Source organism: Nicotiana sylvestris, chromosome 5, assembly GCF_000393655.2.
Source record: "Nicotiana sylvestris chromosome 5, ASM39365v2, whole genome shotgun sequence".
Classification (NCBI taxonomy): Eukaryota; Viridiplantae; Streptophyta; class Magnoliopsida; order Solanales; family Solanaceae; genus Nicotiana; species Nicotiana sylvestris.
The window spans coordinates 97,669,656-97,741,744 of record NC_091061.1 but is presented as its reverse complement, the minus strand read 5'-3'; the positions used below and the strand labels follow the sequence as shown (position 1 = coordinate 97,741,744).

Here is a 72,089-nt window from a genome sequence, read left to right as displayed (position 1 = left end):
CCACGCGTGGGGGACATATGCCTCGAACCCCACCACGCGTGGGCTCATTTTTCTGGGCAAAACCCATGCTAAATACACGGATGAAACACAAAAGGAGGGGACTTTTTTGGAAAATTTTTGGGCAGACTATTGTTCCTCTTTCTTCTTCAAAAGAAGAAAGAAAGAAAACCTACGAAGGAGCCCTTCGACCACCGGACTCCCCCAGCGTCCCAAACCCAAACACCACGTCCAAACAACCAGCTCCCCGACTCCCTCGTCGTCCCTGTCCAACCAACGACCCCAAAATCCTCGCGTCCAAAACCACCGGTAAACCCCCCACGTACCAGCTCCGTCGAGCTGCTGCTCGCTGCATCGCCACCCCCCGCGACCAGCTTCCTCCATCGACACCATCACTGGCCCTCCGCCATCGTCAACCAACCATCGACGAAAGCCACCCCATCTTCTTCCTCCTTCTTGAAAACCAGAAAACCCTACTTCCCCCGCGTCAAAACACAGCCAAACAGACCCCCGTCCAGCTCCAGTCCGTCGACCCACCTCCAACCTGAACCACTGCCCAACACGACCTTCCCGACAGCCCGTCGCAACCAACTCCCACCTTCGTCGACCACCGGCAGAATCGACAAAGCCCACGACCGCTCCTTCTCCTCCAATCTCCATCGACACCGTCCAAACACCACTGCTTCAGCTGTACTGTCCAAACACGACAACCAATCAGCCATGTTATCGTCGTTCTTTCACTGTCGTCGTGCAGTCCGTTGAGGTCGTCTTTGGTTCGTCGAGGTCCGGTATGTCGAGGTGTTTGTCCGAGGTTCCCTTGTTGTTCTTCGTTCAGAGAAGTCCAGCTTGAGTCCTGTCGAGGTCTTGTTTGTGTTCTAGGTTTGTCAAGGTTCGAAGGTTAGTATTCTTCATCCTTTGTTTCATTCCGTTTCATTTCGCATATTATCGTTCAAGGTGAATAAGAGTATTATTTGATATGGATGTATGTCAATAATGCATTTTCGTTGTTTCTTTTGTTAAGAAAAAAAAAGCTTATTTTATGTTTAGTTACCGCATGCTTAAAGCAAATGTGAGCATATGAACGAGGTTATTCTATTTTTCATTTTTACCATGGATATTATTACCTGTTAGAATCGTTTTTTGTTTAATCTCGGATGGCTTCACTAGTAGGAAATCGTAGTTGTTTTAAGTTTGCCCTTAAAAAGTAAAAATGAGACGAGCCCCGCAAAAATAAAAAAAAAATAAAAAGAAAAAATGCACAAGCCGCGGGGCCCTCTAAATGTATATATTAAATACTTAGATTCCGGGACGGGCCGTTTAGCAAGTTTCACGGCCCTACCCAAAAATAATAATGCGCTAGTTGCTTCAGGCGCGCCTTTAATAATTTGTTATCTCCCTAAATTCGGGTGCACATTTATGTGACCCAAATCCAAATCTCAACGGAGTCGAAATATGTCTCTAGTCACGGGCGCATTGATTGTGGCGTGGCCCGAGATGCATTTCCATGACGTTGCAAATTCTTAAAAAAATAAGAACGAGATGAGCCTCGCCGAATAAAAATACAAATTGCGGGGCCCTCAGTAAATACTTGTGTTAAATTACTTAGAATTCAGGAGGGCCGCTTAGTGAATTTCGTGGCCTTCCCAAAATAATAACGCGATAGTCTCTTTAGGCGCGTGTTTAATAATTTACTTTCTTAAAACTTGGGGTGTGCATTTCATGCGACCCAAATCCAAATCCCAAAACGTCAAATAAGATATGTTCCGGATTGTGGGTGCATTTCATGTGACGCAGTCCAAAGACATGTTTTAAGCGACGTTCACATTCCTAATAATAATAATTAATAAAGTGGTTAAAAGATAAAATTTGCACATGGTTCATAATTGTATTAAAAATCAGATAAATAAGCCGAATATAACAGTTGAGCGACCGTGCTAGAACCACGGAACTCGGGAATGCCTAACACCTTCTCCCGGGTTAACAGAATTCCTTATCCGGATTTCTGGTACGCAGACTATAATATAGAGTCATTATTTTCCTCGATTCGGGATTAAAATTGGTGACTTGGGACACCCTAAATCTCCCAAGTGGCGACTCTGAAATAATTAAACCAATCCCGTTTCGATTGTCCTTTAATTGGAAAAAACTCCCCCTGCGCCCCTCGGGTGCGGAAAAAGGAGGTGTGACAGCTCTGGCGACTCTGTTGGGGGGAAACCCAGAACCACTGGTTCAGGGTTAGAAATTCGAGCTTAGATAAATTGTTATATTTGGCTTTATCTGATTTTTTACATGTTTTGAGCCTAATGTGCTAAATGTTGCTTTTACCGCTTTGATATTATGTGAACTGTATATAAATTGTGCCGAAACCCATATCCTTTCTGAGTCTTCTAAATCATGAAGAAGGGTGTACTTCGTACGACTTCTTTTCTGTATAGTGTCAAATCCCAATTTAGAACGAGGTTCGGACAAGTTGCTAAGCCGGCGAAGCTTCTGTATTCCCGGTACGCTGCCCCCCCTCGGCTCGAGCTGTCCGCTCGGGTAAGCCAGGTCTAGAACAAACACCCAGGTCTGAACCTAGTATAACAAAGCCACATGCCGGATCCCTAGTAGGAACGTTTATTTGCATCATGTGCATTTGACTTAGGGGACTCAACACAGGGGTTGGGTCCGTCTAGGACAAGCAACCTGAAAATAATAGACAATCTTTCGGCATCCTATGTGCTACATGTTGTATTTAGTCAAGGGCGTATGGGTCATTGGGTCATTTCCAGCATGATGTTATTTTAATCAAAGCATGGGGAACATTTGTGGAATCCAAGAAGCCTTGGAATTCCCTATGTCCCCCACGCTTGCTTTTTGGGAAAACACATGGGGAACATTTGTGGAATCCAAGAAGTCTTGGAATTCCCATATGTCCCCCACGCTTCATATGTTGGGAAAAGCGCATGGGGAGCATTTGCGGAATCCAAGAAGTCTTGGAAATTGTTATGTCTCCCATGCCACATTTTTGAAAGAAATAATAAATAAATAAAAAAAATTACAAATAAAACAAAGCATGAAAATTCAAAAAGATTTTATATGTTTTCATTATTTTCCACGGATTAAAAATAAATCGTGAAAAAGAGGAGAAAATAACAGCATAGAAGTCCGAGTAGAGTCGAAACTCTGCCGAAATTTTAAAAAAATGAAAAAATGTCTTGTTAGTTTGTTATATTAAAAGCAAAGGAAAAATAAAAAAAAATCATCATTGTTCTGTCTGTTTTTTAAAAAATATTAAAAGAAATAGTTTGTTTTTCCATTAAATGAAAATGAAAAAGAGTTTGTTTTTTTTAAAAAAAAATGTTTTATTTTATTTTATTTTGTTTGTCTATGAAAATGCCAGAAATAAAAATAAAAAGAGTTTTATTATTTGTTCAAAAAATAAGTATATATATAATCCAAAAAAAAAAATCAAAAGAAAGTTCAAAATTCAAAAAAGATAAAATAGATAAATAAAAATCCGAAAATATTTTGATTCTTCTTTAGAAAATTCAGAAAAAAAAAACATTTTAGAAGCATTTCTTTTATTAAAGGTAAAATTCCAAAAAATATTTTCTTCTTCTTCTTTAGAATAAAAAAAAAGCAAATGAAATTCAAAAATATATCTTAGAAGTGTTTCTTTTAAAAAGAAAATCAATCAAAAATAAAAAAATATACTTCCTTTCTTCTTTTAAAGTAGTTCTTTCAAATTCAAAAAAACAAAAGTTAGTTCATCTACTTATCCTTGATTTACCGAACTACGCGGGTTTGATTCTCACCGGATGTGAGATACGTAGGCAACCCTCATCGGGTCCAACCCCACCTTCTCAAAAAAGAAGGAATGTTTTATGTTTTTCGTTAATTCGTTTGTTTGTTATAAATGAAAATAATAGAATAATAGTCTATTTGATTATTGTGGGAAAAATAATAAAAAAAATATATATAAAAAATGGAAAAGGGTCTTCTCAATAATAGTTTATTTGCCCGAACTACGCGGGTTTGATTCTCACCGGATGTGAGATACGTAGGCAACCCTCATCGGGTCCAACCCCACCTTTTCAAAAAAAAGGAATGTTTTATGTTTTTCGTTAATTTGTTTGTTTGTTATGAGTAAAAAATAATAGTCTATTTGATTGTTGTGAAGAAAAACAATAATAAAAATAGAAAATGGAAAAGGGTCTTCTCAATAATAGTTTATTTGCCCGAACTACGCGGGTTTGATTTTCACCGGATGTGAGATACGTAGGCAACCCTCATCGGGTCCAACCCCACCTTTTGCTAAAAAAGCCAAAAACAAATAATAATCATAAAAAAAAAAAAACATGTCAAAATTTCAATTTTGTCATAAAGAAGTCAGGTGACGCTGTTTTATCAAGACATAGCTGAATGTTCCCGAAAGGGACGCCGGAAGGCTGACTTTGCATAAACAGCCACCTTCGGGTCATTTTTTAAGATTTGGTCCAGTTGACCCACACAGCCTTAAAAATCTTCGTCCCCGAGACGTTGAAAGGCCGTGCTTGCAATATTGAGTTTTCTAATTTGAAAAAATGATAAAAAGAGTCATAAATAAGTCAGGTGATGCTGTTTTGTCATAAATATTCGAATGTTCCCGAAAGGGACGCCGGAAGGCTGACTTTGCATAAACAGCCACCTTTTGGGTCATGTTTAGGAGTTTGGTCCAGTTGACCCGCACAGCCTTAATAATCTTCGTCCCCGAGGTGCTGAAGGGCCGTGTTTGCAACTCCACGTTTTCATTGTAAGTTGAAAAAAAAACAAAGAGTCAGCAGTTAGGTGAATACCGTTCGGATTTTTGGTCAAAATAAGACGACCCAGCTTCGGCCGCGTCTTAAACCGTTCTTGCCGAAATAGCCTTAGAGTATCCTTCAGTTGTCGAAAGGTTATTTTCGTAAAAGAACGGACAAGTTTGTAAAAGTGTCATAAAATAATCCTCCCCGGCCTCAAAATTCATGTAAAATTTGAAAGGGGCCACATTTGCAAAAATAACCGTTGGGTTGCATTTGTCAAACGGAGAAAGGAAGCTGGCCATTTGTTTTTGAGTTTGTAAAGCTTTTGATTAGAATATGTGGGTTGTTTGATTTTCGAGTTTGTAGGTCATCTTCAAACCTTTGAAACTCAGTTTGTTCTAATATAAAAAATGTTTAGTATTGTTTATCTTTTAGTGGTCCGAACTACGCAAGGTCTGATTCATGCGGGGTCATGATACGTAGGCAATCTCCATAAGATTCGACCACAACAAAAAAAATGGAAAAATCAAAAAGGGAAAAATGAAAAAAATCGAAAAAGAGAAAAAAAAATGAAAAATCGAAAGAAAAAGAAAATACAAATAAAATAAAATACAGGGTTTCCCAAAGTGCTTTAAAAGGGGACAAATAAGCAAGTCAGGGGACGCATGTTGTTTAAAGCAAAGCATGTTAGAAACGGTTAACGGCCTAGGGGCATTGCATCCTTAATGTGTTGTTGTCAAATCTGTTAAACTCTAAACGCTAACAAGTTTGTTGTTTTCCGAATCTCAAACAGTTAGTTGTTAAAGAATTCTGGCTACACACCCTTACCAAACTATATCCAAAGGACCGATAACAACAAGCATGACTACTTCAGAGAATAGTACCGAGGAAGAAAGGCCGGTGAGCCAGTTGTTAAAGGAAGCAATGGAAAAGATAGAAAGGATGGGATTAGAGATGAATGCAATGCAGCTAGCTCTAGCCAAATCACAAAAGAGCCCTGAGCCGTTGGGGCACATGCCGGAATACCCTTACTCCGGCCCTTCAACAAGCCTCCCGAATCACCGTTATCATCAGGAGAGAAGCCCCCATGATTCCCAAGCTCCACCACCCCATCAACCTCTCCCAATACCAAATGTTCCCACTTTTATGGGACCCATATCAGCCACCCTGCAAAGATCAAACAGCGAGCCATTGCTTCAGGCTCCCGATACGCAATACTATCCCCCTGAGCCTACATTCCATGCCCCCGAACCACATGCCTACAATCCACATTTGGAGGCACCGGCAGAAATTGAAAAGCCGGTTAAAGCCCCAGAACAAGATGAGGTATTGAGGAAATTCAAAAGCCTGGAGCAGTCCTTCAGGAACCTGCATGGATTGGGCAACCAGGTCAGCATGGCCTACAAAGATCTATGCCCTTTCCCGGATGTCCAACTCCCGGCTGGGTTCAAGATGCCTAAGTTTGATTTATATGAAGGGCACAGTGATCCCATGGCACATTTGCGGGGATTCTGTAGTAAAATGAGAGGGGCAGGCGGTAAAGATGAACTGTTGATAGCCTATTTTGGCCAAAGTCTGAGCGGATCGGCACTCGAATGGTATACCAAACAGGATTCCAGCAGTTGGTACACCTGGGATGATCTAGCACAGGCTTTCGCGGGTCATTTTCAATACAATCTCGAGATAGTCCCTGACCGTCTCACATTGTTGAGGACCCGGAAAGAACCCGGGGAAAGTTTTCGCGAGTTTGGGTTCCGCTGGAGAGAGCAAGCAGCCAGAGTCGATCCTCCCATGAGAGAGGGAGAGATGGTGGACTACTTCTTACAAACCTTGGAGCCAACTTACTTTGGTCATCTAGTGACGACAGTTGGTAAATTTTTCAATGAAGTAGTTAAAATGGGCGGTATGATCGAAGAGGGACTCAGGTCCAACAAAATCCTGAGCTATTCGGCAATCAAAGCAACCACTCAAGCCATCCAGAGCGGCACTAAGGGTGTACTGGGGAAGGAGAAGAAAGAAGATGTCACGATTGTTGAGTCTGGAGCCTGGTTCGGATCTAGAGGCCCGTCACCCTACTATAGCCAACTACGACCCTACCACCAAAATTACCCCTGCACTCCATATAGCCCTCCACAACATTATTACCCACTGCCAGATCCCCATTTTTCCGTTCATCATGCACAAACCTATACCCACTCTCCAGCACACGCACAATGGCGTGCGCCGGCTCCCCAAAATACATACCCACCTCCACCAAACATATATCCACTTCCGAGGGCCTATAGAAATCCTCCAGGGTCAGGTTTCCGGGGGAATCAAGCTTTTAAGAATGAGAGGAAGCAGAAATATACTCCGCTGGGAGAATCCTATACTACCGTGTTCCACAAATTGAGGCAGTTAGGCCTATTGAATCCTATTGAGCCCAAATTACCAAATCCCCTTCCTGAAAATCTTGACCCTTTAGCAAGTTGTGAATATTGTTCGGGGGCTCCCGGACACGATACCGAGAGATGTTGGAAGTTGAAGAATGCCGTGCAAGAACTAATCAACACAAATAGGATCGAGGTTCAGGTTCCAGAGCCGCCAAACATTAATGACGATCCGTGCCGGTGAAAATAAATGAAAATTGGACGGTCAACAATTGGACGGCTACTCCTCGTCCTATCCGAAGGGAGTCTTGGTAGTGGGCTCTGATTTTTCTTTCTTGTTTTGGATTATTGCAGAGTTGTAATCCAGTTTTGTTTTAGTGTGAAACTCTGTTATCCCGTATTTCTATAAAGCGAAAGCTTTTCTCTTCTTATTTTGTTTTAAGTCTGTTTTCTTCCTTTTCTCTTTCTAAACAAAGCTCTTTATACTGATTCCAATGACGTGGCATGCATAACGGATCTTCAACTTAGTCTAAAAATCAATCTGATTCCGAACTGATTATACAAAAGGTCAATCACGATGACGAATCGGGATACGATGATAATAAAGCCTTCAAAGAGACAAACAGAGAGTTAAGCTAGTTGGAAGAGAAATCCAAGCCCAACTTAAATGACGCATAAGACATCAATTTAGGGGATGCAGACGATATCAGGAAATTTAAAGAGGGACATCAAGTGTTGAAACGGATCCTCCCACATCAGGCCAAAACAAAATGGCAAATTTGTCCCGAATTGGCAGTGGCCGTCTATTGTGACCAAGATGTTATCCAGTTGCACTTCATGTCAGACAGATGTCGAGGGAAGATGCATCGACATGGCTATTAATTGTTGTTTGTTTGTTTATACTTGGCATTTATCGGAGAATGAAATGACGGAGGCAATTTTTCTTCTATCCAAACATTTTAACCTTTGCTTCCCCTTTTGAGCCTTATTTATTCTTTCATACCCCTCTTTTGGAATCAGTAATGAAAATAAGAAAAAAAAAGAGAATAAAATATAATGATAATAAAAACAAAAGAAAAGTCACAAAAAAAAAAGAAAAAAAAAAGAAAAAAAGAAAAAGGGAGTTGTGAACTACGTTTGACCTGATTCCTCAAAGAAGGATACGTAGGCGCCTCACGGCTCGGTCATAGTGTAACCAAAAAATAAGAATCCCCAAGTGAGAAACTGGGGCAGAAGTTATGTTTGTAATGTTGGGAAAGAAGTTCGATTCCAAGAGTTGTAATGGTTTTTACCCATCAGAATTATTTTGAACCCTTTTTGATGCCTCTTTTTCTTTTAGCCATAAACAAAAAAAAAACCCATGCTGATGTCCAAAAAAGACCTCCCGATCAGAATCCGAGGAAAGCCAAGTTAAGCAAATATAAGCAGAGAAAGTCGGCAACGAATTGATAACCTAAAGAATCCCCAACAAAGAGTCATATCGGCACCATAAGGTGACGAGAATTGAGAGAAATGAGAGAGTCTCATCAGTGAAAACCCCTCGAAGGGCACTATGAGGCGACAAGGATATAAAGGGGCCTAGCAAGATAAGATTGGCAAAAAATGGGCCGCATCCGGCGAAAGTTGGGCTTCTGCACATACCCAGCAAAGAGTCATGTCGGTAACACTCCAATCTCCAGCTTAGAAAATAAAATGAGAAGAGTCTTATCGGTGAAAACCTTCACAGGCACCATAAGGCGACGAGAATTGAGAGAAATGAGAGAGCCTCATCAGTGAAAACCCCTCGAAGGGCACTATGAGGCGACAAGGATATAAAGGGGGCTAGCAAGATAAGATCCGCATCCGGCGAAAGTTGGGCTTCTGCACATCCCCAGCAAAGTAAGGCCGTCAGAAAAATTGATCGATATGAATAGACTGAGTTGGTTAATCCAGAAATGCATGACATGATCATTGGGATTGATTGTACCATTCGGATAAGTTCTTTATTTTTTCTTTCTCCAACATTTGTTCAGAAAGACTTTTTCTTTCATCTTTTTAAAGTCATCACTTTTTATTTTGGGTTTATAGTGTTTTTCTCCAGTAGTTTGTTTCTTAGAAGGATTTTATTTTTCAGAGCTTACTACTAATTGCCAAAATGCTGCGAAGCAAAAGGCGAACAGGACATGCCAAAGATAATACAATGAAATGGAAAAGACATTTGTTGCAAGACCGAATGATGAGTTGGCCTAAATGTCAAGGGGGTATAGTGAAAAAGGGGTCGAGATGCAAGAGCATCCTTGGCCGATCATCGACCAAATTCCAAAAAGGTCGGACAATGTGGAGCAAGGAAAGAAGAGGAAAAACCACCCCCAACGGGAATGTGTTCACCAGCAGGGACATGATCCCCAACAGTAATATCATCCCCAATAAATAGTATCATCCCCAGCAAGTTCTGATAGTGTAATGGAACGCCGGAAAAAAAAAAGAAAAAAAAAAAAGGGAAAAGAAAAAAAGCAACCATGTTTTTTTCTTTTAAAACTAACAAAATCTTTCTTTGATTTGAAGCAGGGAAAAGAAATGTTACAGATGGCGGAAGAACATGCCATAAAGAAGATCATCAAACCGGGGCAGAAAATTTTCTCATCGCGAAAATTTTCTCAAAAAAAAAGACAGGCGCCCACCTGAATAACGAGAGGAATACTTTTCTTGTCTGTCCATTGCATATTTCAGGCACCCACCTGTATAACAAGGGAATACATCTCATGTATTTACCATCAGGCGCCCACCTATATAACAAGGGAATACATTCCATGCCTTTGCCAATAGGAGATACACTTCCTAGGTCTAGTTTCGCCAATAGGAGACGCACTTCCTAAGTTTTACCCATAGGAGACGCATTTCCTCCTAAGTTTAATTTTACATATAGGAGACGCATTTCCTCCTAAGTTTACATAGGAGACGCATTTCCTCCTAAGTATAGTTTTACCCATAGGAGATGCATTTCCTCCTAAGTTTAGTTTTACCCAATCCTAAGTTGTTGTTGAAATTGGGAGCCCGCCCATAATAACAAAGGCATACATTTCAGTCTTTATATTTCCAGAGTTGAAGTTGGGAGCCCGCCCATAATAACAGAGGAATACATTCAGTCTTTTCATTTCAAGTGTTGAAATTGGGAGCCCGCCCATAATAACAGAGGAATACATTCAGTCTTTACTTTTCAAGTGTTGAAGTTGGGGGCCCGCCCATAATAACAGAGGCATACATTTCAGTCTTTTCATTTCAGGTGTTGAAATTGGGAGCCCGCCCATAATACAGAGGCATACATTTCAGTCTTTATATTTCCAGAGTTGAAGTTGGGAGCCCGCCCATAATAACAGAGGAATACATTCAGTCTTTTCATTTCAAGTGTTGAAATTGGGAGCCCGCCCATAATAACAGAGGAATACATTCAGTCTTTACTTTTCAAGTGTTGAAGTTGGGAGCCCGCCCATAATAACAGAGGCATACATTTCAGTATTTTCATTTCAGGTATTGAAATTGGGAGCCCGCCCATAACAACAGAGGAATACATTTCAGTCTTTATTTTCAGTGTTGAAGTTGGGAGCCCGCCCATAATAACAGAGGCATATATTTCAGTCTCTACTTTTAAGTGTTGAAGTTGGGAGCCCGCCCAGATAACAGAGGCATACATCCAGTCTTTTTATTTTAAGTGTTGGAGTTGGGAGCCCGCCTAGATAATAGAGGCATAAATTCAGTCTTTATTTTCAAGTGTTGAATTTGGGAGCCCGCCCAGATATCAGAGGCATAAATTCAGTCTTTTATTTTCAAGTGTTGAAGTTGGGAGCCCGCCCAGATAATAGAGGCATACATTCAGTCTTTTATTTTAAGTGTTGAAGTTGGGAGCCCGCCCAGATAACAGAGGCATACATCCAGTCTTTTATTTTAAGTGTTGAAGTTGGGAGCCCGCCCAGATAACAGAGGCATACATTCCACGTCTTTACCCATAGGAGACGCACTTCCTAAGCAAGTTTCACCCATAGGAGACGCACTTCCTAAGCAAGTTTCACCAATAGGAGACGCACTTCCTAAGCAAGTTTCACCAGTAGGAGACGCACTTCCTAAGCAAGTTTCACCAGTAGGAGACGCACTTCCTAAATCCATTGTACCAATAGGAGACGCACTTCCTAAAAAGTTTCACCAGTAGGAGACGCACTTCCTAAGTTTATTGCACCCAATAGGAGACGCACTTCCCAGGCAAGTTTTACCATAGGAGACGCACTTCCTAAGTTTAGTTCTACCAATAGGAGACGCACTTCCTAAGCAAGTTTCACCAGTAGGAGACGCACTTCCTAGGTTCAGTTTCACCAATAGGAGACGCACTTCCTAAGCAAGTTTTACCCAGTAGGAGACGCACTTCCTAAGAACAGTTTTTCCCAATAGGAGACGCACTTCCTAAGCAAGCTTCACCAGTAGGAGACGCACTTCCTAATTTGATTCATTTTAAGTTCGACCATAGGAGACACCATTCCTAGTCCAGTTTTTTGAAGTTTACCCGTAGGAGACGCACTTCCTAGTCGAGATTTTATTCATAGGAGACGCACTTCCTAGTTCTAGTCACTGAAGTTTTCACCCTTAGGAGACGCACTTCCTAGTTTAGCTCATTCCGATTCAACCATAGAAGACACACTTTCTGGTTTGAGTCATTGAGGTTTTACTTTAGTAGACACATTTGCTAGCAAGAGTTTTGGTTTTACTCATAGGAGATGCACATCCTAGCCTTTAGTTCACTCTCATCATTGCATCAGTAGTGTAAGTGAGTTACAATTTTGCTAATGACTCACAAACCTTCCCAGTACAAACTGGGTTAGGAAATTTTGTTTGTTTTGTTTGTTTTGATTGTCAGGGACCCGCCTGTAGAACGGAGAACATTTTTCAAAATCAAGCAGTGACCCACTGGAAAGCAGAAGGATTACAACAGAAATCCCCAGCACTCAATCCAAGATAGAAGCAACAAGAAGCTCGCCCCGAGAATGCGAATCAACAGTCTGAGAGGGTCAACAAAAGCTAGTCACAAAAACAAAAACAAAAAAAAAAAAAGAAAAATGAATGAATCCAAAGCACGGAAGTGGAGAACATATGTAATCTGCTCAAGAACTAGCGCCTACAACTAGCAAGTATCAAGGTTCAAATCCAAAGTCTGTATGAAGCACCATTCAAGACTCAAGACCAAGTTTCAGAAGACTTAAGAGATAGGAATCCTTGTAACTAGTAGCTGATAGACTTAGTTAGTCTTTTTCAGTTTTCATTTTTGTTGTAATGACAGGACCGCGGACCGGAACCTCAACGGAACGGCACCTCGATCGGCTCTTCACCTCGGTACACTTCACTATCTCTCTCATCCCGAACTACACGTGGCCTGATTCCTGTATAACCAAGGATATGTAGGCAGCTCAGATACCAGGGCTCGGTCACATTCCCTCCCTTTCCTTAAGTGTAGTCCGTCCAAGTAATGGTCGGGTCAAAAACACGTCTAGTCGTTCTTTGTCGGAAAACTCTTCGTGTTTCCAGTCAAAGAGGGGCAGCTGTAAGCACGTGATTTTTGACCCTCCCCGAGAATTTTCACATTTTTAGCGTGAATATGTGAAATTGGGTCTAGTATAGCTATTTTAACTATTTTACCTTATTTTGTTGCAAAAAGAAAAAATCACAAAATATATATATAAATTTTAGTTTATGTATTTCTCATAAACTTGAAAAATAAAAAAAATAAAAAAATTGTACTTTATTTTGGTACTTTATATAAATTCGAAAATTACAAAAAAATATATATATAATTCTATTAATGTTTTGTAGTCGTTTTAATACAAAAAATATTATTTCATATTTTTGTCTTTATTAAAAAACGAAAATTACAAAAATAGTTTTATTAATATTTTATAGTCATTTTAACTTTGAAAAAATACAAAAAATATTACTTCATATTTTATCTTAATATTTACGAAAATTACAAAAATAGTTTTATTAATATTTTGTAGCTATTTTAAATCTTGAAAAATATTTAAAAAAAGATATAGTTTTGTTTAAATACTAGTCTTATTTTTGGTAGTTATTTTGCTTACATAGGACTAGTTAAGCAACGTGTTCCTATTTCTCGGGTCCGGGCAAAAGAATAATATTCGGGTTTAAACTACCCGGTTTTAGGCCTAATTTTCGGACCTAGCCCATAATAAACCGTGTCCAGGACACATGGGGAACCCCACCACGCGTGGGGGACATATGCCTCGAACCCCACCACGCGTGGGCTCATTTTTCTGGGCAAAACCCATGCTAAATACACGGATGAAACACAAAAGGAGGGGACTTTTTTGGAAAAATTTTGGGCAGACTACTGTTCCTCTTTCTTCTTCAAAAGAAGAAAGAAAACCTACGAAGGAGCCCTTCGACCACCGGACTCCCCCAGCGTCCCAAACCCAAACACCACGTCCAAACAACCAGCTCCCCGACTCCCTCGTCGTCCCTGTCCAACCAACGACCCCAAAATCCTCGCGTCCAAAACCACCGGTAAACCCCCCACGTACCAGCTCCGTCGAGCTGCTGCTCGCTGCATCGCCACCCCCCGCGACCAGCTTCCTCCATCGACACCATCACTGGCCCTCCGCCATCGTCAACCAACCATCGACGAAAGCCACCCCATCTTCTTCCTCCTTCTTGAAAACCAGAAAACCCTACTTCCCCCGCGTCAAAACACAGCCAAACAGACCCCCGTCCAGCTCCAGTCCGTCGACCCACCTCCAACCTGAACCACTGCCCAACACGACCTTCCCGACAGCCCGTCGCAACCAACTCCCACCTTCGTCGACCACCGGCAGAATCGACAAAGCCCACGACCGCTCCTTCTCCTCCAATCTCCATCGACACTGTCCAAACACCACTGCTTCAGCTGTACTGTCCAAACACGACAACCAATCAGCCATGTTATCGTCGTTCTTTCACTGTCGTCGTGCAGTCCGTTGAGGTCGTCTTTGGTTCGTCGAGGTCCGGTATGTCGAGGTGTTTGTCCGAGGTTCCCTTGTTGTTCTTCGTTCAGAGAAGTCCAGCTTGAGTCCCGTCGAGGTCTTGTTTGTGTTCTAGGTTTGTCAAGGTTCGAAGGTTAGTATTCTTCATCCTTTGTTTCATTCCGTTTCATTTCGCATATTATCGTTCAAGGTGAATAAGAGTATTATTTGATATGGATGTATGTCAATAATGCATTTTCGTTGTTTCTTTTGTTAAGAAAAAAAAAGCTTATTTTATGTTTAGTTACCGCATGCTTAAAGCAAATGTGAGCATATGAACGAAGTTATTCTATTTTTCATTTTAATAATTTGTTATCTCCCTAAATTCGGGTGCACATTTATGTGACCCAAATCCAAATCTCAACGGAGTCGAAATATGTCTCTAGTCACGGGCGCATTGATTGTGGCGTGGCCCGAGATGCATTTCCATGACGTTGCAAATTCTTAAAAAATAAGAACGAGATGAGCCTCGCCGAATAAAAATACAAATTGCGGGGCCCTCAGTAAATACTTGTGTTAAATTACTTAGAATTCAGGAGGGCCGCTTAGTGAATTTCGTGGCCTTCCCAAAATAATAACGCGATAGTCTCTTTAGGCGCGTGTTTAATAATTTACTTTCTTAAAACTTGGGGTGTGCATTTCATGCGACCCAAATCCAAATCCCAAAACGTCAAATAAGATATGTTCCGGATTGTGGGTGCATTTCATGTGACGCAGTCCAAAGACATGTTTTAAGCGACGTTCACATTCCTAATAATAATAATTAATAAAGCGGTTAAAAGATAAAATTTGCACATGGTTCATAATTGTATTAAAAATCAGATAAATAAGCCGAATATAACAGTTGAGCGACCGTGCTAGAACCACGGAACTCGGGAATGCCTAACACCTTCTCCCGGGTTAACAGAATTCCTTATCCGGATTTCTGGTACGCAGACTATAATATAGAGTCATTATTTTCCTCGATTCGGGATTAAAATTGGTGACTTGGGACACCCTAAATCTCCCAAGTGGCGACTCTGAAATAATTAAACCAATCCCGTTTCGATTGTCCTTTAAGTGGAAAAAACCCCTCGCGCCCCTCGGGTGCGGAAAAAGGAGGTGTGACAAAAGGAATCTTCTATTCGTCAGAAACCGTTACATTTTGGTGACGAGCAGAGAGGGGGAACGCGTGAGGAGAGATTTGAGGCTTACTCGCCCGATTTTTGGCAATTTTGGGAGTGGATTCGGGTATTCTTTGTGGAGAAGAAGAATAGTATGCGTCTGGGTTTGGGAGATTAGGGTTGTCCGTTCGTTTATGTTATAATTTGGGGCCGGGGCGGGTTAATTAGAAGATGGAGGTTTGGCTTGGGATTCTTTTTGTTGGTCTTGGCCCAAATAGGTTTTTTTTCCTTAAGAACAAATTCCCTTTCCCTTTTCTTTTGATCAATTGCTTTTTCTTTTCCTTCTTAATTAATTACACATAAATTAAAACTCCTAAAAATAATTAATTTACTAAATTAATCTAAAAACCTAATATAATATTTACAAGAATTAATTACTTCTAAATTAAAGGGGAAATTATTGATTTATAATTAAAAGGCTAGAAATGCAAAAGTAAACCAATTTTGTGATTTTTATTTTTTAATAAAGCACCTAATTTAATAATTAACCTTAAAATGTGAAAATAAATCCTAAATGCAAATGCATGGTATTTTTGTATTTTTCGATGATTTAATTAAAATTAAACATGCGCAGACAAATGCAAACAAAAAGCTACAAAAATCTACGAATTTGCAAATGATGGAAAAATTCATTTTTATTTTGAATTTATGCGAGTAATTCATATAGGGAAAAAATCACGTGCTCATACTCATGAGTTCATGCATACCAAAATTATCCAAATCCAAGGTCAAATTCCCAATCAAAAGTCGAATTCTAGGTCTAAGAACTTTCTTCCAACTTTTTCCCAATTTTCATCTCCAATCCGAAATTAAATGATGAATTCATGTTTAGATTAATCGGTTACAAGCAAAAAGGAGTAAGGAATCGTTACCCAATTGATATCTCTGAAAATCCCTCAAAATCTCGCTCAAATCCGAGCTCTCAAACTCTAGTTTTGATAAAATGGCTAAACTCTCGACTTTGAAATTTTATAATCTGCCCATGTAAATCCTTCTTCGCGAACGCGATCAAAGCCTCGCGTTCGCGAAGCAAAAATTGAAGTTGACCACTTTTCCTTCTTCGCGAACGCGTCCCCTTATTCGCGAACTCGAAGGCTCAGCTTCCCAGCCCATCGCGAACGGGGCTCCCTTCTCGCGAACGCGTAGTTCAAAGACCCCAGCCCTTCGCGAATGCGGGACATCCCACGTGAATGCGAAGGTCAAACCTTCAGCTCCACATCCTAATCCTTCGCGAACGCGAGGGTCCACTCGCGAACGCGAAGAACAACTGGTCTGCAACACACACAGCAGTTTTTTGCAACTTCAAACATCATGAAATGGTCTGATTGACCACCCAAAACTCACTCGAGACCCTCGGGACCTCAACCAAACCTTCTAACCAATCCTAAAACATCGTTCAAACTTTTTCTAACCTTCGAAACGCTCAAAATAACATCAAAACACCTATTTTTCATCGGATTCAAGCCTAAGAATTTCAAAAACTCAAAAAATACGCTTTCGATCAAAATGTCTATCAAACCTCGTCTGAATGACCTGAAATTTTGCACACACGTCACATTAAACAATACGGAGCTGCTCCAACTTCCAAAATTCCATTCCGACCCTCGGATCAAAATCTCACTATCGAACCGGAAACTTCAAAAATTTAACTTTCGGCATTTCAAGCCTAAATTAGCTACGGACCTCCAAAACATAATCTGAACACGCCCTTAAGCCCAAAATCACCCAACGGAGCTAACAGATCCATTGGATTTTCATTCCGAGGCTGTCTTCATACTGTTACAACTACGACCAACTTTCCAACACTTAAGCTCTCATTTAGGGACTAAGTATCCCAAAACTCTCCGAAACTCAAAACCGAACATCCCGGCAAATCAAAATAACAGAAATAAACTTGGGAAAAACAGTTAATAGGAGATCGGGGCGTTAATTCTTAAAACGACTGGCTGGGTCGTTACACCAATGATCTCACATTTTTTTTCATTTTCAATTGAGACATTACCTCCTTTAAATCCCACAAGTGAAAGGAACATTTTCTTGTTTTCTGTCATGTGCTTTGAGCAACCACAACCCATGTATCATAGTTGGCTGCCCTCCTTTATCTGGACCTACAAAATAAAATCAGGGGTTAGTTTTAGGAATCCAAACATGTTTAGGTCCCTTTCTATGGGCAAAAGGATAAATAAAAAATTTCTTTGCCCAACTTGGAAGCTTTTTCTTATTAAGAACAAAATTCTTGTTCCTCAAACTTGCTCCTTTATTTGCTTCACATTCACTTTTATATTGTCCAGTTTTACCACAATAAATACAAATTTTATTCTCAGAAAGGGGTAGGTACTTGTTTTTGTACAAATTTTATTTTCAGAAAGGGTTAGGTTCTTGTTTTTAAGATCCCATTTAGGTGCAGGGTTCCAAAATCCAAGCTACTTTCTATTGCTACTATGGTGTTCCTGTAGCCAAGAAAGTGCATCGGAGGACCTATTCCATTTACATGTTCTATCAAGTTCATTTTTTACATTTGTCATTTCATCCCTTTTGTATAGCTTATTCTTGATTTTTCTCTGGTCCTCCTCTAGTGTGAATTGTGTTTCACTATCTATTTCCTTATATGTTCCTAACTTTAATTTCGGATTTTTTTATCTAAGTTCTAAGACAGATGTATCAAGTGCATGAATATGGTTCTTCAAAATAGTTTTTTCCTTTTTTAGTTTTTCAAGATTTTATTTTCAAGTTTTTTTATTCTGCGTTTAAAATGTTACACTCTTTTGACAGATGTTCTTTTTCGGAACTTATATTCTTATATTCGTCAATTAAAGTTAGCAATAGTTCTGATAGTCTATCTTTAGAAAAGAAATTTAATTTTATCCTTCTGGTACAGAAAACTTATCTCAGATTTTTCATCAGGTTTATCTTTAGATTCTCTAATTTCCATAATAGCTCGTTCACCATCATCATCATCAATGTCCTCATCTGAACTATTTTCCCTAGCAGCGTCCATTACTTCAGATTACCCTTTATTGAAGCTCTTATCATGAACCTGTTCCTTCTTATTATGCCTTCGTTCAAATCTCTCCTTTTTCCACTTGACTTCCCATATAGGGTAGTTTTTGATCATATGGTCATGTTTATTACATTTGAAGCATATATAAGTAACCTACAAATGATCTTTTATCATATCCTTCCACCAAGAATAGTAGTCACCACTAAATAGTGGTGACCTAGCGGTGGACTACCCTTCACAGTTTTCAGGTGGTGCCCTCATTTGATCTTCTTCCTAAGGTGTTAGCCTCTTCAAGGATAACCTGCTCGGATACCAATTGATGTTTTATACTTCAATACCACACAAGAGGGGGAATGATTTGTATGGTGCCCAACTTTTTCATGCACTGAATTATCGAAGGACCTAGTTATTCGATATGTTCCTCATACTACAATTGCAGAATAAAAAATGTAGAAAATAAAGAACACAAGGATTTTTACGTAAAAAAATACATGGCTCAAAAGATGAAAAGACCACGACCTACCTCCCAGTAGGATTTTTCCCAAACACTTCACTAAACTCTGAGCCAAAAACAAAGTTTTCAAAACTCTTGCAAATCTAAGGATTAAATTCTAACCCTTGTAGCAACACGCCACAGGCTGTTGCGACTACTTCAAGTTAACTCTAACTTGAATAAGACAACTCAAGTACTTAGTACAAATGCTTTTAAAGAAAGCTGGAAGGTACAACTCAAAATCTCCTTTTACACTTGAACTATAATTAAAGACACATAAAATTTTTATGAAACGGGTTCTTCAACCTGATTCATGTAGCTTCAAGTCCCTTGAATCTCACAAGAATTGATCACAAAATACCTTGCTATTTTGATATCAATTCTTGCTTTACTTTAGTATGTGTGTGATCCCTATAAAAGAGAATAAAACTGATATTTATAGAGTTAGTATAATAAAGAGTAACTAGAAGTCTGATGCTTTTCTCTTTCTTGGTGGAGTTCTAGTTAACTTCAACCTCTAGCTCTTTCCTTATCTTGGATAGAGTTCTCTTCAAGTAAGGAGTTTTGTTCCTTATCAAATATGCAATCTTTTAGTTCTGGGATTATCATATATAACCACTTATACTTATCCCTTGCATGTGCATGGCTTTTGCTTGTTTATAAATGTGATATGGATACAGTGTTCATGAACTTGGTTCATGCATGTGTTCCTTTATCAAATCATCTAAACGTATATTGCTCAAATCAACATTAACTATGCCCGACATAAAACACATATCAATACTTTTTTTTGGGATATATATTCATCAAATTACACCAACAGGGACTACGTATCTGCGATACAGAGGCGGATCCAGACTTTTAAGCTTATGAGTTCCTATAATAATCTCAAGTTAATCTACATGATAACTGGACCAACGAACTGGGTTCCAAGCTAAATATTCTTATATTTTTAATGAATTTTTTAGTATAAATACAGAGTCTATGCAAAAGTTACTGGGTTCACGGAAACCCATACCGTTTGCTCTACATCCGCCCCTGCTGCGATAGACTAGGGAATTCATCATCTCGTATAATTATTTATTTTGTCAAAATGTATGCAAACATAGGGTATGTTTGGTATGAAGGTAAATATTTTTCAATTTTTTCATATTTGGTTGGCATAAATATTTTGAATTTTTTTTTTCTCATGAACTCATTTTTCTCCAATTGGAGGAAAATATTTTCCGGAAAGCATTTTTCAAAACTCTTTTTCAACTTTCTTCCCCCTATTCCTCATTTCCAGCAACCCATACCCACCCCAACCCCTTACCCCCACCACACCCTACCCCACCCACTACCTACCCTAAATTAAAAAGAAGTATTTTATCTACAACATGAAAAGAAAGTATTATTTCTACAATATGAATAGAGTACTTTCTTTCATGTTGTAGATAGAGTACTTTTTTTATTTCAACAAATAAGTATATTCTTTTCATGATGTAATAAAAGTATTTTCTTTAATTTCAACAAAACGTGTACTTTCTTTTCATGATGTAGAAAATGTATTTTCATTCATTTCAAAAAACTAGGTATTTTCTTTTCTTGACATAGAAAAAAATATTTTCTTTTATTTTTAATAAAATGAGTATTTTCTTTCATTTCAACAAACTGAATATTTTCTTTTCATGTTGTAGAAAAAGTATTTTCTTTCACTCACTAAAATGAGTAATTTCTTTTCATGTTGTAAAAATAATACTTCCTTTTTCAACAAAATAAAGTATTTTCTTTTTAATTATCGAGCTCAAATTTCAATGTTGTTCTTATGCGAAAAAGAAAGTAGCACATTAGTTCCTTTTGGTGTTTGTGTGAATTTTGAAAAGAATAATTAAATTTTTGAAGTAAATAGGGGGGTGCAGAAAACATGGGGATTTTGGGGAAGACGTGAGTTGCGGAGGGTAGCATAAAAAATTATTTTCCTAAAAATATTTTATACTCTCTAACCAAACACTAGAAAATATTTTTCGGGAAAAAAAATTCACGCACCAATCAAACAAGCAGGGGCGGACCCACCTAGAGTCAAGAGGGTTCATATGAACCCGCCTTGTTGAAAAAATTTTGTATTTTATATAGGTTATATTCTTTAAAATATAGACATAATCCTTTGTTGAACCCACTTTACCAAAAATAATCTTTTGGAAAGATAGTCAAGCTGGTTCAAACTTAAGTGTAGGTCATGCGTTCAAAACTTGGTTGCAGCTCTTGGGCAGCTTCTTTTGCGTAGTTTTTGTAGGCTTAAGGGACTAATAAATAGTTACCTTTGTTAGATTTATATTTTTGTACTTCATTTTTATTTTATATTTCATCTCTTTACTAAAATCTAGTAGGAAATATTTTACAGTTTATTTTACTTTATAAGGATGAAACTTTTCTATAAAATGAAATCTTACATTATTTTTGCTAACATATGCAAATGCAATCTTTAAAATTATTTATAATTTGTTAGTTCAACTTAAATTGTTTATTTTATGTTACAATAAAATTATTAATTTACTTTTTAAGCTCACCTCTCTTATAAATTTGTATTAGTTTAGTTTAAGTCATAACTCCTTATTTTTTCGTTGTCTTTTGTTTGTAAATTAGCGACTTTTTTCGTTACAGATTTTAGATTTTTCCTAATTTCTACAGTCTAGAAGCTTTCTAAACTGGGTAAATAGATTTTTAGTTAAAGTAACAAAAAGGTGAAATTCTTTGAAATAAAATTTTTAAATTAAATAGATAATTGTTAATATATTTATTTAAAGTAAGTGGTCTTTGTTAAATATTTTAAATTTTTTGTTCGACTTTCTTTTATAGAAAAAAGGGATGTTGACTGCAACTTTTTTTAAGTTGTTTATTTTGTGGTAGCATTATGAATTTACTGTTAAAAAGAAAAAAGGCATCGGACAAATCATACTTGTCGGAGTATTAACATTATTTTTTATTGAACCCGCTTACTTGAAATCCTGAGTTCGCCACTGCAAACAAGAAAAAATAAGTGATAAAATCACTCATTTTTCATAAAATATTTTTTAGGAAATTATTTTCCTCCGTACCAAATACACCCATAGTTTCAATTTTCAAACATGACAAAGCCTAATTCAGAGTTGTCCCTCTAGCATAACAACGTGTATAATCAAATCATGTCATTTTTCTTTATAGTATAATTTATTACCATTATTTTATGTCTTGATCTTCCATGTGACTAAAGAAGCTATTACAATCATCCTAGCAAGCATTGATATTAAATTTCAGAATGGGTGACCTTCCACCACACGCTACTTCGTGCATGCACTAAATCTCCCAATATTCAGCAAACCAACTTCACTTAATATGAAAATAAGGGGCATGCAACGCTGCCAAAACCTGGCCAAATAAATCTTGAATTACAAAATTATGAAAGTAAATTATCACCCAACTGCAACCATAGTAAAACAAAAGGGCCTAGATTTTATATGATATGATAGCAGCTAATATAATTATCTAGAAATTAACAAAACACTAAGGGTGTGTTTGGTATGGACGGAAATATTTTCTTTGGAAAATATTTTACTGAAAAATAAGTAATTTTATCACTTATTTTCTCATGATGAGTGGAAAACCTTTTTCAAAATATATATTTTTTAATATTTAAGTGGAAAAAGGGCCAAATATACCCCTCTACTTTCGGATATTATTTATATTTAACCTCCATTAAATTATCCAGCCAAATTTATCCCTACCATTATATTATCCGACCAAATTTGCCCTTACCATCACCAAACTTTTAAAAATTACCCCCTTGATCTATTAGGTAATCCAAAATCTCCAATTTCCTTTTATTTAAATTACTTGTTGTTCTTCTTGCTCCATTATTTTCAGAAATTACTATTGATGTAAATGCTAAAGATACTAGACTAGAATTATCCAAAGCACCCACTTCTTCTCTTGTGATAATAGATTATTTGGAATTCGTTTAAATTTTTATTTATTTTTCAATCATATGGATCTATTTATTGTGTACTATATGCAGCTGATCATCATGTGTATACATGTATATTCGATTATATTTTGTTATTATCTAGTTAGTATAGTGTTCGATCGACTAACTTAAAAGCGCACAATGCGTAGGCATTTGATTAAAGCAAAGTTGAATTCGACAATATAAAGTCTCCAAGAAATTTCAACTTCTATCACTAATACTTGCAAAATCTACATATCTTTGGTGCAACGAATTAATTAAGGTGGGGTGTTGTAAAGACAAGCTACCTAATTTAGATTCTTCAATTTACTATACTTTATTTACTAACCGATATATTATTTTAATATTTCTTTCTCTTATAATATTTTTTCAATTAGAAAAATAGATAAATGCCAATTATTTCGAAAATAGTATATTATGAAGAAGAATAAGTGACTTAATTAAAATAATTTGTGAGATTCTGGGTCACCTGACGGACCGAGGGGTAACTTTTAAAAGTTTGCTGATAGTAGGGGTAAATTTGGCTGGATAGTATAATAGTAGGGATAAATTTGGCCGAATAGTGTAACTGAGGTTAAATGTAGACAGTATCCAAAAGTAGAGGGGTATATTTGACCATTTTCCTTATTTAGTTAGTGTGTAAAAATTATTTTTTTAGGAAATATATAATTTAGGCAAATATTATAGGTGGGGTAGAGGGGCAAGAGGGGGTTGGGATGGAGGGGGAAGGAGGGGGTGGTGGGTTGGGGTGAGGTGGGTGAGTAGGGAATAGGGTGGAAAGGTTGAAAAAAAGTTTTGAAAAATATTTTCCCTCTTTTTGGTAGGGAAAATATTTTCCTCCAATTTAAGCCAATCAAAACATGAGAAAATTGAAAAATATTTTCCAAACCTTCGTACCAAACCCTCCCTAAGCACTCAATATTTTGTGCATGGATACGAAGGCGAAAAGTTGAAGATGTACGCATGGTTTGAATTGCACATAAAATATCCATCTTTTAGCAAATGCCCCACCAAATTAAGAAACTCTCAAAGTTTTAACTCGACGTTTAATAACTCCATCATCTTCATGAAATATTATTTTTCCCACTTCCATGTGAATTAAATTCTCATGTTGTCTAATAATTTGGGTTGCTTACATTTGAATTGTTAAAATATTGAAACTGTCGATTTTAAGGTGGTTGGACATAATAAATAATTGAAAAGATAATCAAGCATATATTGTAATTGACATGTGCATCAAAAACTACCATCATTTGTCAAGTCATTGCTACTGTGTGATAATATTCTGTTTTCAATCAATCTGTGTTAATATTTTGTATTGGAATACATACAAAAAAAAAAAAAAAAAGAATCTCATGCATGAAATTTCAGAGCATTATATGTGCTTACGCACGGCAATTGTACAACTTGCTTTCGTTAAATATCAATGTTTGAGAAGAAAGGGATATAAACGACAATAGGAATGGAAAATATGGCAAACTGTAACAACCGCAAGCTTCAATCGAGCTTTCCAAAAAGACAGAGAAATCAGTTTTACAACAGTTGAAAAAGTTTCTGAACAAAAGGAAAACCATTTTCAGTTTGTTTTCTTGATGAATAGTGTAAATTTAAGTTTCCCAAATATGAAGAGAGAAAATTTATTTTTTCTAAAGAAGCGCTGGAACTTGAAAGCTTAAACATTAGTGTAAGCATTGAGTAAGAACAAGTATTTGCCGCTTAGGTAATTAGAACCTCCAAAAGTTCAGTATCCACGCTTCGTTTAGATATAATTCTTTTTAAGAAAGTGTTGGCTAGAATGATTTAGTTGAGACCAATTAAAGGAGAGTTCTTTTAGGCACTTCTTTGAAGAAATTCTTATTCTAGAACAGATCGAAATAGATTTCATGTAGATTTTATTGAAGAAGAAATTGTGTCGTGAGTTCTGATCAAGATTCACTTGGTTATACAAGGATGCTAAAAAGTAGTGCAACTAATTAGAAGAAAGGCATGTTGTGAAGGGAAGCTTTTCCAAACGTCGATTGTGCGCGTTAAAATGGTGGTGTTATAAGTATTTCGTTAGCTCTTCTGCGTTCAGTAAATCAGAGATACACATCATTACTATGTGATTAGAGCACAATAGCTCCAGATATCATGTCAGGTATTGTGGATGACATAATTCTAGATGGCTCGTCAAGTTACTTGAACCAAAGAATTGGCCTGCATCCTAGCAGTTCTGCAATTTATGCGATGTAGCTATCAGCACAAGTTACAAGCAATAAGAAAACTTCATCTCCACCTTCTGGAGAGAGTTATGGAAGCTTAGTTGTATCACCTATGGCAGCAAAAATGCTCAGATGACATAAATGACATTGTATGAACCAGCAAATCAGATATATAGACAGACACCTCGTTAGCACACGAACAATGACGAATACCTTATTGAAGAACATAAACCCATTTCCAGGCTATATATAGGTAGAAACGCCTCTAGGATACTTATACTCCAACCCTTTGTGGGATTCTTACTGGATTATTTCCTGTTATCAAAACGATACAATTGAGAGGGGATGGTTCATGGGTAAGCATTTAACAGATAGGTATGAATAGTCTTTTCGAAACCCTGCACTTTTGTTAATAAAATCTTTCCTTTACAAAGAGGAATATGCTCTTGCACAACCCCTAGACCTCCTTTTCGTGCTGATAATGTGAGTAAAGTTCTCTTGATATAAAGGAAATGAAATTAGAAACAGAAACCATTGCTAAAATAACCAGCCTTAGACATTATAACAGAGCAAGTATAAGTATTTCTTATTCAATGGAATATCTTTATCATGTTGTCACACTTGTGCAAATGAAAAGTATCATGAAGCACAAAATTTTAGCATCCAAATATAGGACCAACCACAGCTAACCACAATTGTTGCTTCAGTAATCTTTTGTTCCAAAATTCTTGCACCAGAGTTGAGAAGGAATGGCCCGGACTGGATGATGTGGCCTTTGCTGCAAAATAGAAACCTCGTTATCACATGAATGGAGATCAAATATTTTGCAAAGTGCACACACGAACTCATACTTTAATAGGTGGTATGGTTGGTTGCATAGGAAAAAATAATCCTAACATAAAATTCTGCGCAACTAATACAACTTTTCATTGCAATATAATACTCCGCATTATTAATTTAGTCTATACATAACTAATACTACAAAGTTTAGCCTCCGATAAAGAAAAATGTTATCTGCATAACTAATGCAGCATTTGGTTACAAATACCGACATAACTCATTCCTTTTCAAAAAAAAAAAAGTACCAACATGACTCATGTAAATCTATATATTATTTTATAAGAAGAAAAACATACAGTAAGAATATGTGCTAGAATAAGAGTATCCAAAGACAAATATTTTTTTAATGCAGACAATCACTACATAATAATCTCGTGTTATCATTTGTCGTATAGTAATCTTTATATTAAGATTTACTGCACAAAAATCCCAACATTATTTGTTATCGCATAACAATCTTCTGTTATAATCCCTGCATAAGAAGTACATGAATCAAACGGCCTTAACAGTATCAAATCAATATGAAAAAAAGGAGCAATTGAGCAACAAAGAAGAACACTGATCATTCTAAAAGAATTATATTAAGTTGATCAAAGGCTAGAACAACCATTTACCTAAACAAATAAAAAGACTCAACAAGACATCATCTTTGAACTGAACCTTCAAATTGAACAAACAAACATAAATAACCATTTTTTTCACGTTGACCGAGCTTGTTTTTGCTCCAGCCAGACGTCATATACTTTTAAAATTTTCAATCTATTTACATGTACACTTAATAAAAATTTTGTTTAAAAATTGATCATTTTACAGCAATTACTAATTGATTCAATCCAATACTTCTAAAAATATGAATGACAAATCATCTAGGCTGAACTTTTTTGCAAGAAACTCTGCCAGGAGTTTTTTGCAAAAAATATGAATAACAAATCTCTACAGCGTAATCTTTCTTTCCTCTGTCTTGCTACACCTCGACTAATCTATCGGGTAGCCTATCCAGCAGCCAAGCATTACCAAGGTAATCTTACTCACCGAGGTTGGAGCAAATGACTCACACTAAGTGTTACAACTGCAATCCAAACTAGGGATCATCAGGTTACTACTCTCATGTCTCAACCACTAGGCCATCCACTAGGGGACTCGACAGAAGCATGCATATTTCCCTTTCAAGTCGGCTAGTCAAGGTACAGATCAAACAAGGGGGAGAGTTTCCCGATGTGATATTAAGACTTACATCAAGGTCTTACAATAAACTTCTCATGGATAGATGAGATGTTCACCAATGTCTATAAGTAAGATTACTGGGAATGTCCAAAAACACTCAGAGCCTCAAGTAAAAGATGGGTATGATATTTTCTTTTTATAAGTGAGATGTTTGTAATCTTACCCTACATAAGTTGTCTCAATTAGGTTCTCAGGCAAGTGATCTCAATCAAAGCAATTGGATGTCACTGTAGCATAATCAATTCCTATTGATGCCAAATTTTGTTAGCTCCAATTATTTCTGAATAATCATAGTAGGCAGCATCTAGAACAGTCTTTCACATGCAATATTAAGCCTACTATGATTGGGAATCATCAGTCCACCAGCTATAACAATTGCATGCTATACACATTTACGAAACTAAATAACGTCACACATAGCTCATAGGCTTCTGAAAGCAATTTCTTTCTTGGAGATTAGGCTAGGGTTTCTTTTTCTTTCTTTTTTTCTTTATTTCTTTCTTTCTTCCTTCCTTTTTGGCTGGTCGTGGGGTTTAAAAGTCAAAATAGGGCACAAGATTCAGTGTTTTTTACAGCGAAAAGGCTACTGGGACTTTAAGTAAGAAGTGAACTGCACTTCATTTTTACATAACGGTTTACGGGCCAACTTGCGAGGGTACCTACTATCTACTACCAACACTGTAACAGAGTAACTCTTCCTAATGCCCCCAAGACAAAGGCAGGTGGAAGTAAATCACTTGGTGTATTTTATCTCCAGTTGAACCCTAGTCTTTCATAGTTTAACTTCATTGACCTTTAGACCACACCCTTGGGTGCTAAGCGAATTTCACAATTTCCCGAAACACAATCTATAAGCGACGTGCGGACAACTAGACAGTCGTTATCTGCTTCTAGTCTCAGTCCTAACGAAAGAGCAAGCACAAAGTCGTGCTCAAGCTAAGGCAAACACACACAAAAGCTGGAAAGACAATGAAATAAAAGGCACAAAGAATGGGAGGCCAAGGCCAATTTTCTGATTTACTTGATAAACAAAGGGAAAATACAAAGTGTGTATGAGATGCCTTCTAACAAGGCCTAAGCATGCCTATTTATATACAAAACCGTCCACTGATGGGCATGGTTGGCAGTGGACCCGTCCAGCTGTGAGGCACTGCACTAAGTGACTTCCATCATTATGTTGGCAGATTTCCTGTCTGTGGCCCCGTCCAGCTGCTGTGCACTAATTCCTGCTGGCCCAGATTGGCTCCCATGATAGTGCTGACAGATAGTGGTCTTGCCCAGCTGTGCAGCACTTGTCTTTGTTGGTGGAGAGTGGCTGCCATGATTGTCCTGGCGAGCCGTGGGACCGTGTTTTCCATGGGCAGAGATTCCCTGGCCTTTGGCAGCTAGGTTTGACTCGGTTTGTGGCCCCTTAGGCGGGAAAATCAGTAACGAATTTAGCGGGTCGGCACACTCTCCCCCACTTGAAATGGCGACGACCGCGGCGCCACAAAGGTTCAAGTAATCATGGACTTGATCTTTGAACTGCCATAGATCCTCGTACTTTTCCCATGACGCCTCCTCCGGTGACTGTCCCTTCCAATGAACAAGAAATTAGGCACTCGAGTTGCCCCAACCTTTGCCTCGGACTAGTTGATGATCAATGATCGCCTCAATTTTCTTGTCAATGGCAGAAGGTGTGATGAAAATTTGGGCACGGCTGGGCTGTCCCCATTCTGCATCATCCTTGTCTTCATAATATGGCTTGAGCTGGCTAGCATGGAAGACGGGATGGATCTTCAAATGATGAGGCATGTCCAGCTTAAAAGAAATCTTGCCAACCTTGGCAGTGATTTCAAATGGCCCCTCGTAGCGTCGAATCAAGTTTTGATTGACGGGACGATTTGAACTGCCGGGGATTGAGTTTAACCATCACTTTATCCCCAATTCTGTAGTTCACCGGACGCCTCTTGCGATCAGCAAACTTTTTCATCTTGCGGGCAGCCTTATCTAAGTAATACCTTGCCATATCCATTTGCTCCTCCCAAGCTTTCGCCATATGAAACGCCCCTGGGTTCCTTAATTCTGCACTCGTGGGCAAAGACTGAGGAGTGTTAGGCAGCTGCCCCGTTGCAAGTTCGAAAGGGCTCCTCCCGGTCGATTCACTGCGTTGCAGGTTGTATGAAAACTAGGCAGTGTCAAGCAGCTTGGCCTAGTCCTTTTGATTGGCACTAACAAAGTGCCTCAAATATAGCTCCAAGAGAGCATTGATCCTCTCCGTTTGGCCATCCGTTTGTGGATGAAAACTGGTGGAGAAGTGCAACTCTGATCCCAACAAGTTGAACAACTCTCTCCAAAAAGCACCGGTAAAACGGGGATCACGATCGCTTATGATGTGTTTCGGAATGCCCCAATGTTTTACCACGTCTCTGAGAAACAAACGTGTTGCTTCCTTAGCTTTGCAATTAGCGGTGGTGGCAGTAAATGTTGCATATTTTGAAAACCGATCGATCACTACCATGATTGTGCCAAAGCCCTCCGAGTTTGGCAGACACGTGATGAAATCCATGGTGACGTTGTCCCATGGCTTTTCCGCTACTGGTAAAGGCTCAAGCAAGCCTCCCGGTACTTTGTGTTCAACTTTGTCCTGTTGGCACCCAAGACACGTTCGGACGTACACTTCAATGTCATCACTCATATGCGGCCAATAATATGATGCCTCTAACAACGCCAAAGTGCGATTTTGGCCTGGATGCCCTGCCCAAACTATGTCGTGCCCTTCCTTGATCAGTGTGCGCCTAAGATTGCCCCATTTAGGCACAAAAATGCGTCTGCCAGTAGTATACACAAGACCATTTTCCACCCAAAACTTCTTTGTCTTGCCTTGGCTGGCCAAGTCAAGAAGTTGCTTCGCCACCGGATCATGCTACATTCCTTCCTTGATTGCATCAAGGATATCGTTGTTGGTTGTGCTAACAATTGGCGCCAGCACTGCCTTCCGACTCAATGCGTCGGCAACAACATTAGCTTTCCCCGGCTTATACTCCAAGGAATAGTCAAATTCCGCCAAGAAGTCCTGCCACCTTGCTTGCTTGGGTGACAACTTCTTTTGTGACTGGAAATAACTCGTCGCCACATTATCCGTTTTGACGACAAAAGGGGTTCCCAACAAGTAATGACGCCAGGTCCTAAGGCAATGAACCACTGCCGTCATCTCCTTCTCTTGGACCGTATACCGACGCTCCGCATCATTCAATTTTCTGCTCTCAAAGGCTATTGGGTGGCCCTCTTGCATTAGGACGCCCCCAATAGCAAAATCAAATGCATCCGTGTGGACTTCAAAGACTTCCGAAAAGTCTGGTAAGGCCAAAACAGGCTCCTCCGTAATTGCTGATTTGAGCCCCTCAAATGCCTTTTACACAATTCGGTCCATTCCCAGGAATGATCCTTCTTTAGTAAGTCTGTGAGCGGAGCCGCAATTGTTGAGTAGCCAAGAATGAATCGTCGGTAATAATTAGCAAGGCCAAGAAAGGACCGCAACTCGGTTACCTTCGTTGGGGCCTCCCAATCTCTAATTGCTGCGACTTTGTGGTTGTCCATACGAATATGTCTCTGGCTGATCGTATGCCCCAGAAATTTCACTTGGGGTTGGGCAAAAGAACACTTCTCCCTCTTCACGAATAGGTTGTTTCCCTCAGAATTTGGAAAACTTTGCGGAGGTGATCAAGATGTTCCTCTATGCTGCTGCTATAGATCACAATGTCATCAAGATAGATACCACAAACTGATCCAAAAAAGGGTGGAACAGCTTGTTCATTAACGTGCAAAAAGTTGCGGGGGCGTTGGTTAAGCCAAACGGCATCACCAACCACTCAAAGGCTCCATAACGGGTTACACAAGTCGTCTTCGGTTCATCTCCTTCGGCTATGCGGACTTGATAATATCCTTTCCTTAATCCATCTTGGTAAATACCTTGGCTTGGCCAAGACGATCAAACAAATCTGCTATCAAAGGGATTGGATATTTGTTTTTCACCGTGACTTTGTTGAGCGCACGATAGTCTATGCACAGTCGTAATGACCCATCTTGCTTCTTTTGGAACAAGACTGGTGCTCCAAATGGCGCCTTTGACGGTCTAACGTGTCCCGCTTCAAGCAACTCCTTCAGTTGCTTCCTCAATTCCTCCAATTCTGGAGGTGCCATGCGATACGGGCCCATGGCAGGTGGCTTTGCTCCCGGAATCAGCTCAATCTGATGATCCACTTCCCTTCGTAGTGGGAGACATTTGGGAAGTTCTTCCGGCATAACATCCTTGTTTTCATCAAGAACCTGCTGCACACATGGGGGCAAGGTCTCATCAACCTTGACCTCGTTAATCTCAGTTACGGCTGCTAAGAACGTGGCTTCTCCTCTCTTGAAGCCCTTCACAATCTGCATTGTTGATAATTGACCCACGGCTTGTGGCACACGAAGGGTTGGTACAACACAAGGACCCCTTGGATCATAAATATAGATTTGGTTAAGGCTGGGGAAATGAACGCCATGACTTCGTCCCAATAGTTCAGGCCCAATATGATATCAAACACGTCCATGGGAGCGACAAAGAAACTCACACTCCCTTGCCAAGCTCCTAAATTGAGTTGCACATTGTGAGCAACTCCATTTACGTTTGTGAGATTGGCATTGACTGTTTTTAACAAAGAACTGCTGGGACTAAAAGTAAGGCCAAGTGATCTAGCCTTTGCTTCAGTCACGAAGTTGTGTGTCGCCCCAGTGTCGACCATGATGCGAACGGGTTGTCCATTAAGCTTCGCATCCACAAACAGTGATCCTTTTTGCTTCAACCTGGGTTCTTTGCCCATCACAGCACCAAGTAAAGTCTGACCCATTTGAGCAAGGTCAGGTTTGTCCCGAGTAACCTGCTTCAAAGCAGGCTCTTTGGTCAGCAACGCACCGAGCATCATGTGGCCAAGATGTGCCACATTTTGTCTCCCTTGAGTAGCAGCCTCGCCTGCTTGTATATCAGTTTGTGCCGCACCTTCTTGCCTCCGTTCTGCTGCGATTAAGGCACTGAGCTTGCCCAAAGAAGGACAATCTCTGTAATGATGGCCAGGGTCCTTGCAAAGATAGCAACCATTGCGTGGACCATTCGCCTTCTTCTTTTCATTGTACCTGTCGCGCCAGTGAGAATTGTGGTTGCCTTCTCCTTTGGAATCACGATTGGGGCCAGCAATTTGCTTGCCTTTGTCTCGATATGTACAATCTCCTCCAGATCTGACGGGTTTGCTCTTGGTGTCCCTTGACTTGGTGCTTCTGTCCTAAAATCCGTCAAGGACTCAGCCACGGCGATAGCTTCATCGACGTCTTTAACTTGACGTCGCTGCAACTCTTGTTTGGCCCAGTTTTGAAGGCCATCCATGAAATAAAACAACACGTCCTCACCTGACATGTTGGGGATCTGCAAAATGAGTTTGGTGAACTCTTTTACGTACTCACGAATGGAAGTTGTTTGTTTCAGTTCTCTCAACTTCCGACGAGCCTCATTGACGACATTTTGTGGATAGAGCTGTCGTTTTAGCTCGGACTTGAACTGCTCCCAAGTTTGGATTGAGCAAGTACCTTTCTCCATCTCGGTTTTCTTCCTCCGCCACCAAAGCATGGCGGTGTCGATAAGGTACATCGTTGCGGCCCTGATTTTGGCAGCCTCATCAACGATGTTGAGGTGCTCATAGTAGTCCTCCATTTTTCAAATGAAGTTCTCAACGTCTTGAGCGCTTCTTTCGCCTCTGAACTCTTTGGGTTTAGGGGCATCGATTTTGGTTTCACGAATCGTCACAGGACCAGTGCCACCGGCAAGCCTTACTACCTCTAATTGTTGCTTTAGAATCTCAACCTCCCTGTGCAACGTTGAGACAGCCTCGGTCAGCTTGAGCTCAAGGTTGGTTAGTCCTTCCTTGTGCTCCTCGGTCATTTGATCCACGGCTTCCTTGGCGTCTCCCAGCTCTTCTAAGGCAGTAGACTCAAGTGAAGCGAAGTTGCCTTCAACAACTTCAAGACGCTGGTTTAAAGCAGCTAAACCAGCCTCAGTGAGGTCTACTCGCTCGTCTAAGCGGCTCGATGCAGAACCATCACCTTCCTCGCCATGACTAACCTGTTGTGGAGGTGGCTCATAGGAAACGCCCTCACTTGTTATGGCTATTGCAGGATCTCGCACCTTGCTCGTCCCTCTTCTCTTTGGTTTATGATTCTTTGTTGGTGACTTGTTGTCACGAGCTTAACTCCAGTAAGCGACGTGCGGACAACTAGACAGCCGTTATCTGCTTCTAGTCACAGTCCTAACGAAATAGCAAGCACAAAGTCGTGCTCAAGCTAAGGCAAACACACACAAAAGCTGGAAAGACAATGAAATGAAAGGCACACAAAGAATGGAAGGCCAAGGCCGAGCTTGTTTTTGCTCCAGCCAGACGTCATATACTTTTTTAATTTTTTAATCTATTTACATGTACACTTAATAAAAATTTTGTTTAAAAATTGATCATTTTACAGCAATTACTAATTGATTCAATCCAATACTTCTAAAAATATGAATGACAAATCATCTAGGCTGAACCTTTTTTCAAGAAACTCTGCCAGGAGTTTTTTGCAAAAGATATGAATAACAAATCTCTACAGCGTAATCATTCTTTCCTCTGTCTTGCTACACCTCGACTAATCTATCGGGTAGCCTATCCAGCAGCCAAGCATTACCAAGGTAATCTTACTCACCAAGGTTGGAGCAAATGAATCACACTAAGTGTTACAACTGCAATCCAAACTAGGGATCATCAGGTTACTACTCTCATGTCTCAACCACTAGGCCATCCCCTAGGGGACTCGACAGAAGCATGCATATTTCCCTCTCAAGTCGGCTAGTCAAGGTACAGATCAAACAAGAGGGGAGAGTTTCCCGATGTGATATTAAGACTTACATCAAGGTCTTACAATAAACATCTCATGGATAGATGAGATGTTCACCAATGTCTATAAGTAAGATTACTGGGAATGTCCAAAAACACTCAGAGCCTCAAGTAAAAGATGGGTATGATATTTTCTTTTTATAAGTGAGATGTTTGTAATCTTACCCTACATAAGTTGTCTCAATTAGGTTCCCAGGCAAGTGATCTCAGTCAAAGCAATTGGATGTCACTGTAGCATAATCAATTCCTATTGATGCCAAATTTTGTTAGCTCCAATTATTTCTGAATAATCATAGTAGGCAGCATCTAGAACAGTCTTTCACATGCAATATTAAGCCTACTATGATTGGGAATCATCAGTCCACCAGCTATAACAATTGCATGCTATACACATTTACGAAACTAAATAACGTCACACATAGCTCATAGGCTTCTGAAAGCAATTTCTTTCTTGGAGATTAGGCTAGGGTTTCTTTTTCTTTCTTTCTTTCTTTATTTCTTTCTTTCTTCCTTCCTTTTTGGCTGGTCGTGGGGTTTAAAAGTCAAAATAGGGCACAAGATTCAGTGTTTTTTACAGCGAAAAGGCTACTGGGACTTTAAGTAAGAAGTGAACTGCACTTCATTTTTACATAACGGTTTACGGGCCAACTTGCGAGGGTACCTACTATCTACTACCAACACTGTAACAGAGTAACTCTTCCTAATGCCCCCAAGACAAAGGCAGGTGGAAGTAAATCACTTGGTGTATTTTATCTCCAGTTGAACCCTAGTCTTTCATAGTTTAACTTCATTGACCTTTAGACCACACCCTTGGGTGCTAAGCGAATTTCACAATTTCCCGAAACACAATCTATAAGCGACGTGCGGACAACTAGACAGTCGTTATCTGCTTCTAGTCTCAGTCCTAACGAAAGAGCAAGCACAAAGTCGTGCTCAAGCTAAGGCAAACACACACAAAAGCTGGAAAGACAATGAAATAAAAGGCACACAAAGAATGGGAGGCCAAGGCCAATTTTCTGATTTACTTGATAAACAAAGGGAAAATACAAAGTGTGTATGAGATGCCTTCTAACAAGGCCTAAGCATACCTATTTATATACAAAACCGTCCACTGATGGGCATGGTTGGCAGTGGACCCGTCCAGCTGTGAGGCACTGCACTAAGTGACTTCCATCATTATGTTGGCAGATTTCCTGTCTGTGGCCCCGTCCAGCTGCTGTGCACTAATTCCTGCTGGCCCAGATTGGCTCCCATGATAGTGCTGACAGATTGTGGTCTTGCCCAGCTGTGCAGCACTTGTCTTTGTTGGTGGAGAGTGGCTGCCATGATTGTCCTGGCGAGCCGTGGGACCGTGTTTTCCATGGGCAGAGATTCCCTGGCCTTTGGCAGCTAGGTTTGACTCGGTTTGTGGCCCCTTAGGCGGGAAAATCAGTAACGAATTTAGCGGGTCGGCACACTCTCCCCCACTTGAAATGGCGACGACCGCGGCGCCACAAAGGTTCAAGTAATCATGGACTTGATCTTTGAACTGCCATAGATCCTCGTACTTTTCCCATGACGCCTCCTCCGGTGACTGTCCCTTCCAATGAACAAGAAATTAGGCACTCGAGTTGCCCCAACCTTTTCCTCGGACTAGTTGATGATCAATGATCGCCTCAATTTTCTTGTCAATGGCAGAAGGTGTGATGAAAATTTGGGCACGGCTGGGCTGTCCCCATTCTGCATCATCCTTGTCTTCATAATATGGCTTGAGCTGGCTAGCATGGAAGACGGGATGGATCTTCAAATGATGAGGCATGTCCAGCTTAAAAGAAATCTTGCCAACCTTGGCAGTGATTTCAAATGGCCCCTCGTAGCGTCGAATCAAGTTTTGATTGACGGGACGATTTGAACTGCCGGGGATTGAGTTAACCATCACTTTATCCCCAATTCTGTAGTTCACCGGACGCCTCTTGCGATCAGCAAACTTTTTCATCTTAAGGGCAGCCTTATCTAAGTAAGACCTTGCCATATCCATTTGCTCCTCCCAAAACTTTCGCCATATGAAACGCCCCTGGGTTCCTTAATTCTGCACTCGTGGGCAAAGACTGAGGAGTGTTAGGCAGCAGCCCCGTTGCAAGTTCGAAAGGGCTCCTCCCGGTCGATTCACTGCGTTGCAGGTTGTATGAAAACTGGGCAGTGTCAAGTAGCTTGGCCTAGTCCTTTTGATTGGCACTAACAAAGTGCCTCAAATATAGCTCCAAGAGAGCATTGATCCTCTCCGTTTGGCCATCCGTTTGTGGATGAAAACTGGTGGAGAAGTGCAACTCTGATCCCAACAAGTTGAACAACTCTCTCCAAAAAGCACCGGTAAAACGGGGATCACGATCGCTTATGATGTGTTTCGGAATGCCCCAATGTTTTACCACGTCTCTGAGAAACAAACGTGCTGCTTCCTTAGCTTTGCAATTAGCGATGGTGGCAGTAAATGTTGCATATTTTGAAAACCGATCGATCACTACCATGATTGTGTCAAAGCCCTCCGAGTTTGGCAGACACGTGATGAAATCCATGGTGACGTTGTCCCATGGTTTTTCCGCTACTGGTAAAGGCTCAAGCAAGCCTCCCGGTACTTTGTGTTCAACTTTGTCCTGTTGGCACACAAGACACGTTCGGACGTACACTTCAATGTCATCCCTCATATGCGGCCAATAATATGATGCCTCTAACAACGCCAAAGTGCGCTTTTGGCCTGGATGCCCTGCCCAAACTATGTCGTGCCCTTCCTTGATCAGTGTGCGCCTAAGATTGCCCCATTTAGGCACAAAAATGCGTCTGCCAGTAGTATACACAAGACCATTTTCCACCCAAAACTTCTTTGTCTTGCCTTGGCTGGCCAAGTCAAGAAGTTGCTTCGCCACCGGATCATGCTACATTCCTTCCTTGATTGCATCAAGGATATCGTTGTTGGTTGTGCTAACAATTGGCGCCAGCACTGCCTTCCGACTCAATGCGTCGGCAACAACATTAGCTTTCCCCGGCTTATACTCCAAGGAATAGTCAAATTCCGCCAAGAAGTCCTGCCACCTTGCTTGCTTGGGTGACAACTTCTTTTGAAATTGGAAATAACTCGTCGCCACATTATCCGTTTTGACGACAAAAGGGGCTCCCAACAAGTAATGACGCCAGGTCCTAAGGCAATGAACCACTGCCGTCATCTCCTTCTCTTGGATCGTATACCGACGCTCCGCATCATTCAATTTTCTGCTCTCAAAGGCTATCGGGTGGCCCTCTTGCATTAGGACGCCCCCAATAGCAAAATCAAATGCATCCGTGTGGACTTCAAAGACTTCCGAAAAGTCTGGTAAGGCCAAAACAGGCTCCTCCGTAATTGCTGATTTGAGCCCCTCGAATGCCCTTTTACACAATTCGGTCCATTCCCAGGAATGATCCTTCTTTAGTAAGTCTGTGAGCGGAGCCGCAATTGTTGAGTAGCCAAGAATGAATCGTCGGTAATAATTAGCAAGGCCAAGAAAGGACCGCAACTCGGTTACCTTCGTTGGGGCCTCCCAATCTCTAATTGCTGCGACTTTGTGGTTGTCCATACGAATATGTCTCTGGCTGATCGTATGCCCCAGAAATTTCACTTGGGGTTGGGCAAAAGAACACTTCTCCCTCTTCACGAATAGGTTGTTTCCCTCAGAATTTGGAAAACTTTGCGGAGGTGATCAAGATGTTCCTCTATGCTGCTGCTATAGATCACAATGTCATCAAGATAGATGACCACAAACTGATCCAAAAAGGGGTGGAACAGCTTGTTCATTAACGTGCAAAAAGTTGCGGGGGCGTTGGTTAAGCCAAACGGCATCACCAACCACTCAAAGGCTCCATAACGGGTTACACAAGTCGTCTTCGGTTCATCTCCTTCGGCTATGCGGACTTGATAATATCCTTTCCTTAATCCATCTTGGTAAATACCTTGGCTTGGCCAAGACGATCAAACAAATCTGCTATCAAAGGGATTGGATATTTGTTTTTCACCGTGACTTTGTTGAGCGCACGATAGTCTATGCACAGTCGTAATGACCCATCTTGCTTCTTTTGGAACAAGACTGGTGCTCCAAATGGCGCCTTTGACGGTCTAACGTGTCCCGCTTCAAGCAACTCCTTCAGTTGCTTCCTCAATTCCTCCAATTCTGGAGGTGTCATGCGATACGGGCCCATGGCAGGTGGCTTTGCTCCCGGAATCAGCTCAATCTGATGATCCACTTCCCTTCGTAGTGGGAGACATTTGGGAAGTTCTTCCGGCATAACATCCTTGTTTTCATCAAGAACCTGCTGCACACATGGGGGCAAGGTCTCATCAACCTTGACCTCGTTAATCTCAGTTACGGCTGCTAAGAACGTGGCTTCTCCTCTCTTGAAGCCCTTCACAATCTGCATTGTTGATAATTGACCCACGGCTTGTGGCACACGAAGGGTTGGTACCACACAAGGACCCCTTGGATCATAAATATAGATTTGGTTAAGGCTGGGGAAATGAACGCCATGACTTCGTCCCAATAGTTCAGGCCCAATATGATATCAAACACGTCCATGGGAGCGACAAAGAAACTCACACTCCCTTGCCAAGCTCCTAAATTGAGTTGCACATTGTGAGCAACTCCATTTACGTTTGTGAGATTGGCATTGACTGTTTTTAACAAAGAACTGCTGGGACTAAAAGTAAGGCCAAGTGATCTAGCCTTTGCTTCAGTCACGAAGTTGTGTGTCGCCCCAGTGTCGACCATGATGCGAACGGGTTGTCCATTAAGCTTCGCATCCACAAACAGTGATCCTTTTTGCTTCAACCTGGGTTCTTTGCCCATCACAGCACCAAGTAAAGTCTGACCCATTTGAGCAAGGTCAGGTTTGTCCCGAGTAACCTGCTTCAAAGCAGGCTCTTTGGTCAGCAACGCACCGAGCATCATGTGGCCAAGATGTGCCACATTTTGTCTCCCTTGAGTAGCAGCCTCGCCTGCTTGTATATCAGTTTGTGCCGCACCTTCTTGCCTCCGTTCAGCTGCGATTAAGGCACTGAGCTTGCCCAAAGAAGGACAATCTCTGTAGTGATGGCCAGGGTCCTTGCAAAGATAGCAACCATTGCGTGGACCATTCGCCTTCTTCTTTTCATTGTACCTGTCGCGCCAGTGAGAATTGCGGTTGCCTTCTCCTTTGGAATCACGATTGGGGCCAGCAATTTGCTTGCCTTTGTCTCGATATGTACAATCTCCTCCAGATCTGACGGGTTTGCTCTTGGTGTCCCTTGACTTGGTGCTTCTGTCCTAAAATCCGTCAAGGACTCAGCCACGGCGATAGCTTCATCGACGTCTTTAACTTGACGTCGCTGCAACTCTTGTTTGGCCCAGTTTTGAAGGCCATCCATGAAATAAAACAACACGTCCTCACCTGACATGTTGGGGATCTGCAAAATGAGTTTGGTGAACTCCTTTACGTACTCACGAATGGAAGTTGTTTGTTTCAGTTCTCTCAACTTCCGACGAGCCTCATTGACGACATTTTGTGGATAGAGCTGTCGTTTTAGCTCGGACTTGAACTGCTCCCAAGTTTGGATTGAGCAAGTACCTTTCTCCATCTCGGTTTTCTTCCTCCGCCACCAAAGCATGGCGGTGTCGATAAGGTACATCGTTGCGGCCCTGATTTTGGCAGCCTCATCAACGATGTTGAGGTGCTCATAGTAGTCCTCCATTTTTCAAATGAAGTTCTCAACGTCTTGAGCGCTTCTTTCGCCTCTGAACTCTTTGGGTTTAGGGGCATCGATTTTGGTTTCACGAATCGTCACAGGACCAGTGCCACCGGCAAGCCTTACTACCTCTAATTGTTGCTTTAGAATCTCAACCTCCCTGTGCAACGTTGAGACAGCCTCGGTCAGCTTGAGCTCAAGGTTGGTTAGTCCTTCCTTGTGCTCCTCGGTCATTTGATCCACGGCTTCTTTGGCGTCTCCCAGCTCTTCTAAGGCAGTAGACTCAAGTGAAGCGAAGTTGCCTTCAACAACTTCAAGACGCTGGTTTAAAGCAGCTAAACCAGCCTCAGTGAGGTCTACTCGCTCGTCTAAGCGGCTCGATGCAGAACCATCACCTTCCTCGCCATGACTAACCTGTTGTGGAGGTGGCTCATAGGAAACGCCCTCACTTGTTATGGCTATTGCAGGATCTCGCACCTTGCTCGTCCCTCTTCTCTTTGGTTTATGATTCTTTGTTGGTGACTTGTTGTCACGAGCTTAACTCCAGTAAGCGACGTGCGGACAACTAGACAGTCGTTATCTGCTTCTAGTCTCAGTCCTAACGAAATAGCAAGCACAAAGTCGTGCTCAAGCTAAGGCAAACACACACAAAAGCTGGAAAGACAATTAAATGAAAGGCACACAAAGAATGAAAGGCCAAGGCCGAGCTTGTTTTTGCACCAGCCAGACGTCATATACTTTTAAAATTTTCAATCTATTTACATGTACACTTAATAAAAATTTTGTTTAAAAATTGATCATTTTACAGTAATTACTAATTGATTCAATCCAATACTTCTAAAAATATGAATGACAAATTATCTAGGCTGAACTTTTTTGCAAGAAACTCTGCCAGGAGTTTTTTGCAAAAGATATGAATAACAAATCTCTACAGCATAATCATTCTTTCCTCTGCCTTGCTACACCTCGACTAATCTATCGGGTAGCCTATCCAGCAGCCAAGCATTACCAAGGTAATCTTACTCACCAAGGTTGGAGCAAATGACTCACACTAAGTGTTACAACTGCAATCCAAATTAGGGTCATCAGGTTACTACTCTCATGTCTCAACCACTAGGCCATCCCCTAGGGGACTCGACAGAAGCATGCATATTTCCCTCTCAAGTCGGCTAGTCAAGGTACAGATCAAACAAGAGGGGAGAGTTTCCCGATGTGATATTAAGACTTACATCAAGGTCTTACAATAAACATCTCATGGATAGATGAGATGTTCACCAATGTCTATAAGTAAGATTACTAGGAATGTCCAAAAACACTCAGAGCCTCAAGTAAAAGATGGGTATGATATTTTCTTTTTATAAGTGAGATGTTTGTAATCTTACCCTACATAAGTTGTCTCAATTAGGTTCCCAGGCAAGTGATCTCAGTCAAAGCAATTGGATGTCACTGTAGCATAATCAATTCCTATTGATGCCAAATTTTGTTAGCTCCAATTATTTCTGAATAATCATAGTAGGCAGCATCTAGAACAGTCTTTCACATGCAATATTAAGCCTACTATGATTGGGAATTATCAGTCCACCAGCTATAACAATTGCATGCTATACACATTTACGAAACTAAATAACGTCACACATAGCTCATAGGCTTCTGAAAGCAATTTCTTTCTTGGAGATTAGGCTAGGGTTTCTTTTTCTTTCTTTCTTTCTTTATTTCTTTCTTTCTTCCTTCCTTTTTGGCTGGTCGTGGGGTTTAAAAGTCAAAATAGGGCACAAGATTCAGTGTTTTTTACAGCGAAAAGGCTACTGGGACTTTAAGTAAGAAGTGAACTGCACTTCATTTTTACATAACGGTTTACGGGCCAACTTGCGAGGGTACCTACTATCTACTACCAACACTGTAAGTAAATCACTTGGTGTATTTTATCTCCAGTTGAACCCTAGTCTTTCATAGTTTAACTTCATTGACCTTTAGACCACACCCTTGGGTGCTAAGCGAATTTCACAATTTCCCGAAACACAATCTATAAGCGACGTGCGGACAACTAGACAGTCGTTATCTGCTTCTAGTCTCAGTCCTAACGAAAGAGCAAGCACAAAGTCGTGCTCAAGCTAAGGCAAACACACACAAAAGCTGGAAAGACAATGAAATAAAAGGCACACAAAGAATGGGAGGCCAAGGCCAATTTTCTGATTTACTTGATAAACAAAGGGAAAATACAAAGTGTGTATGAGATGCCTTCTAACAAGGCCTAAGCATGCCTATTTATATACAAAACCGTCCACTGATGGGCATGGTTGGCAGTGGACCCGTCCAGCTGTGAGGCACTGCACTAAGTGACTTCCATCATTATGTTGGCAGATTTCCTGTCTGTGGCCCCGTCCAGCTGCTGTGCACTAATTCCTGCTGGCCTAGTTTGGCTCCCATGATAGTGCTGACAGATTGTGGTCTTGCCCAGCTGTGCAGCACTTGTCTTTGTTGGTGGAGAGAGGCTGCCATGATTGTCCTGGCGGGCCGTGGGACCGTGTTTTCCATGGGCAGAGATTCCCTGGCCTTTGGCAGCTAGGTTTGACTCGGTTTGTGGCCCCTTAGGCGGGAAAATCAGTAACGAATTTAGCGGGTCGGCACACTCTCCCCCACTTGAAATGGCGACGACCGCGGCGCCACAAAGGTTCAAGTAATCATGGACTTGATCTTTGAACTGCCATAGATCCTCGTACTTTTCCCATGACGCCTCCTCCGGTGACTGTCCCTTCCAATGAACAAGAAATTAGGCACTCGAGTTGCCCCAACCTTTGCCTCGGACTAGTTGATGATCAATGATCGCCTCAATTTTCTTGTCAATGGCAGAAGGTGTGATGAAAATTTGGGCACGGCTGGGCTGTCCCCATTCCGCATCATCCTTGTCTTCATAATATAGCTTGAGCTGGCTAGCATGGAAGACGGGATGGATCTTCAAATGATGAGGCATGTTCAGCTTAAAAGAAATCTTGCCAACCTTGGCAGTGATTTCAAATGGCCCCTCGTAGCGTCGAATCAAGTTTTGATTGACGCCCCCTCAACGATTTGAACTACCGGGGATTGAGTTTAACCATCACTTTATCCCCAATTCTGTAGTTCACCGGACGCCTCTTGCGATCAGCAAACTTTTTCATCTTGCGGGCAGCCTTATCTAAGTAAGACCTTGCCATATCCATTTGCTCCTCCCAAGCTTTCGCCATATGAAACGCCCCTGGGTTCCTTAATTCTGCACTCGTGGGCAAAGACTGAGGAGTGTTAGGCAGCTGCCCCGTTGCAAGTTCGAAAGGGCTCCTCCCGGTCGATTCACTGCGTTGCAGGTTGTATGAAAACTGGGCAGTGTCAAGTAGCTTGGCCTAGTCCTTTTGATTGGCACTAACAAAGTGCCTCAAATATAGCTCCAAGAGAGCATTGATCCTCTCCGTTTGGCCATCCGTTTGTGGATGAAAACTGGTGGAGAAGTGCAACTCTGATCCCAACAAGTTGAACAACTCTCTCCAAAAAGCACCGGTAAAACGGGGATCACGATCGCTTATGATGTGTTTCGGAATTCCCCAATGTTTTACCACGTCTCTGAGAAACAAAACGTGCTGCTTTCTTAGCTTTGCAATTAGCGGTGGTGGCAGTAAATGTTGCATATTTTGAAAACCGATCGATCACTACCATGATTGTGCCAAAGCCCTCCGAGTTTGGCAGACACGTGATGAAATCCATGGTGACGTTGTCCCATGTCTTTTCCGCTACTGGTAAAGGCTCAAGCAAGCCTCCCGGTACTTTGTGTTCAACTTTGTCCTGTTGGCACACAAGACACGTTCGGACGTACACTTCAATGTCATCCCTCATATGCGGCCAATAATATGATGCCTCTAACAACGCCAAAGTGCGTTTTTGGCCTGGATGCCCTGCCCAAACTTTGTCGTGCCCTTCCTTGATCAGTGTGCGCCTAAGATTGCCCCATTTAGGCACAAAAATGCGTCTGCCAGTAGTATACACAAGACCATTTTCCACCCAAAACTTCTTTGTCTTGCCTTGGCTGGCCAAGTCAAGAAGTTGCTTCGCCACCGGATCATGCTACATTCCTTCCTTGATTGCATCAAGGATATCGTTGTTGGTTGTGCTAACAATTGGCGACAGCACTGCCTTCCGACTCAATGCGTCGACAACAACATTAGCTTTCCCCGGCTTATACTCCAAGGAATAGTCAAATTCCGCCAAGAAGTCCTGCCACCTTGCTTGCTTGGGTGACAACTTCTTTTGTGACTGGAAATAACTCGTCGCCACATTATCCGTTTTGACGACAAAAGGGGCTCCCAACAGGTAATGACGCCAGGTCCTAAGGCAATGAACCACTGCCGTCATCTCCTTCTCTTGGACCGTATACCGACGCTCCGCATCATTCAATTTTCTGCTCTCAAAGGCTATTGGGTGGCCCTCTTGCATTAGGACGCCCCCAATAGCAAAATCAAATGCATCCGTGTGGACTTCAAAGACTTCCGAAAAGTCTGGTAAGGCCAAAACAGGCTCCTCCGTAATTGCTGATTTGAGCCCCTCGAATGCCCTTTTACACAATTCGGTCCATTCCCAGGAATGATCCTTCTTTAGTAAGTCTGTGAGCGGAGCCGCAATTGTTGAGTAGCCAAGAATGAATCGTCGGTAATAATTAGCAAGGCCAAGAAAGGACCGCAACTCGGTTACCTTCGTTGGGGCCTCCCAATCTCTAATTGCTGCGACTTTGTGGTTGTCCATACGAATATGTCTCTGGCTGATCGTATGCCCCAGAAATTTCACTTGGGGTTGGGCAAAAGAACACTTCTCCCTCTTCACGAATAGGTTGTTTTCCCTCAGAATTTGGAAAACTTTGCGGAGGTGATCAAGATGTTCCTCTATGCTGCTGCTATAGATCACAATGTCATCAAGATAGATGGCCACAAACTGATCCAAAAAGGGGTGGAACAGCTTGTTCATTAACGTGCAAAAAGTTGCGAGGGTGTTGGTTAAGCCAAACGGCATCACCAACCACTCAAAGGCTCCATAACGGGTTACACAAGTCGTCTTCGGTTCATCTCCTTCGGCTATGCGGACTTGATAATATCATTTCCTTAATCCATCTTGGTAAATACCTTGGCTTGGCCAAGACGATCAAACAAATCTGCTATCAAAGGGATTGGATATTTATTTTTCACCGTGACTTTGTTGAGCGCACGATAGTCTATGCACAGTCGTAATGACCCATCTTGCTTCTTTTGGAACAAGACTGGTGCTCCAAATGGCGCCTTTGACGGTCTAACGTGTCCCGCTTCAAGCAACTCCTTCAGTTGCTTCCTCAATTCCTCCAATTCTGGAGGTGTCATGCGATACGGGCCCATGGCAGGTGGCTTTGCTCCCGGAATCAGCTCAATCTGATGATCCACTTCCCTTCGTAGTGGGAGACATTTGGGAAGTTCTTCCGGCATAACATCCTTGTTTTCATCAAGAACCTGCTGCACACATGGGGGCAAGGTCTCATCAACCTTGACCTCGTTAATCTCAGTTACGGCTGCTAAGAACGTGGCTTCTCCTCTCTTGAAGCCCTTCACAATCTGCATTGCTGATAATTGACCCACGGCTTGTGGCACACGAAGGGTTGGTACCACACAAGGACCCCTTGGATCATAAATATAGATTTGGTTAAGGCTGGGGAAATGAACGCCATGACTTCGTCCCAATAGTTCAGGCCCAATATGATATCAAACACGTCCATGGGAGCGACAAAGAAACTCACACTCCCATGCCAAGCTCCTAAATTGAGTTGCACATTGTGAGCAACTCCATTTACGTTTGTGAGATTGGCATTGACTGTTTTTAACAAAGAATTGCTGGGACTAAAAGTAAGGCCAAGTGATCTAGCCTTTGCTTCAGTCACGAAGTTGTGTGTCGCCCCAGTGTCGACCATGATGCGAACGGGTTGTCCATTAAGCTTCGCATCCACACCAAGTGATCCTTTTTGCTTCAACCTGGGTTCTTTGCCCATCACAGCACCAAGTAAATTCTGACCCATTTGAGCAAGGTCAGGTTTGTCCCGAGCAACCTGCTTCAAAGCAGGCTCTTTGGTCAGCAACGCACCGAGCATCATGTGGCCAAGATGCGCCACATTTTGTCTCCCTTGAATAGCAGCCTCGCCTGCTTGTATATCAATTTGTGTCGCACCTTCTTGCCTCCGTTCAGCTGCGATTAAGGCACTGAGCTTGCCCAAAGAAGGACAATCTCTGTAGTGATGGCCAGGGTCCTTGCAAAGATAGCAACCATTGCGTGGACCATTCGCCTTCTTCTTTTCATTGTACCTGTCGCGCCAGTGAGAATTGCGGTTGCCTTCTCCTTTGGAATCACGATTAGGGCCAGCAATTTGCTTGCCTTTGTCTCGATATGTACGATCTCCTCCAGATCTGACGGGTTTGCTCTTGGTGTCCCTTGACTTGGTGCTTCTGTCCTAAAATCCGTCAAGGACTCAGCCACGGCGATAGCTTCATCGACGTCTTTAACTTGACGTCGTTGCAACTCTTGTTTGGCCCAGTTTTGAAGGTCATCCATGAAATAAAACAACAAGTCCTCACCTGACATGTTGGGGATCTGCAAAATGAGTTTGGTGAACTCCTTTACGTACTCACGAATGGAAGTTGTTTGTTTCAGTTCTCAACTTCCGACGAGCCTCATTGACGACATTTTGTGGATAGAGCTGTCGTTTTAGCTCGGACTTGAACTGCTCCCAAGTTTGGATTGAGCAAGTACCTTTCTCCATCTCGGTTTGCTTCCTCCGCCACCAAAGCATGGCGGTGTCGATAAGGTACATCGTTGCGGCCCTGATTTTGGCAGCCTCATCAACGATGTTGAGGTGCTCATAGTAGTCCTCCATTTTTCAAATGAAGTTCTCAACGTCTTGAGCGCTTCTTTCGCCTCTGAACTCTTTGGGTTTAGGGGCATCGATTTTGGTTTCACGAATCGTCACAGGACCAGTGCCACCGGCAAGCCTTACTACCTCTAATTGTTGCTTTAGAATCTCAACCTCCCTGTGCAACGTTGAGACAGCCTCGGTCAGCTTGAGCTCAAGGTTGGTTAGTCCTTCCTTGTGCTCCTCGGTCATTTGATCCACGGCTTCCTTGGCGTCTCCCAGCTCTTCTAAGGCAGTAGACTCAAGTGAAGCGAAGTTGCCTTCAACAACTTCAAGACGCTGGTTTAAAGCAGCTAAACCAGCCTCAGTGAGGTTTACTCGCTCGTCTAAGCGGCTCGATGCAGAACCATCACCTTCCTCGCCATGACTAACCTGTTGTGGAGGTGGCTCATAGGAAACGCCCTCACTTGTTATGGCTATTGCAGGATCTCGCACCTTGCTCGTCCCTCTTCTCTTTGGTTTATGATTCTTTGTTGGTGACTTGTTGTCACGAGCTTAACTCCAATAAGCGACGTGCGGACAACTTGACAGCCGTTATGTGCTTCTAGTCTCAGTCCTAACGAAATAGCAAGCACAAAGTCGTGCTCAAGCTAAGGCAAACACACACAAAAGCTGGAAAGACAATGAAATGAAAGGCACACAAAGAATGAAAGGCCAAGGCCGAGCTTGTTTTTGCTCCAGCCAGACGTCATATACTTTTAAAATTTTCAATCTATTTACATGTACACTTAATAAAAATTTTGTTTAAAAATTGATCATTTTACAGCAATTACTAATTGATTCAATCCAATACTTCTAAAAATATGAATGACAAATCATCTAGGCTGAACTTTTTTGCAAGAAACTCTGCCAGGAGTTTTTTGCAAAAGATATGAATAACAAATCTCTACAGCGTAATCATTCTTTCCTCTGTCTTGCTACCCCTCGACTAATCTATCGGGTAGCCTATCCAGCAGCCAAGCATTACCAAGGTAATCTTACTCACCAAGGTTGGAGCAAATGACTCACACTAAGTGTTACAACTGCAATCCAAACTAGGGTCATCAGGTTACTACTCTCATATCTCAACTACTAGGCCATCCCCTAGGGGACTCGACAGAAGCATGCATATTTCCCTCTCAAGTCGGCTAGTCAAGGTACAGATCAAACAAGAGGGGAGAGTTTCCCGATGTGATATTAAGACTTACATCAAGGTCTTACAATAAACATCTCATGGATAGATGAGATGTTCACCAATGTCTATAAGTAAGATTACTGGGAATGTCTAAAAACACTCAGAGCCTCAAGTAAAAGATGGGTATGATATTTTCTTTTTATAAGTGAGATGTTTGTAATCTTACCCTACATAAGTTTTCGTCTCAATTAGGTTCCCAGGCAAGTGATCTCAGTCAAAGCAATTGGATGTCACTGTAGCATAATCAATTCCTATTGATGCCAAATTTTGTTAGCTCCAATTATTTCTGAATAATCATAGTAGGCAGCATCTAGAACAGTCTTTCACATGCAATATTAAGCCTGCTATGATTGGGAATCATCAGTCCACCAGCTATAACAATTGCATGCTATACACATTTACGAAACTAAATAACGTCACACATAGCTCATAGGCTTCTGAAAGCAATTTCTTTCTTAGAGATTAGGCTAGGGTTTCTTTTTCTTTCTTTCTTTCTTTATTTCTTTCTTTCTTCCTTTCTTTTTGGTTGGTCGTGGGGTTTAAAAGTCAAAATAGGGCACAAGATTCAGTGTTTTTTACAGCGAAAAGGCTACTGGGACTTTAAGTAAGAAGTGAACTGCACTTCATTTTTACATAACGGTTTACGGGCCAACTTGCGCGCACCTGGATTATTCTACTGGGTACCTACTATCTACTACCAACACTGTGACAGAGTAACTCTTCCTAATGCCCCCAAGACAAAGGCAGGTGGAAGTAAATCACTTGGTGTGTTTTATCTCCAGTTGAACCCTAGTCTTTCATAGTTTAACTTCATTGACCTTTAGACCACACCCTTGGGTACTAAGCGAATTTCACAATTTCCCGAAACACAATCTATAAAAAAAAATTACTCAATATATATGTGCGAATAACAACATAACTGCAACTAACATTACTATTTTTTTACAGCGGAGAAATCTCCAACGGCCAATGGCGCACAACCTCTCTACTCCTTCTCCACTTACATATCAAGCTTTTGTCTATGGCAGGGTTCAAACTCGTGATATGCGCCTAACCAACACATCACGCATTGTGCTCTTACCACTAGACCAAAACCCTGGGGGCTGCAACTAGCATTAACATTTCAACATCAAATGTAGAATATCGACTATACTAATCTACACCACAAATCAAGCATAATCAAAATGCTATCATAACGAGCTTTTGAGAAATATTACCTTAATTCTTGAGTTTTAGTTTCAATTAATCAACCATAAAAACCAATTAGTTCACACCATTCAACTACATGTTAAATGCTTTAGATAAATTACTATCATGACTTGAGGATAGTAAACAAAACATAAAACAAGCAAGAAAAGGATAAAAAAAAGTGTTGCTACCAAGAAAGAGACCAAAAAAAAGGATAAAGAAGATAAGCCTAGAACGGAATAGCAGAAGAAGAGGATTCACATGCCAAAAAAACTGTCGTGGTGAACAACAAAATGAAGAACAAGAAGCAAACAGATAAACATAAATGATTGAAAAAGAGTCACTAAAACCCAAAGTAAGAAGAAGATGACAACGAAGAAAATATTGAAGCATACTGTAGAAGAGTCCTAGTACTCGGATACCAAAAGGTCTTATTTTCCAACTCCTTTTCTTTTGTAAACTCTAATATTAAATTCAAAGAACCACCAGTTGTGCCTCACTGTCTGAAGTCGCATTAGTTCACCCATAATAAGTAATAATCCCTTCCTTCACATTTCTCCGTCGCTTTCATTTCCTACTTCTTACATTCATCACTGAAGCTAAAGCTGCAGATACATTTATACTCCTAATTCCTACCACTACACTTCTAGCCAATATATTTACCTCAAAGCATGGTATGTTCTCAGAGAATTAATTTCCCAGGATCAAAAGAACTCATATTTGAGTTCATTAACCAACTTCAACAATCAATATCAGCCAGTTGTATCAAGAATAAGAAATCCTGCTTTCTGCCAAACGGAATATAAATATTATTCACCTTATGATGAGATTGTTTTAACTTCACATAACCACACATGCTGAACCTGAAGATCCTAAACTCATTGCATCAAACAAACACAAAGTACAAAAATCAATTTTCACCCTAAAGCTAACGCCTTTACCCGATTTCACCAAGATCAATCTCTAACCAAAATTAAAGCACAATATGTGATTTCAATCTTGAATCTCAAATCGTTACGAATATATTTCACATAAAAAATAAGTAAAATTTGAGGATACTGACCTCGAGTTCGGCGGATTTCAAGGCGACTGGGATACATATAAGGACGATTCCAGCGAGAGCAATGGCAGTGTTGCGCTGCCAATGCTTGGGCCTACAGTAGGGCCCACCACTCATGCTCCAGACCTTAGTCCTGAAGTCCCCACCATGTCCATGGGCGTGATCTCCTCCGCCGGCCATTTTTTTTCTACCGCTGATGAGATGCAGAAAGTAATGGAAGTTACAGAACTTGATGAATAGGAAAATTCTCAACTCGATTGACAGAACTGTGTAGCGTTAAGGCCCGTGCTATTTCGATGCGCTGCCAAGGATGTTTTTTCTTCCTTTTTTTTTCACAAGTTTGGAAACAAGAAATTGAGCGAAAAAGTATAGTTCATTAAAATATAAAGAATTTTATAATTTGTGGTGTGCGACTATAATTTTTTTTTAAATTTGTAGTATTAAACATTTTATAATATTTAAGGAGTTTATGTCACGGTCCGAAAATCCCACCCTCAAAATCATGATAGTCTGACATTTCACTTGCTAGACAAGCCAACGTTAGAATAGTTTATCCATTTTAAGCAGTTCAGATTAAGTAATAATGAAGAAGCCAAAATAACTTAAATAAATTTGGAATAAAGTGCGGAAAACCATTTAACTTGCTAGGCAAACCAACGTTAGAATAGTTTATCCATTTTTAACAGTTCAGGTTAAGTAATAATGAAGAAGCCAAAATAAACTGAAATAAATCTTGAGTAAAGTAGAAAGGGATTTCAGGGCTGCGAACACCGAGCAGTTGTACCTCAAGTCTCTGTACTTATAGTCAACCCGAGCAGGCTACCGACCGCCGTTGGAACCGACTCCAAAATCTGCACAAGAAATGCAGAGTGTAGTATGAGTACAACCGACCACATGTACTCTGTAAGTGTCGAGCTTAACCTCGACGATGTAGTGACGAGCGGGTCACTTACAATAACATATACGTTGTATAAAATAATGATAGGAAAGAAAAATACGGAAACGAAATAAGGCAGTTAACTCATGAAACAACTCATTCCTCAAAGAAAACGAGGAAATGCCAGAATTACCAATCCTTGGAATCTCGTACGAAAGTACCGAAAACAACACAATGCAATAAAGAATAGGAAAGACATAAACTGTTGTGGCGCGTAACCCGATCTCACTGTACAATGCTATCCTCCCTATTCCACCAAAACCAAATTGCACAAGTTATTTTTCCAAGTCCAAAACCACTTCGAAGCCTATCCAAAACTCACCGAGCCCTCGGGGCTCCAAACCAAACATGCACACAAATCCAAAAATATCATACGAACTCCTTCGCACGATCAAAACATCAAAATAACACCTAGAACTATGAATTAGACACCAAAACGAATGAAATTTTCAATGAAACTTAAGAACATTCAATTTTTCTGTCGGACGTCCAAATAACGTCAAAGCAACTCCGTTTTGCACCAAAATTTGCAGTAAGGGTGGCAAGTGGGCCGGTCCAGGACCGCGGGCCAAATGGTCTTCTGGGCCTAAACAGGCCTGAACCGGTTAGAACCGGCTACGTGGGCCCGGTTCGATCTTCTGGGTCAGTTCTTCTCATTAGGACCGCTAGGCCCAGGACCATTTAGGACCTGGACCGGACCGGTCCTTTATGGCCCAAATGGTCCCAACGGTCAAAAATTTAAAAAACAAAATCTGCCCTTTTGGGCATTTAAAAAATAGTCATTGGGTCTACCAAAATAGCCGTTGGCTATTTATGAAATAGCCATTTAACCTTCCCCCTCCCCCAACTTTATTTTAACCCCAAATTTTTTATAATTATACTTTTTCCTTATTTTCAATTATAAATACCCCCTCATTCTTTCATTTTTCTCATAAAATCATTAATCTTTCTCAATCTCTCTCTAAATGGTTATTGTTATGTGTTTACCCTATAATTTCCCTTCTGACCCTCACTTTATGCATTATATTAAAAAAAATATAATTCTACTTATAAAGGTTTTCCTCGCACAACCGTAAAGAGCGATATTTATAAATATAAATATGAAAATGAACAATATTTGCGCTATTTATTTACTCAAATAAATTATCGTGTTGCTATTACAACTGATATTGGTAGAAGTGGTAACGACTGTGATTACCTTATTGTTACCAGTCATTAGATTGATGAGGATTGGATAATGCAAAAGCGCATTATTCCTTATAGAATAATTAATTCACGTCACACAAGCAATTTATTGCGAGCACAGTTACGGATATTTGTGGATATTTTTGCATTACTGATAAAATAATGTCAGTTTTAATGGATAATGCTATTAGTGACACAAATGTTGTAGTCTTGCTTACCACTACACTAAGTCCTGCATTTAGTAACATTTTTCATGTTAGATGTATTTGTCATATTTACCATTTAATTATGGGTGATGGTATGAGAATTTTAAATATTGAAATTGAAAAGGTTAAAATGGCTCTTAACTGGCATTTTTATTCAAACCGTAGAAGTAGATTTAGAGAATATTTTAAAAAATGCGATGAATTTGGCCTAAGAGAAAAAAAGATTCCTAAACCTTGTCCAACTAGATGGAATTACATGTATGAAAATTTAGTTGTTGCATATGAATATAGAAACTTCATAAACTCAACGTTTAATGCTCATGTAAGTGATGATGATGAGCACCTTACAAATGCTTGGGCTAATGTTAAAATGCTTGTAGATTTTTTAGAAAAATTTCATATTGCTACAAATAAATTTTCTGGGCAATATTATATGACTATTTCTAACTGTTTAGTTTATATTGCAAAACTTGCAAATTTGTTTGCTTATTTTTCATAGGGTGGGGAAATTTATAAACTTACGATTGATTCTACGAGAAAAAAGTTTAGAAAATATGTTTTTCCCTATTCCCCCTATTTATGGTGTTGCTGCTTTGTTAGATCCTTGTATGAAATTAGGAGGTTCTCAATTTTGGTATGAAACTATTTATAAAGGTTTAACACTTGAAGATGAGGAGTTGTCTAAACTTCCGGAAGCAATAGCCTCAATTAGAATAAATGCTCAAATTATTTATAATGCTTATCAAGTTTCATCAGATCATGCTAGACCAAATGTTCCAACTCCTTCTTCTTCTGATTATCAATCATCTAAAATAACTGCGGGAGTAAGAGCACTTAGTGTTTGGGCGGGATTTAGGGGTTCTCAAGGTTCTACTACTAGTGATTTTTCACAACTAAATGAGCTTGAAGTTTATTTGTCACAAGGAATTGAGGAAGTGAATCCCAAAGGATCCTTTAATCTTTTGGAATGGTGGAAGGACAAAGAAAAATACTTTCCGATTCTTTCACGGATTGCCCGAGACATGTTAACTATTTAAGCTTCAACAATGGCATCGGAGAGCGCTTTCAGTCAAGCAAGACTTCAACTTGGTGATTATAGAGCGTCTATGAGGGAGAGCTTGGAAAAATCAGTACTTTTCAGAGATTGGATCCGTTCGTAAAGAAGAAATTTTGGACTTGTTGAATCACAACCAGTGGTAGACGAAGCTTACGAAGAAATGCTAGCTGAACTTGCGCAGGATTCTGCTTCGCCCGGAAGCGGTGATGACCAAGCTTTTTTTCCGCCACCACCAACGGAAATTTCTCCGAACCTTAATGGATTTATGAATTTTGAAAGAGATACTGCGTAGCTTCTATGAACAAAAATTAGTATGTATTATGTAACTTGTATTTTGGCACATCTTGATTAGTTCTTTTTCTTCTCAATGGTGGTATTAGCACCTTGTTGTGCTCATTCCATATGGGGGAAGGAAGACTAAGAAAGATATTGCCATTTTTTTAATTCTATAATAAAATTATAACGCAATACTTTGAATATCTCTTTACAATATTTTTGTCTTTAAATTTGAATTAAAAAATTTAGGTCACAATTATATAATAAAATTTACAAGGAATTGCCTTAGATATTTAGTAACATATTTTTTTCTTTAATTTCTATAAAATTTAAAATAAAAAAAAGTATCTTAGGCCCACTTATCCCGCTGGCCGAGGCCGTTTAGCCCGGGACCATTAGTTCGTGTGCCCGGTCCCGGGCCGGTTCCTACAAAAAGACCACCAAGACCAGGACCATTTGGCCCGTTTAAATTGGGACCAGCCCGGGACCGGGACCGTTTGGACCAGCCCACTTAGCCTACTTAGGCCCGGGACTGGCCCACTTGCCAACCTTATTTTGTAGACAAGTCATAAATACATTAATGAACTTACACCAAGTTTCGAAATCAAAATCCGGACCCGGTAGTAACAAAATCAAACTATGGTCAAACTTGAAATTTCTTTAAACCTTTAAACTTCTAATTTTCAACAAATTACGATAATTCAAGCTAGGGATTTTCGAATTCGATTCTGGGCATACGCCCAAGTCCTAAATCATGATACAAACCCACGGGGACCGTCAAAACACTAATTAGGGTCTGTTTGCTCAAAACATTGACTAAAGTCAACTCAAATGAATTTTAAAGCACGATTTCACATTTTAATCAATTTTTCACATAAAACCTTCCAAAAAAAGATACGGACTGCGCAAATCGAGAAAGGCTAAACGGAGCTATTCAAGGTTTCGAAACACTAAAATGAAGGTTAAAACTGAAAATGACCTATCAGGTCATCACATTCTCCACCTCTAAAATAAATGTTCGTTCTCGAACCGACATAGAAAAGTACCTGGATTGGTAAAAATGTATGGATATCTATTCTACATGTCTGACTCGGACTCCCAAGTGGCTGCCTCGATCTGCTGACCTCTCTACTACACTTGAACTGAAGAATAACTCTTAGACTTCAACTATCGGACCTGCCGGGCTAGAATAGCCACTAGCTCCTCCTCATAAGTCATATCCTTGTCCAATTTGACTGAGCTGAAATCTAACACAAGGGACGGATCACCGTGATACTTCCCGATCATGAACACATGGAACACCAGATGGATTGCTGATAAATTGTATGGAAATGCGAGATTATAGGGCACCTTACCCATTCTCTGAAGAATCTCAAAAGGTCTGATGTACTAGGGGTCAACTTGCCCTTCTTTCCGAACCTCATCATACCCTTCATGGGTGAAACCCAAAGCAATACCCTCTCTCCGACCATGAATTCAACATCATAATTCCTACGGTCGGCATAACTCTTCTACTAAGACTAAGCGGTGCGAAGTCGATCGTAAATAATCTTGACCTTATCCAAGGAATCCTGTACCAAATCTGTACCCAACAACCGAGCCTCCCCCGGCTCGAACCATCCAACTAGCGAACGACACTACCTCCTGTATAATGCCTCATAGGAAGCCATATGAATGCTCGACTGGCAGCTGTTGTTGTAGGCAAAATCCGCAAGCAGCAAGAACCGATCCCAAGAACCCCCGAAATCCATAACACAAGCGCGAAGCATATCCTCCACTATCTAAATTGTGCGATCGGACTGTCCGTCTGTCTGGAGATGAAACGTTGTACTCAACTCAACCTGCGTACACAACTCACGTTGTACTGTCCTCTAGAAGTGAAAGGTGAACTGCGTGCCTCGATTAGAAATGATAGACATGGGACACTGTGAAGACGGACGATCTCGCGGATGTAGATCTCGGCTAACCGCTCTAACAAATATGTAACTGTTAGTGGAATGAAATGTGCTAACTTGGTTAACCAGTCCACGATGACCCATACAGCATCGAACTTCCTCTGAGTCCATGGGAGTCCAACAACAAAGTCCATAGTGATATGCTCCCACTTTCTCTCAGGAATCTCTAACTTCTGAATCAAACCACCAGGCCTCTGATGCTCGTACTTAACTTGTTGACAATTTAGACATTGAGCTACATATGCAACTATGTCCTTCTCCATCCTTCTCCACCAATAATGTTGGCGCAAGTCCTGATACATCTTGACGGCACCCGGATGAATAGAATACCAGGAACTCTGGGCCTCATCAAGGATCAACTCACGAAGACCATCCATATTAGGCACACAAATACGGCCCTGCCTCAAAACCCCATCATCCCCAACAGTAACCTGCTTGGCACCACCGTGCCGCGCCGTGTCCTTAAGGATAAGAAATTGATGGATCATCATACTGATGTTCTTTGATACGATCATACAAGGAAGACCGAGCGACTGTGCAAGCTAGAACACGACTAGGCTCTAAAACATCTAACCTCATGAACTGATTGGCCAAAGCGTGAACATATGATGCAAGTAACTTCTCACCAGCTGGAATATATGCAAGGCTGGTTATACTCACAGCCTTTCTACTCAAGGCATCGGCCACCACATTAGCCTTCCCAGGATGATACAAAATGGTGATATCATAGTCTTTCAACAGCTCCAACCACCTCCTCTACCTCAGATTGAGATCCTTTTGTTTGAACAAATACTATAGACTGCGATGATCCATAGATACATCACACGACACGCCGTAAAGATAGTGCCTCCAAATCTTCAGCGCATGAACAATGGTTGTTAACTCTAAGTCATGAACAAGGTAATTCTTTTCATGAACCTTCAACTGCCGCAACGCGTATGCAATTACCCTACCATCCTACATTAATACTACATCGAGCCCAATACGAGATGTATCACAATACACAGTGTAGGATCTTGAACCGGTGGACAACACCAACACTAGCGCATAGTCAAAACATTCTTGAGCTTCTCAAAGCTCAACTCACACTCGTTCGACCATTTGAATAGGGCACCCTTCTGGGTCAATCTGTTCAATGGGGATGATATGGATGAAAACCCCTCCACAAACTGGCAATAATAACCTACAAAACCCAGGAAACTACGAATCTCTATTGCTAAAGTAGATCTAGGCCAGTTCTGAACTGCCCCACTCTTCTTAGGATCCACCTTTATGCCCTATGCCAATACAACATGCCCCGGAAAGGTGACTGAGTCTAACCAAAACTCATACTTTGAAAACTTGGCATATAACTGGCTATCTCTCAGAGTGTGAAGTACAACTCGAAGATGCTGCTCATGCTCCTCTCAATTGCGGGAGTAGATCAAGATATCATCAATGAATACAATCACAAAAGAATCCAAGTAGGGCTTGAACACCAGGTTCATCAAATCCATAAATGTTGCTGAGGCATTTGTCAATCCAAATGACACCACTAGAAACTCATAATGCCCATATCGAGTCCGAAAAGCCGTCTTATGGACATCGGGTGCCATAATATTCAATTGATGGTAGCCAAACCTCAAATCAATCTTCGAAAATACCTTGGCACCCTAAGATGATCAAATAAGTCATCAATCATCGGCAATAGATACTTGTTCTTGATAGTGACTTTGTTCAATTGACCCATCCTTCTTCTTCACGAACGACACGGGCGCACCCTAAGGCAAGACACTGGTTCTAATGAATCCCTTATTAATCAAATCTTGCAACTATTCCTTCAACTTCGGAGGGGCCATACAGTATGGCGGAATATAAATGGGATGAGTGCCCGAAGCCAAATTAATACAGAAATCAATACCTCTGTTGGGTGGCATCCCCGATAGATCTACAAGAAACACCTCTGTAAACTCACAAACAAATGGTACTGAATCCATGGATGGAACCTCCGCACTAGAATCATGAATATAAGCCAAATAGGCTCGACACCTCTTCTCGGCCATGCATCAAGCTTTCACATAGGAAATAACCCTGCTGGTAGAATGGCCATGAGTCCCCCTACATTCTAATCGAGGCAACCCCGGAATGGCTAAGGTCACCGTCTTGGCATGACAATCCAATATATCATGATAATGTGACAACCAATCCATACCCAAGATGACATCAAAATCTATCATATCAAAAAGTAGGAGATCTACGCTAGTCTCAAGACTCCCAATTGTAACAACACACGAGCGATAAATACGATCTACAACAATGGAATCTCCCACAAACATGGACACATACATAGGAGCACTTAAAGAATCAGAGGCACAACCAGATATGAAGCAAAATAGGATGACACTTAGAAATAAGTAGAGCCCGGTTGAAATAGAATTGAAGCATATATATGGAAACTAGAACAATACATGTACTAACAACATTAGATGACTCACCACTCTTAACTACGTCTCTAGGATGACCTCTAATTGGCTGGCCTCCATCTCAATCGGCCTGACCTCTACCTCTAACGGCCTGACTCCTACCACTGGCTATCTGACCCTTGCCTCTAGCTGGCTGAGCAAGCGGTGGAGAAACCAGTGAATGAACTATAGCATGAGAACTATGTTGTGGCATGCCGCCTAATAACCTCGGACAGGACCTCCTGATGTGCCTAATACCACCACACTCAAAACACCCATCTTGTTGTTGTGGTTGATGAAGCTAAAGCTAACCCCAACAAGCTAGATAACCAAGATGATAGCTCTGAATTGGAGGTGCATTGATAGGAGCTGATGGTGCACTATAGGTTGGCTGCCCAAAGTAAGGCACATAAAGACCACGACTCCCTGAAGCATAATAAGATGCCTGAAGTGCTGAATGAAATGGCCTGGGAGGATGGACCCTACCATAATACCCCTGCCTCTAGACGAGGCGCCACTGAAACTACCAGCATGATGAGGCCTCTTATATGACACCGTCCCTCTCTCTTGAGCATTAACCAACTCGATCCGTCTAGCAATATCTACGGGCGTCTGGAAGGAAATATCCCTCCATGTCTTCTTGCCCATCTGAAGCCTGAGACTGTAAGTGATCCCATTAATAAATCTCCTCACCCGCTCCTTCTCAGTAGGAAGAAAGATAGTGGAATGGCGATCTAAGTCCAAAAATCGAGTCTCGTACTGGGTAACAGTCATACCACCATGCTGAAGTTGCTCAAACTGCATGTGGTACTCCTCTCTCAGGGTGACAGGGATGAACTTCTCAAGAAATAGCAGTGAGAACTTATCCCAGGTAAGTGCAGGCGACCCGATTGGTCTATTCAACATATAATCTCTCCACCATCTCCGGGCGGAACAAGTGAAATGCTGTAAAATCGACCCTATTAGTCTCAACTATACCCATATTGTGCAACACCTCGTGGAAATAGTCCAGAAAATCCTGTAGGTCCTCAGAAGACGCACCACTAAAATGAATAGTAAATAGCTTGGTGAACTTATCCAACCTCAACATAGCCTCAGAAGACAAAGCGAGCCTTTAAAGGGCATGTGCCGCAACAATTGACTGAACTACCCCAATTGGCGGGGCTGCTAGAGTCTGAAACTGAGGAACCACCTACTCCGGGATGTGAGTAGCAGGAGTCAGTGCTCCTCCCCCAACTTGAGAAACGGCTGGTGCTACGGGGAATGTGTCGGTCTGGGCCAAACTCTCCATAAGGCCCACCAAATGGACAAGAGCATCTTAGAGCACTAGAGTGGCTATGAACCCCTCCGGGACCTGAGCTAATCCAACGGGTACATTCTGATCTTGAACCTCCTAATCAAAATCCACCTAAGGCTCCACTGCGGGTGCTGCTACTCGAGCTCTAGGTTGAGCTCTACCTCTACTTCTGCCTCGACCCCTAGCATGACCTCGGCCTCGACCTTTGCCCCTAGTCGTAGCTGCCACAGGGCGCTCCGGCTCCTATCCATCGGTATATGCAGTGTGTGTTCTCACCATCTGCAAGAGAACAAGAATAGAAGGGTTCAATCATCAACGATAGGATAAAAATCGCATGATAGAGTAAGAAAGAAATGATATTTTTCCTAAACTCCATAGCCTCTAGAAGATAAGTACATACGCCTCCATACTGATCCTCCAGACTTTACTAAGCTTACTCGTGGCTCGTGATACCTAAGTAACCTAATGCTTTGATACCAATTTGTCACGACGATAAAATCCCACCCTCAGGACCGTGATGGCGCCTATAATTTCACTTGCTAGGCAAGCCAACATTAAATAGTTTATCAATTTTTAATTGTTAAGATTTAAGTAATAATGAAGAATACAAAATAATTGAAATAAATTTAGAATAAAGTGAGGTAAACTATAACAACTGAAATATCTGATACATCCTTGAATTTGGTGTCACAAGTGCACTAACTACTAGAATAATACAGATAAAGGTTTGAATGAAAGTAAAGTTGTCTAAATGAAAATACACAGCTAAATAAAGTAGAAGGGGCCTTTAGGGTTGCGAACGCCGAGCAGCTGTACCTAAAGTCTCCAAACTGATAATCAACCCGAGCAATCTACTGACCGTTATTGGGACCGACTCCAAAATGTGCATAAGAAGTACAGAGTATAGTATGAGTACAACCGACTCCATGTACTCTGTAAGTATCGAGCCTAACCTCGACGAAGTAGTGATGAGGCTAAAGTGGGTCACTTACAATAACATGTACGCAGTATAAAATAATGATAGGAAAGGAAAATACAGAAACAAAATAAGGCAGTTAACTCATGAAACAACTCAATCCTCAAAGGAACCCAATAAATACCAGAATTACCAATCCTTGGAATCTCGTAGGAAAGTACCAAAAATAACACAATGCAATAAGGAATGGGAAAGACATGAACTGCAACCCGATCCCACCAGTACAATACTATCCTCCCTTATTCCACCATGTAAATATCAATAATAATAAATAAATATATTGCGGTGCGTAATCCGATCCCACCATATAATCAGAGTCAATATCATAGTTAACCCTTATTTTACCATATCAATCCACCCTTAGTTCACCTGTTGCAGGCGCACAACCTGATCCCACTGTATCAATATATTCTCCCTTATTTCACCATATCAATCCACCATTATTTCACCTTATCAATCCACACTTATTCACGTGTTACGGAGCGTAACCAATCACACTGTATCAATATAAGTAAGTCAATAAGTGCAATCAATTTAACAACTTGAATCACAAGAATCTCTACGATTAACGAATATGAAAGCTACAAATCAATAAGGAATCTCGTACCAAATCATGAAAAGTTACAATTAATACTGAGTAACAAGGCAAGTCAAATATATGTCAGTTAAAGGGTACAAGTAAGACAAATAAGACAAATATCAATTAAGCATAGAAGCATGGAAGGAATTAACATTTATAATGCAAGAATAATAAATGACAAGTAGCAAGTTAAGTCATAGGAAACAATTAAGGCATGTAACAATCAAAACATGTAATGGTATAATGAATGAAATATGGGTAGACATGAAAACAAGTATTGACGGCGTATATACACTCGTCACCTCACATATATGTCGCTACACATGAAATTCACATAGTACATAGCTCAAAGGTCCATATTCCCTCAAATCAAGGTTAAACCCAATACTTACCTCACTCCGCAATCAACTCAAAGTTCAACCACGGCCTTGCCTTTCGAGCAAGCCTCCAAACCAACCAAATCTAATAAATTATTGATCAAGCGTTTCTAAATAAGCTTTACAAACTACTCACGAATGAAAGAGGATGAATTAAGATCATTATTGAAAAAGTCAACAAAAGTCAACCCTGGCTTTCTTGGTCAAAACTCAAGGTTCGGATCATAACCCGATCATCCATCCACCCCCGAGCCCAGTTATGCAATTCAATTTGAAATCCAACCTCAATTCAAGGTCTAAATCTCAATTTTGCAAAAATTCCTAATTCTACCCAAATCCCTAATTTCTACCATGGAAAACCTAGATTCTATGTTGAAATCTTATGAAATGTAATGATTAATTGAAATAAAGTAGATTAGAGTCATTTAACAATGAATTTAGGAATAAATGCTTTTGGAAAAATCGCCTCTAAGGTGTTTAGGGTTGAAAATTTAAAAGAATGAGCTAAAATCCTGTCGTTCCCTTCTTTTGTCCAAGTGCAGATGTTGTAGTTGCGACCTGGGCTTTGTAATTGCAAACCCCACAAATGCAAGAAAGCCTTTACAAATGTGAAGATTCCCCATCTGTGTTGTCATCACAAATGCGATGGTTTTGTTCGCAAATGCGAACTTTGACTTCCGCAATTGCGATCGTTTGATCTCAAATGCGAACCATTCTCCCCAGTTGCCCTTTGCAAATATGAACTACTTATTCGCAATTGCGAACCTGATAGAGGACATGAACTTTTGCAAATGCGGACATTGACCTGGAAATTGCAAGATCAGAGGCTACACCAGAACTAGATTGCACCAGCTATTTTCCTAAGTCCAAAATCACTCCGAAGTCTATCTGAAACTCACCCGAGCCCTCGGGCTCAAAACCAAACATATACACAAGTCCAAAAATATTATACGAACTCGCTTGTGCGATCAAAACACTAAAATAACACCTAGAACTATGAATCGGGCACCAAAACAAATGAAATTTTCAATGAAACTTAAGAACTTTTAATTTTTCAACTAAACGTCTGAATCATGTCAAATCAACTCCGTTTTGCACCAAATTTGGCAGACAAGTCATAAATACATTAATTAACTTATATCAAGTTCTGAAATTAAAATCCGGACCCGATAGAAACAAAGTCAAACTACAGTCAAACTTGGAATTTCCTTAAATCTTTAAATTTCTAGTTTTCAACAAATTACAATAATTCAAGCTAGGGACTTTTGAATTCGATTTCGGGTATACTCCCAAGTCTCAAATCACGATACGAATCTACCGGGACCGTTAAAATACTAATCTAGATCCGTTTGTTTAAAACGTTGACCGAAGTCAATTTAAATGAGTTTTAAAGCACGATTTTATTTTTTAATTAATTTTTCACATAAAAACCTTCCGAAAAAAGATATGGACTGTGCACGCAAATTGATGAAGACTAAACGGATTTATTCGAGGTTTCGAAATACTAAAATAAAGGTTAAAACTAAAAATGACCTATCGGTCACCACAATTTATTAATCAAAAAATCACCCAACTAAAGATAATTGTTTATGAAAGTGACTTTTTTTTGGTATCACAAAAATTCTCTATTTTTGTCATCTTACCTACAAGGTCACTCACTACACCTTTTTACTTTTTTAAAGCTAAATATTTAAAACATAATAAGGCACCAATTAATTTTGTATCCTTTATACCAAATTTATTTTTTAGTCTCATTAAAAAGGTAATATAATATGAGCAAAAGACAATATTTTAAAAATCATTTGACATGAGCAAAAGTTCACCGTCATTTAATGTAATGACTCGATTAGTCATTTTGAGTAATTGCACTTCGCTCGGTTGTTTGAGGGCATACGTAGCTCCTTATGATGTATTATAACTTATGTGAATCATCGGTTTTGGTTTTCAGGTTATCCAGAATTGATTTGGGAGAATGGTCTCAGCTGGAAGCTTTAAATTTGAAATGTTTGACCAAGTTTTGGTTTTTTAGTATTCGGCCCCAAATTTGAATTTTGATGGTTTTGTTAGCTCTATTAGGTGATTTTGGACTTAGGAGCGCGTCCGGAATGTGATTTGGAGGTCCGTGATAATTTTTGGCTTGAATTGGCGAAAGTTAGAATTTAGGCGATTTTGGTCGGCAGTGGAAATTTTGATATCGGGGTCGAAATGAAATTTCGAAAGTCGGAGTAGGTTCATGGTGTCATTTCATACTTGTGTATAATATTTGAGTTCATTCGGACGTGATTTGATAGGTGTCGGCGTCGTTTGTGGAATTTGAAAGTTTAGAAGTTCTTAGGCTTGAATCCGAAGGTAATTTAGTGTTTTGATGTTGTTTTGAGTGACTCGAAGGCTCGACAAAGTTTGAATGTTTTTATGAGATGTGTTGGTATATTGGTTGATGTCCTGAAGGCCTCGGGATGATTTTGGATGGTTAACAAAGAGTTTGGAATTTGAAAAAATTGTAGCTGAAGCGCTGGTTCTGTCTTAACCACACTTGCGGATTGGGAACCGTAGGTGCGAGGCTCGCAGAAGCAAATTTGAGGCGCAGGTGCGCAGATGGATCGCGGGTGAGGCTTGGTGTCACGACCCCAAACCGGACCCGGTCGTGATGGCGCCTCTCGTGAAACAAGGACAGCCGACACAAACCCCCCAAACTAATTAACAATTATACAACAACAACAACAACCTAGTATAATCCCACTTAGTGGGGTCTGGGGGGGGGGTAATGTGTACGCAGACCTTACCCCTACCCTAGGGTAGAAAGACTGTTTCCAAATAGACCCCCAACATCCTTCCCTCCAAGAACTTCCCACCTTGCTCTTGGAGAGACTCAAACTCACAACCTCTCGGTTGGAAGTGGGGGTTGCTTACCATCAGAGCAACCCCTCTAATTCATAATTAAGTCATTAATAAGTGATAAAACCCAAAATATAATGAAATAGAAAAAATGCGGAAACAAACACAGCCCGACATCGGGGTGTCACTAGTCATGAGCATCTAAACATCCATCTAAGAGTATGAAAAGACTACACAGTCTAGTACAAAGCTAGTACAAGGAAAGTAAAGATAGGAAGGAGAAGCACTAGGCTGTGAACGCCGAGCAGCTACCTAGTCAACTCGGTATAGCCTGCTGGAAAGCAATCAGACCTTGCTAGCGTGACCCGAGACTCCTGAATCTGCACACAGGGTGCAGGGAGTAATGTGAGTACGCCAACTCAGTAAGTAATAAAAGTAAAGGCAGTTGAGCGATAAGAAAACACGTAAAAACACAGCAAAATGCTACAACAAGGTAGTGTAAAACCAGAACAATACAATAAAACAGTAAAAGATCGTAAAAATTTCTTAGTTCAGTAAAACCTCTATAAAACATCTTTTAGCAGTTCAAATGAGTGAATGAAAATAGGGATAAAAGATAGAAACACAACTCAGCCCCTCGGGCAATAACATGGAATAACATCAGCTCCTCGGACTATATCACATCACAAACTAGGTACCCGCATTCACTGGGGGTGTACAGACTCCGGGAGGGGCCCCTTACGGCCCAAACACAATAACAAGCCATCTTATGGTATAATCAAATAGGCTCTCAACCTCATATCAACCCACCCTGTGGCGTAACAACTCAGGCCCTCGACCTCATAATCATGAATCAGTACAATACCGCTGCGGGGCGCAGCCTGATCCCATAATAACTTCACATCACAGGCCCTCGGCCTCACTTAGTTAGAAATCTCTCAAAAGCCACTCGGGCACAGTAAAATATGATGCTCAGCCCAAAATATCATTTAAGTTGTCAAAATAGAGTAAATATGACCGAGTTGTGAAAATAGTAGAATACAGCATGACTGAGTACAAATATGAAGTCAAAACAGTGAGGAATAGTAGTAAAAATCCCCTAAGGGTCCAAACAGTTGGCACGAGGCCAAAATATGGCATTCAGCCTAAAACATGATGATAGGCAACAATTTTTAATCAAATACGCGATTACACAATCATACAAGACGGACTAAGTCACAATCCCCAATGGTGCACGACCCCACGCTCGTCATCTAGCGTGTGTGTCACCTTAAAGTAGCACAACTATGTGAAATCAGGGGTTTCATACTATTACAACCCATATTCACATACGTTAGTTTATGCCATAAGGTAGTCGATGTAAATCCATTAAGAGATTATCTTTAAGATGATAAGAAGTTAATAATATTTGTCTTAAATGATACAAAGGTGTATAAGGGTGGTTAACAAGTATTAGAAGTTGAACGAATCAAGGATGTTGTCAGCCTTATTTTTGGGTAAACTTAGAGGTGCTTAATACACTCAAGAGGTCTTGTTTTAAGGTATTTGAATCATATAATATCCGTATCATAAGTCTTGAAGTCAAATGAGTTATGAAACAAAGGTCGACAAAAGTTGTCGCAACTTAGGTTCATAATTTTACTTAAACATTAGGTCAAATGTTACTAAGTTTTTCTCTCAATTTACAAGGAATTGCGGGGTGATCTACCTACAAAATTAAAGATCTATGAGTATAGTTTCCAATTCATTAAACTGTTTGTCTATACGACATCGGAGTAGAGAGATATAGGCCTTTTTGCGAGACTGCACAAGCTGCTAGGTGACAAGTAGGTGTGTCACCTACTTGGTTAAATGATAGCCCAAAAACATGGAATTTCGGGTCGGCCAAAGATCCCATTTAAAGGGTTATCTCCTGCAATATAACCCTCATTATATATCACAAATAACCAGACCTAAACCCCTGCAAACTTCCTCCTAAAAATTATCCACAAACCCTAATTGATTTTCCCTCTCTTTCAAGTTCTAATTGGGGGTAAAACCTAGAGTTTTAAGAACCAAGGGAAGGGATAAGTTATCCAACAAGTAAGGTAAGTTTACTGCTCTCTTCCATACATTTTTTCTGCGTTGAATTTATGGTAATTCGTTCTATACATGTAAGAACTCACGGGACGGTGATCGGAAGCCGTGAGTTCGAGTTATTCACTTGTAGCAGACTATTTTGTGTATTGTTTTGTGTTGTTGTTGGGCTGCATGTTTTACTACTGTTTTGTGGAGTTTTGGAGGAGGAAGGGTGTAGAGAAACACCATATAGATGTAGGGTTGTGGGCTGGTAGTTCTTCGTAACATTTCTGGGTCGTTTGACACGACTACGGTGGCCGTCGTATGTATGAAGTGATTAGGTTGTGCATGGACTATTTGGGAGGCTCAATATGATTATTATTGATGTATTTTGGGATGTTTGGTGATTGTTTTAATTGTGTGAAGTCATATATATAGGGGAGGTGTTGTCCGTTTTATCATAAAATAGGTTGTGGTCGATACATAATAGTTATGACGCTTAAATGATAACGATAGTATCGTTTCTCTTATTGTAGACTAAGGAATCATGACAATTGCATAGCTTGAGATTGGGGCAGTATATACAAGGTATGTGAGTCTATCCCTTTCATTCTTTTGCACGACTTGGATTGTGCATAATGTAATGAACGAGCTTCCAAAGATACTTTACTCTTAGAAGCTAGCAGTACTTACATTGTTTCCCCTTTTATGGAACGATTGATGTTAATGTTGCTTCTCTTATTCTTATGTTATCAATGTTGTTGGTACTTCCTGATTCTTATAAGGTTCATAGTGAAGAGTTAGTCCTAATAACGTGTACAGAGGATACCGATCTTACGTCACTTCGAAAGGTTTAGAACGTGATTCCATGAGTCGAGCATGCATTATATATATGTATCTATTTTACTCTACCGAGCCGCGCTATAGTCGGCCGGGTATGGCACCTATTGTGAAACCACTGATCAGTTGGGTTTTACCAAGTTCCACGTGGGCGGGTACGATACTACTGAGCCTTTTGATGGCTGGGTACATTTTTTACCGAGTGTATTATGGCCGGGTACGATATGATGATGATGATGCCCATAGAGGCGTATGTTTTAAAAGTTTATGTATATATACATATGTATCATGCATTTCATGTAAGTAGCCCTCAGAGGTACGCATATGTTACAAGTTGTATATTCTCTATCCCTGCTTACATTACTGTTCGTACTTATGGTTCCCTAAATTACATACTCAGTACTTTATTCATACTAACGTCCTTTTATTTGTGGACGTTGCATGTCGTGCTGCAGGTCCTAATAGATAGGTAGGTGCAGCTCCCCCACCACAGTAGGCTGTCCAGTTCAGTGGTGATTGGCGAGATCCCTTCTCTGGACTTGTCGTGGTCTTGGTATGCATTTTTGTTATAGACATTATGGGTATGTCAAAGCCCTCTTCCGGCTATGTTGCAACACTTGTGTTCCTTTAGAGGCTCATAGACTGGTGTCGACTCATGTATAGTTTGGTATGCTTTGTCGGCTGAATTTTTGTTGTATAGTCTTTCATGGCAGTGTGGTAGCTCGTACCTTATATATAGTTTCTTGATTGTCTGGTCATCCCATGTTATGTATTTTCATGCCATCATATTTTATTGTTGGTTGTCCATGATCCATGTCTATCATTTATATTGATCTCATCAGCCCTAAAAGATAATAAAGAAGGTTAGATAAAATGTACGTTGGTGCTCGGCAAGTATGGCTGGGTGCTAGTCATGGACCTCCAATTTGGGTCGTGACAAACTTGGTATCAGAGCAAGTCTGTTATAGGGATTGTCTATGAGTCGTGTCTAGTAGAGTCTTGATTATGGATGTGTAGTGCGCCACATTTATAATTAGGAGGCAACATGACATCTAGGGTTGTTACCTTATTCCTGAATCTAGATCGTGCGTAGAGTTGAGTTGTAAACGTTCATCTCTAATATTCACCTTGTTTTCTTTCAGCGATGCCTTCGACGAGGAAGCAAACAATTAGTAGACGACTTGATACAGCTGTGGGAGAGGGTACCGGTCAGGTCCCAAGCCAGAGCAGGCCAAAGTGAGGCTCAGAGTGAGATGTCGTCTCATACCTCATCTACTCCGTCTCCTCCAGAGGAAATTAGGAGGCACCTAACACCATTTGTTCCTCCATCTGGCACTACATACCAGGATATGCAGAATGTGGTGCAGTTGTTGACTAGCTTGGTAGTTGCTCAGGCTCAGAGATAGAATACCGGTGTTGTTGATAAACCGGTTAGTACGAGAGTTTATGATTTTATTAATATAGAACCTCCAATGTTTACCGGATCAGACCCCAAGGAGAAACCACAGACTTTTATTGATCAGGTTCATCATACACTGCGGGTTATGCATGCTAGTGATACAAAGGTAGTAGAGTTGGCTTATTATCGGCTACGGGATTTAGCAGTTCTCTGGTATGATAGTTGGGAGAGATCCAGGGGTTCGAATGCTCCTCCAGCTGTGTGGAAGGAATTTTCTGAGGCCTTTCTTCGTCACTACTTGCCAGTTGAGATACGACGAGCTAGAGCTGATAGGTTCTTGAACCTTAGACAAGGTAATATGAGTGTGCGAGAGTACAATATGCAATTTGATTCTTTAGCAAGGTATGCTCCCCATATGGTAGCCGAGATGAGTGATAGGGTGCATCTATTTGGGAACGGGTCGGGACCACATCTGATAAATGAGTGCACGACAGCCTCCTTAGTGGAGGGCATGGATATTTCTCGTATTCAGGCTTATGCCCAGACCCTAGAGGATGTAAGTGCCAGCAGAGTGCAGATAGGGAGCAGGATAGGGGCCAACATAAGAGGGTGAGATTTATAGGGTATTCTGATGACTTCAGAGGCAGCGTCAGGCCCCAGTATTCGAGGAGTTCGGCGCCTCCTGTAGCTAGTGCTCCTCCACAGTTGTAGAGGCCTCGATATGATCGATTTACCTAGTCTGGTCCAGGCTAGAGTTCACGGGCATCAGGATCACAACATCACAGGGATACTAGTCAAACGATATCCCCAACACCATGTTATGATTAGTGCAGTAAGACCCACTTTGGACTGTGCCGTCGAGGTTCTGATGCGTGCTATTCTTGCGAACAGCCTGGCCATATGATGCGGGATTGTCCTAACAGTGGAGGTGGTATTATGGCTCAGCCGACTGGATCTCTATCTGGTTCTTCCTCATCAGTTCGACCTCCAACACGGGGTTTTCAGTAATCGACATGTCGTGGTAGAGGTAGAGGTGCAGTGCCGAGTTCGATTGGTGCTCAAAATCGAGCCTATGCTCTAGTAGGTCGACATGATCTCAAGTTGTCCCCAGATGTTGTTATAGATATATTATCTGTGTTTTCTTATGATGTATATGCGCTGGTTGATCCGTGATCTATATTATAATATGTTACACCCTTTGTGTCTAATGCGTTTGGCATTGAACCTGAATTGATAAGTAAACCCCTTGCGGTATCTACTCCGATAGGAGATTCTGTGATTTCTAGAAGGGTATATAGAGGTTGCACTATGATGATTTGTAGTCGTCAAACCTAGGCAAATTTATTTGAGTTAGAAATGGTTGATTTCAATGTGATAATGGGAATGGACTGGTTGGACTCATGATATGCAAATGTTGACTATCATACGAAGATGGTTAGGTTTCAATTTCCTAGTGAACCCATCATTGAATGGAAGGGGAACATTGCTACACCGAAAGGTAGGTTTATTTCCTATCTTAAGGCAAGGAAAATGATCTCAAAAGGTTACATTTATCATCTCGTTCGCGTTAGGGATGCAGAGGCGAAGCCGCGTACTCTACAATCAATCCACGTGGTCAATGAATCTCTAGATGTTTTCCCAGATGAACTCCCAGGCCTTCCTCCTGAAAGGGAGATTGAGTTTAGCATTGATGTGTTGTCTGACACTCAATTGATCTCTATCGTTCCATACAGAATCGCTCCGGTAGAGTTGCGAAAGTTGAAGGCGCAGTTGAAGGACTTGCTGGATTAGGGCTTCATTAGGCCTAGCACTTCACCTTGGGGTGTGCCAGTTTTGTTCGTACGGAAGAAAGACGGGTCATTAAGAATGTGTATCGATTATCGACTGTTGAATAAGTTTACTATAAAGAACAAGTATCCACTTCCAAGGATTGATGACCTTTTTGACCAACTCCAGGGTGCCAAGTATTTCTCCAAGATTGACTGTATCATCAGGTGAGGGTTAAGGAGAAGGATGTTCCAAAGACAGCGACAAGATATGGGCACTTTGAGTTCTTGGTAATCGTTCGGGCTAACAAATGCCCCAACAGCTTTTATGGATCTCATGAATAGTGTATTCAGGCCCTATCTTGATGTGTTCGTGATTGTATTCATTGATGACATTCTGGTGTATTCTCATTCGGAGGCGGAACATGCAGTCCACTTGCGGATAGTATTACAGACGCTTCAGGATCATAAGTTATATGCTAAGCTCTCCAAATGTGAATTCTAGCTGAACTCAGTAGCATTTCTTGGCAATGTGATATCTGACGAGGGTATTAGTGTCGACACTCAGAAGATCGATGCAGTAAAGAATTGGCCGAGACCTACAACACCATCAAAAGTCCGCAGCTTCCTGGGGCTAGCAGGATATTATAGGTAGTTTGTAGAAGGGTTTTCCTATATATCCGCACCATTGACTAAGTTAACATAAAAAGCTACTAAGTTCCAGTAGTCTGACGCTTGTGAACGTAGTTTTCAGGAGCTGAAGAATCGATTGACATCCGCACCAGTGCTCACTCTTCCTGAAGGAATAGAAGGTTATCTGGTATATTGTGATGGCTCAAGTATAGGTTTGGGGTGCGTATTGATACAACATGGGAAGGTGATTGCTTATGCATCAAGATAATTGAAGAAGCATGAAAAGAATTATCCAACCCATGATTTGGAATTGGCTGCAGTAATATATGCTTTGAAGATATGGCGGCACTACTTATACGGCGTCCATGTTGACATCTACATAGATCACAAGAGTTTACAATACATCTTCAATCAGAAGGAGTTGAATTTAAGGCAGCGTAGGTGGCTTGAATTACTGAAAGACTACGACGTCGAGATATTATATCATCCTGGTAAAGCCAATATTGTGGTAGACGCTCTCAGCCGTAAGTCAATGGGGACCTTTGTACATATTGAGGATGGTAGATGGGGGTTGACTAAAGAGCCTTATCAGTTAGCCAATATGAGAATCAGATTGTTAGACTCTAATGACAGAGGTGCTACGGTACAAAATACATTAGAATCATCTTTGGTAGCGAGATAAAAGCACATCAATATGAAGATCCTATCTTAGTACGATTAAGAGAGAGCATTCAGCAGTGTAAAAGTATGGCTTTTGAGATCGGAAGAGATGGGGCACTGAGATACCAGGGCCGATTATGTGTGCCTAATGTGGCAGGGTTGCGAGAGAAGATTATGAATGAGATTCATCAATCCCGATATTCCATCCATCCCGGCTCGACAAAGATGTATCATGATGTCAAGGAGCAGTATTGGTGGGATAACATGAAGAAGTCTATTGCAGAATTTGTAGCCCAGTGTCCCAATTGTCAACAAGTAAAGATAGAACATCAGAAACCCGGTGGATTGCTTCAGAATATAGAGATTCCGACCTGGAAATGGGAGGTGATTAATATGGACTTCATTATTGGATTACCTCGCTCTTATCATAAGTACCATCTGGCTGATAATTGATCGACTTACAAAATGTGCCCATTTTCTGCCAGTTAAGACAACTTACACGACTGAAGATTATGCGAAGTTGTA

At 40.8% G+C, this 72,089-nt stretch overlaps 1 protein-coding gene across 1 annotated transcript; it reads right to left on the bottom strand.

Moving 5' to 3' along the window:
• Positions 1-25,534: 25,534 nt before the first annotated feature.
• On the bottom strand, positions 25,535-50,432 carry LOC138891262 (uncharacterized). Its single transcript, XM_070174541.1, has 2 exons — positions 50,090-50,432; positions 25,535-25,778 (listed from the first exon to the last, which is right to left on the bottom strand). The coding sequence occupies exons 1-2, from the start codon at positions 50,264-50,266 to the stop codon at positions 25,704-25,706; spliced, it is 252 nt and encodes an 83-aa protein (XP_070030642.1). The 5' UTR covers positions 50,267-50,432; the 3' UTR covers positions 25,535-25,703.
• Positions 50,433-72,089: the final 21,657 nt, after the last annotated feature.

Coding starts and splice junctions, on each gene's coding strand:
- LOC138891262 (XM_070174541.1), bottom strand. CDS start 50,266: ATGGCCGGCGGAGGAGATCACGCCCATGGACATGGTGGGGACTTCAGG. Junction 25,779..50,089: donor TGAAATCCGCCGAACTCGAG/GTCAGTATCCTC, acceptor TCTATTTTGCAG/CAAAGGCCACATCATCCAGT.